General features: G+C 43.0%; 5 protein-coding genes across 7 annotated transcripts in view; 2 read left to right on the top strand and 3 right to left on the bottom strand.

The window, feature by feature from the left end:
- Nucleotides 1-15,708: 15,708 nt before the first annotated feature.
- Nucleotides 15,709-28,009, bottom strand: kras (v-Ki-ras2 Kirsten rat sarcoma viral oncogene homolog). Its single transcript, XM_076733624.1, has 5 exons — nucleotides 27,631-28,009; nucleotides 25,150-25,267; nucleotides 23,056-23,234; nucleotides 22,453-22,612; nucleotides 15,709-18,193 (listed from the first exon to the last, which is right to left on the bottom strand). The coding sequence occupies exons 2-5, from the start codon at nucleotides 25,258-25,260 to the stop codon at nucleotides 18,077-18,079; spliced, it is 567 nt and encodes a 188-aa protein (XP_076589739.1). The 5' UTR covers nucleotides 25,261-25,267; nucleotides 27,631-28,009; the 3' UTR covers nucleotides 15,709-18,076.
- A 2,853-nt stretch (nucleotides 28,010-30,862) lies between these two features.
- On the top strand, nucleotides 30,863-44,809 carry rassf8a (Ras association domain family member 8a). Of its 2 annotated transcripts, none has more exons than XM_076733625.1 (6): nucleotides 30,863-31,217; nucleotides 36,607-36,809; nucleotides 38,810-39,606; nucleotides 39,824-40,021; nucleotides 40,645-40,783; nucleotides 42,657-44,809. In XM_076733625.1, the coding sequence occupies exons 2-6, from the start codon at nucleotides 36,707-36,709 to the stop codon at nucleotides 42,770-42,772; spliced, it is 1,353 nt and encodes a 450-aa protein (XP_076589740.1). In that variant the 5' UTR covers nucleotides 30,863-31,217; nucleotides 36,607-36,706; the 3' UTR covers nucleotides 42,773-44,809. The 2 variants fall into 2 exon arrangements, with proteins under 2 accessions (XP_076589740.1, XP_076589741.1); XM_076733626.1 differs by having other exon boundaries at nucleotides 38,810-39,600.
- A 2,000-nt stretch (nucleotides 44,810-46,809) lies between these two features.
- On the bottom strand, nucleotides 46,810-49,816 carry bhlhe41 (basic helix-loop-helix family, member e41). Of its 2 annotated transcripts, none has more exons than XM_076733720.1 (5): nucleotides 49,435-49,816; nucleotides 49,276-49,342; nucleotides 49,007-49,114; nucleotides 48,793-48,904; nucleotides 46,810-48,557 (listed from the first exon to the last, which is right to left on the bottom strand). In XM_076733720.1, the coding sequence occupies exons 1-5, from the start codon at nucleotides 49,494-49,496 to the stop codon at nucleotides 47,614-47,616; spliced, it is 1,293 nt and encodes a 430-aa protein (XP_076589835.1). In that variant the 5' UTR covers nucleotides 49,497-49,816; the 3' UTR covers nucleotides 46,810-47,613. The 2 variants fall into 2 exon arrangements, with proteins under 2 accessions (XP_076589835.1, XP_076589834.1); XM_076733719.1 differs by having other exon boundaries at nucleotides 49,007-49,117; nucleotides 49,435-49,621.
- Nucleotides 49,817-51,046: 1,230 nt separating this feature from the next.
- On the top strand, nucleotides 51,047-58,558 carry sspn (sarcospan (Kras oncogene-associated gene)). The gene is made up of 3 exons (XM_076733446.1): nucleotides 51,047-51,501; nucleotides 53,888-53,974; nucleotides 56,756-58,558. Exons 1-3 carry the CDS (start codon nucleotides 51,274-51,276, stop codon nucleotides 57,113-57,115), a joined length of 675 nt encoding a protein of 224 aa, XP_076589561.1. The 5' UTR covers nucleotides 51,047-51,273; the 3' UTR covers nucleotides 57,116-58,558.
- Nucleotides 58,559-62,070: 3,512 nt separating this feature from the next.
- itpr2 (inositol 1,4,5-trisphosphate receptor, type 2) overlaps nucleotides 62,071-70,552 on the bottom strand; it is a 59,862-nt gene continuing 51,380 nt past the window's right edge. Inside the window, exons 56-57 of the mRNA XM_076732973.1 lie at nucleotides 65,137-65,298; nucleotides 62,071-63,390 (exon numbers count right to left, since the gene is read on the bottom strand). Of these exons, the coding sequence (XP_076589088.1) occupies nucleotides 63,310-63,390; nucleotides 65,137-65,298 (243 nt within the window). The 3' untranslated portion in view covers nucleotides 62,071-63,309. The remainder of the gene's footprint in view (nucleotides 63,391-65,136; nucleotides 65,299-70,552) is intronic.

Consider the following 70,552-nt stretch of genomic DNA (forward strand, 5'->3'; position numbering starts at 1 on the left):
ATTGCATGAGGGATATTAGTACATGGACTCAGGGACACTTTGTAAAAACCTTTGTTGGTAAACGCGGTTTGTTTGCAAATGACTGCATTTTGTTTTTATTTATGTTTTACACAAAGTCCCATTGGGGGTGGTAGATTCACCGAGCACAAACCAGTGAGAAGAATTTGAGTGAGAAGATGGCTGGCCGTCTGTTACTGCTGTTAATTTTGTGTGTGGGGGCCCCCCTGCTATTAATGTAACCACTGAGTTAATGGCAGTAGCATCAATATTATTTAGAAAAGAAAATAGCCCTCACTGTGAATTACCTGCCTTGTGCCTTAGTTTAAACTCACAATTGAATCATATATAAAGACATAGGATTCAGGAAAATGCTTGATCTCACAGAAAATATGTCCTGTAGTGAATCAAGAGTCATCCAACAATATCCAAAGTTATATTGCAAAATTAAATCTAGTTAAATATTCAGTCAGGCACGGGATGCATGGTTCATTCTCCATGCTGCGATTTCATTCATTACTCTGCAGGAATCATAGCCAGTCAGGGATTCGGTGCCTGAAGGCTACATGATTGATGACTTCAGGGGTGTCTGAGCCATGAAGACATGTAAATGAAATGCCTGTGATTAACACGTCAAAGTGAGCAACTAAAATAGAAGCCAAATAACAGTGACAGATGCTTTTTATATTTTTTAAATGGCGCCAGTTAAATGTTTCCTTATGTTGATCTATTTTATTCTACGACTGTGCTGATTTGTTGGTGTGCTGGTAATTTATTACAGAAATGATGGCTGAAGCTTTATCCTTAGATGTACCTGGGGTGATCCTCTCGGCGTGCTTGGTCTCGCTGCACCTGAATGATTCTCCTCCAGGTCCCGCGGTCAGCAGCTGTGTGTTGATTAAGACAAAATGAAAGCAGTATGTTTTGTCACAGTTTAAAATGTGTCACACAGTGAGTGAGTAGGAGCCCCCCACACACACACATACACACACGCACTACTGTCAGCCGTCTTCTTATCATCTGATCTATGAGGAAATTCTCCAGAGGCACAGTCATGCAGGAGCATGACAGGAACGCTTTGCACTTTGAAGTAGAGTGACATTATCAGTAAGTATGGTCTTGAAATAGCATCTCTTCTCTCTCACTCTCACTCCATTTGTGAGTCTCCCTGCTTGTCTCATCTGATCTCCGGCTTTCTTCCCTCCGTCTATTTCCCTGTACCGCCACCCTCATTCTCCTCCTCTTCCTCTTCTTCCTCTTCTCCCTCTCTTCTCCATCAATTTCCACCTGAGCAACTCACCCCTTTTTCCCATTTTTGCTTCTGCCTCTCCCCATTTTCTTCTTTCACCTTTTATCTCAGTCATCCACCTGCCTTTTTCTCCTGTCGCTTCCTTCCCTTCACCTCAACAAATCTCCATCTTTCCTCTTCCATTCCTCTCTGTTGCCCTCTCACCTCTCCATCCACCCCTCTCCTTTATTTTCCCTCCCTTTCTGTCTCCTGTGTCCCCCTCACCCTCACCCTTTGCTCCCTCCACCCTAGCTGTGGAGCATGCTGTTGGCTGCCTCTCAGGGAGGTCGAGAGATCAGGGACAGATAGAAATGGGCCACTGGTCAGCGGTAATGACACACAGGCTGAGGGGCCGCTCAGGTCCCCTCTGTTGGGAATGTGAGGTTTCAGCCACCACAGAGAGATAAATAGATTGGGGGGGGGGGGGGGGAGTCGCATGGAGGGGAAGGAATGACTGAGCATCCGTCTCTGCGCACACAGTGGGGAGATGGTGATGAATTTCCACTGGGGTGATATCTGAAATCATTTGTGTTCAACAGAGAATGTGTATGAATAATTCAAAATAAACACGTTCCCCTGGTGTGAACAAAGAGGACAGAGGAATCTTTGAAATCAAGACATCAAACCAATTTTGCCCAACAACCATCAAAACACTGCCTACCCCCTTCAAGTCCTCAAATGGGAGAGCCGGCTGTCAGAAAACTACACAGGGAAACTACACTCCCACAACACCTGAAATAGGAGTCAAAGAAACGAGGGCAGTAGTAACATCAAAATGAATTACTAAGCAAATGAGCTGATAAAAATAAATCTCGGTGAGGAGGAGATAATATGGAGGATGAAACATTAAAGTAAAGTCAAGCACAGTTTGGATTTCCTAATTAATAGCCTCTCAGCAGGAAGTTGTGGTCCCTTACTGCCAGCAGAGCCTTTATCTACTCAACCATTTGTCACTGCAGTCAGCACCAGCGAGGGAACAGCCCGTACACAATAGCTAAAAGTACCTGTTTGATGTTCCAGGTTTACAGGAATAAATGGGGTTGCTCTGCAGGGGCTATGCAAACAAATGAAAGCCAGTTGGTGTGTGTCTGCAGTGACTGGAACACTGCACCCAACAGCAGGTGTCTTCAGAGCGGCTGGCCTAACAGATGACACACACACCTGATTTCAGGGAAAAGTTTGTTACCCACACTTTGCAGTTAGCCTGCCAGTTTGGACTGTTTGCAATTCTAGTTTCTAATTATATGTGAGATATTGAAAATAAATTCTGTTCATACCTCTTCCATACAGATCTGTTCTCTATGTTGCCGGAGTGAAATCCTTTACTTCAGTGACAGACTACAGATAAAATCGGGTGACAATAAAAGGTAGACAGCTGGAGAAAGTCTTATCGTGCGCTTCCTGGCGTGACATTTTGAAATCGACTACATTGTAATCACACATGAGAGAGACTGACTTCCACTTCTTGAGCATAGACAGTACAAATGACCCTTTACATCCATACAAAGTGGGACCTGCTGGCCAATACGCCTCTCGCACCTCTGAGACCCTCTCCGTCCCCCCACCCCTCCCTCGCCTCCCCTTATTACTTCTCCTAACCTTCATCCTCTCCCCCCCTCTGCCTCCACTCTTGCGCTCCCTCAGCTACTCCTCCCGCCATCTCAGTGGTTATCACAGAGCATCTCTGAAGGATCTACCCTGACATTTGATGTGGCACAAAATTGGATTTCCAGTGTGACTCTCTCCCCGAGCCCCTTGTGGAGTGTAATCCACGCTGTGACTAATTGAGTGGCATGCCAGCAGCTTGAGCGTGTAAATGGATGGCTGCTGGTGAAATGTGTCTGTGACCTGGGCTTTTTTTTTTTTTTTTTTTTTTTTTGGTCTGATGGCCTCTGAGTTCATTAGACAGAGGAGGGAAAGGACACACACACAAATCCTAGCTGTGCAGGATTCTCCAATACAAAAATACATTTCATCCTTTGTCAATGTCATCTCTTGTTGTTGCCTATTGAATGTGACCCTGCATGAATTGTTGTCTGGCAGCCTGTGACATTTATAACTAATCTCAGCAACAGAAAATCAATTTTTCTTGCTTAATACAGAAGACATCCTATAGACCGGCTGAACTTGTGCGATGGGGAACAGGAATTAGCGGGTTTGACAATGACATTATCCCTTGTGCATAAGCAACCCTGAAATCTAAAGTGAGAAACAGAGGTGTCAGGTACAGATGTTACAGGATGACTCACCACAGCTATGTCACCTGTCTGACCACCAGTATCCCAGAAGGCATTGCTTTAACCTGACAAATGTCTTATGCAGAGAGAGGAAGAGCTCTATGACAATGACGCAACAGACAAAGAAGCTCCCCCCCCGCCGTGTCGGTAGGTTATCTTCGCACCAAATCCCTACACTCTAATCTCAAATCTCTGTCATGCCCTCTGCTCTGGGAACCCCGCATCTGATTTGGATTTGAATAATTGAAGCTGTTTTCCTCCCCAGAGGACTCGATACAGCAGTTTCTTCTTCATTAAAAACTTTCCACTAATGCGTCTGTGTGCGTGTGTGTGTGTGTGTGTGTGTGTGTGTGTGTGTGTGTGTGTGTGTGTGTGTGTGTGTGCGCCCCCTCATTTACAGTGAGCACTCTCCTTCCACACCCCTGCTAAAATATACACACCCACACAAATTCACACAGACAGACTGGGACATAGAAGTGTACCCTCAACACACACACACACACACACACACACACACACGCACACACACTCAAGGCTTGCTGTGACACATTCTAAAAACATGATAATTACTTTGAACAAAATGAGACGCTGGCAGCAATTTGAAGCGTAATGGCAGGCAGCACGCAACAAAAGGCACTAATGAATGAACCCAGAGAGGGATGATAACGTGGCATACGTACCTGCAGGATTTCATTCACCAGACTCTCCCTGCTGCTCTCCTGTGTTTGTCTCTCACCCCTCGTCTCTCTCTTTGTGGATTTGGTTGTGCCTGCCAGCCTGTTTCTGGAGGAGTCTTCACCCTGTCGAGTCGGGGACCGGGGCTCAGCTGCAGAGACTGACATCATCCCTTTCAGAGAGGAGGTTTTCCCCTCCCGCTATCTGCACCCTCTCTCTCTCTCTCTCTCTCTCTCTCTCTCTCTCTCTCTCTCTGTGTGTGTGTGTGTGTGTGTGTGTGTGTCTCACTCTCCCTATCTCTCTCACCCTAACTTAGCCACTCACTCACTCTGTACAGTAGTATCCTCCTCCTATCTCTCCCTCCCCTACTCCACTGTTTTTATCTCTCCTATTCTCTCTTTCATTTGCTTCCACATATTGCTACTATTTTTCAAAGCCACTGCACGTGAGGGACATTGTCTCTGTACACAGTAACAAGTGCTAAACTAGAACTTTACTATTCACAGCAGCCCAGACTTGTACTGTATTTTACCCCTCATAATCAAGCATGTGATTCTGTCATCTCAGAGGAAACTTATTCCACTAGGAGTTTTCCATTAGAGGTTTTATTAATAGATGTGGTTGCCTGGAGGTCTTTCACAATTAGCTTCCCCTCTTCCTCTTTCACCCTGCATCTCCTTTCTACCCCTGTTAAAGATCAAGGATTGGAGGAGTGCATCAAGACTGAAGCCTAATGGGCAGCCGGTGCACACCTATCCAATTCTTTTAGATCAGCAGGAATGAAAAAGGAAAGGAGGTAAGCAGAGGGAGCCTCTTTGAGTCTATTGAGATGGATGCCTGCTGCGGTGCCTACGGTGGTGGAGATCGGTGTTGCTGTCCATGGTGCTGATTACAGCTGAAGGAGACATCACTAAGGACAGCAGTGACCCTGCAGACCCAGAGAAAATAGCCTTGAACAGAGCAGGGAGGAAAAAACTGTTTCAGCTGCTGCAGAAACCTTAATAAATACGCATGCACGGGCTCGCAAGCACACACACACACACACACACACACACACACACACACAAGGACACGAGTTTACACACAGGCGAAACACAAACACACACGTATAGAGACTTACATCTACCTCCCAGCCTCCTCCTCCGTCTCCCGCGGGCATTTCTCTGCGTCTCAGCTCATTTAGGCTTACATTCATCATTGTAAGGTAACAGTGGCAGGTGGGATTAAAATGGATTAGTCCTATTAAAGAAATGTGTGGTGCATATTACACCCAGACCCACACACACACACACACACACTCACACACAGAGTTGTCCAAAAAGCCACATGCATTTAATTGCACGGCTCCAGCCTCAATCTAACCTCAAACGCAAATGCAGCATAGCATATTAAAATGCACATACATTTCTGGACACACACGCGCACACACAGACGCACACAGTCCAGTAAAGGCACAAACTGGGAGGTTAAGGGCTGACGAAGTGGCTGGATGATGACATCCATGGCGGCAGAACAGGAGGGAGAAGTATGGATGCTGTGTATATTGCTGCTTTACTGCCACTCACACTGTGGACTCCTTTTTGTTGTCTTAACTCTCGCCTCAAGAGGTAGCTTTTAGAATCTCGCCTCCTTGTTTCCATAGTGACACTTTCCCTCCTTTGTGTGAGAGAGTATGTGTGTATTTCAGAGACACACAGAGAGGAGAACGACAGGCGTAGGGAGAGAGCGAGGAGGGGGATGACAGCGAGATAACTTGGTTCACTTACATTTATTCACTACAAAAGGAGAAAAGGGGAAAACAGAAAATCCACACAGCCTGTTTCCTGCGTCAGGGAAAGCCTCCTCTGTTCACGTTTCATTGGCCGTCAGCAGCGAGTTGTTTAACTTTTTGACTAATGGCTCCGCAACAGCTCGCCCAAAATAAAACTGTTGTTACCTCAACTGTGATACCAACAGCAGTATGTGCTAATTCTGTGTCTGCGTTCATCCCTCAGCATGTTATTTCTGTGGGACTTTTTAATTGATAAACACTGCTATGTGCAAACTGTCGGGGCTGCCAGTGCTTCTGAAAATACACCTGACATGCTTATAGAAGCGGTTTAAAAATACACCGTGGAGGAAAACACAAGCTTTTGTGCACAAATATTGAATCCCTTTTCTTTCTTCTCTGTCTGGTGAATTAGTCTTTCTGTACTAACAGATTTAATTAGGGGGGAATACAGGTGAAAACACAAGTCTGTGCAGGATCCTGTGTAACCCTCGAGTGTTTTATCTATCACTTCCTCCCCAATAGTGTCATCTAGTCATATTATCTGTAAGGTATTGCACAGCTGTATTGAATGCAAACTCAGGAAGAAATAATGAAAAACATTCAGAATGACCTTCAAGGGTACAACTATTAGCTAGATAAAACACTACCTAATCTAAATCTGCAGCGCACTGTGTGTAATGAATTATTAATTATGGATATTAAATGGCTGAATTTATCACTTTCACAACAACCAGGGTGGATTCAGGAGATTGATGGCAGGAAAACAGATGTGTGTGCTGTGCGTGTGTGCCAATTTGAGAGTGTATGTATGTCTAGATAGATAGATAGATAGATAGATAGATAGATAGATAGATAGATAGATAGATAGATAGATATTGAAGTTAAATCTGCTCTCATGGCCCGGCAGGATTCGACACAGAGAAAAGACTTAGCCAAGGAGCAAATCCCTTCTCCCCATACCCTCCAGCATCTCAGCCAACTGCGTTCCACATCAGTGAATCAGTATCAGGAGCAAGGACACTGGAGGCTCGGCTGAGACGCGGGGTTGACTACACATAAGGGGATTGTCTAAACTGAGACGTCTGCCATCTTGAGCTGTCACAACTCTTGTGTATAAACAGCCATACACCTGACAAACTTAATGAAATGACGGATGAGGTAAATGGAGCCTCTGAGAAAGGCTGAACTTTTGCTTCCCCTCTTAATCCTGATAATACAGCACATTTAAAACAAGGCCTGAAAGAGCACCTGCAAACTTTTTCAAGAACCACAGAGTGTTCCCACAATCCCTCACCAGTTTGGAGTGCTGTTGCTGCTGTCTACAGTTTCTGAATGCCTAACAATGACTAACATGGCAGCAACACATGATCTGAGTGCAATGGCAGGGTGGTATTAAATAAATTGGAGCTGTTCCCCATGAGCGGTTGGAGGTAAGTGGTGGTTCTTGACATTTTTTCTGGCTTTGTAAGAGAGAAGAGCCAAAACAGCAGCGAGGAAAATGCAGAAAGTGGCGAAACGAGGCTGTTCATGTCAGCGGCGCTGACTGACGCTTGAGTGGCTCTGAACTGCTCTCAGCAGCAGGTTGAAGTCGTCTTAAGCCCAGTATTGCCCAGCTGCTCCATCAGCTCGGAGTTATCTCCATAAAAAGCTGGTCTATCACCCTGACAGTGAGGCTGAGGCAGAGGTGTAGCACTCGACCCTTCACCATTTCAAATTACTGTAACCTGCCTGCCAGATACTTCCCACTGTAGACAGAAGTGAGGCTGTGTTACCTTGTAAGGATTTGTTATCACCGAGATATTGAAGTTGCTCGTCCATGTGATTTCAAATCTGTGCGTGCGAGCAAGAGTGTGTGTGACTTCAAGCAAGTGGCGCATGGCTGTAGATGACTGTGTAGTCTTATCTTCACTTTTCTATTTTGTCTTGAATCAATCCCCAGAGTGTAACAATACCTATTTCTCTCTGTATAATTGGACTGGATGACAGGCACATCTGAAGTCTGCCGATGAAAGCCTCTCCTGACAATGGTGTCTGGCCTGTGACATGACTTGAATGAGGAAGCGATAACGCTGCCACACACACACACACACACACACACACACACACACACACACACACACACACACACACACACGCTGTAGGGTGCCTATAACATAAATAACCAAAAAGGCTCTAAACCTACACACACGTTTACGTACTCAGTTGTCTCATAAATCACAACATCTAATGAGCACAAAGAAGAAGCAGAGGAGATGAAATGATGTCATTTGTATAATGATCTCAAATCTGCCAGACTATAAATCTTACTTCTGCTGTCAGAAATAAGTTGCAGATTGAATTTATTGCAGTGAACACCAAATATTTGATTCGGCATTCTGCTTGCTCTGCATAACGCTCGTGTGACAGACTGTAAGTTTGAACAGCTGCCAGTGAAATAAATTATTATTCAGTTCCCCTGGATTCTGGCTCGCCTATTTATAACTGCGTGTGAGGGTGTGAATGTAATATCCTACATCCTGATGCATATAAACCCACACGCACGCATACGCACACACACCGACATGCAAACAGACTGTGAACAAAACACAGTGAATACATCTCAATAAAGCACTCGAGGAGGTATTTGTAAAACCAGATTCCCAACTTGTGGCCCCAAAAGCACAAAGCGTCTCTCTCTTAGTCTATTTGCTGTTCGCTTTGTCACCACGGAAACCACCATTACCCAAACATCCCCACGCTGATGGGCACTTACATTAAAAGTGTCTTCCCCTCTCTCTCCCTCTGTTAAGCCCCTCTCTTCCATCGCTCTCTCTCCCCCTGTTATCACTTACATCATGTGGTCAAGCAATTAAACATCTCAGAAAAACTGTGCAGCTTTTTTTGTTCTAGGTTCTGGATTTCATAAAAGAAAATAAAGCAGGGGCTCAAAAGGCCAAAAAGAAAAAAAAAACATGAGTGTATTCAAGATTTTTTTCAGTTAAATTAAAGCCACTGGTGGAACACTATGTGGTGCCTAAATCAATAACGTTACAGGGCCCAGAGTGAAACGTTTCTCTGAACAGAACATTGATTTATCTGCCCCAGGTTGGCTATATTCATACTCTCTAATGACACTCTCTGTGTCACATCATATACTATGACAAAGGTCTGTGTACATGGATGTACGGAATAGGTAAAGATGTATATAATAGCATCCATAAATCAGTATGACACAATGTCCAAAAGTGAAAGCTTTTCTTTTTGTCCTTTAAATCCCCTTCACAACCCGAGCATGGCCTCATGGAGTATAGTAGAAGACAACAGTAATTCAAAGCAGTGATTTATTTAAGTGGGAAGGTTCAGCAGTAGGTTCTGAGCAGAAACACAGCAGAATGGGAAGATATTTGTGAATACATAAGAGCAAAACATTAATCATGTGCCACTTTAATCACATAAACACAGAGCAAATTAACTTTCCAAGAACTGGTTTGATGTTTATGTTTTTACCAACAGTTAAAAAAAAAAAAAAGTTAATTCAATGCAATACACCTGCAATAAATACCGCAGCTTATAAAATGACATTTATTTCGAGGCTGTCACAGATGTGTTGATTCAACTCTTTGGGAAGTTTTGAGGAAGCTGTTTTGTGGTTGCTTTGGGCTGTAGAACAATGGATTTATGCAAGTTTGTTAAATTTTACCCTCTTCCTTCTGTCTTTTGTGCCCACTGCATACAGACCAGGCAGAACAAACTGCCATGGACACCTTTTACCATAAAACTCCTGATTTTCTATGTTGTTCTCATAGTCAACAAATCCCATCAAATTATTTGTAATCCATTTTAAAGCTGCACCAATCAGAATTTGCATATGAACAATGGATGAAATGACTAAATACTATGCAAAAGGCTCATAGTGATGAACCCACAGAGAACTATTTTCTATCCTGCAACGTTACTGTTATGATTCACCATTTCTGGCCACAGCAGGTATCTGTTTTCAACAACAACAACAAAAAAACTGTGATTAACCCATTTAATTTTACCTTCCCAGCACCAAACCGAAGACACGGTTAGCAGCTGGCTGGAGTCAAAAGCAGAGCTGAAAGGGGAATCAATATTGGACTTATACTCGTTAGGTGGATAGAAACAAAACTTCAAATGAATGCTAATATTGCTCTGCAGATGCTGGATGTGTGATGGGTAAATGTTTACCAACATGTTGGTCACATTAACTTTCTACAGTGATAATGTGTCAGTGATGTGTTTCAGCTTGTTCCGCCGCCCCTAAGGAGCAAATTAATCAATTAATACCGCTTTAAAGATTTATGCCACAACTTAAGCCGGCTCTTAGTCATTCATTCTCCTGTCTGCTGCTCTTGCTGCCACATACTAACTTTCCTGTCATAATCCACTCCCTCCTGCCCTGAGGTAACCCCTTTCCAGCCTTTTCCACCACCTGACCTTTCCCGCTCACCTGTTCCCCTCAGCAGCTCTGCAGTATATACCGACCCACTTCCACTCGTTCCCTGTCAGACTGTCTGCTGTGCTTACGTCTTAGCTTTGCAGCCTTTTGTTCTGCTGCCTGACCTTTGGACTTCTGCTCCTCTGACCCCTTTTTGGATAAGTTTGCCTTTTTTTTTTTTTTTTCTTTTTTTTTTTTGGACAACTAAACAAGAACTTTTACCTATCTGCTTGTCATTGAGTCACACTTCTGGGTCCAAAACCTGTTTATTTACTGAGCCTTTATAATTTGAGTCTTCAGCAGGAACCAATGGGCTCGAGGCTGAGTGCCACAGATAAGGTAGGGCAGTCGGAAAATACCGAATGACTGACAAACACATTGTTGCTTTTGGTCTTTTCATGGGACAGAGTGACAATAAGAAAAATAGAGAATAATGCCAGTCTTTTCAAACATAATGCAATCCAATGCAACACCTCCACAAACTGCAGTCTTCAAAATGACCAGAATTCACTCAACACCTCTCTGGCACAGCAGCAAGAAGAGCAAGGTAGCCTTTATTGCAGGGCTGTTGTGGTGTATTGCATTAGCTGTAAAGGTGGTCATGATATTGTGTCCAGCTGAAAGGAAATTAAGTCCCATGTTATGTATGTATGGTCGAGTTTGTAGTGGGTTTTTAATGGGCAGAGCAGTGGGAATAATGTAATGATTTCTCACACAGCTTAGTGTATCCATCATGATATACCCCCTCCCCCACACACTGGTCAGCAGCAGCAGGTGGTATGATGTGGCTGAAGTGTAAGTGGCTTTCAGAATGCAGGATAGCCTGTCAGCCAGTGGCCCTTAGGGGAACAGCTTCACACCATGTCTGGTTGCAGAATGGCCTTTACACACTCCCTCTCTTTCTGTCTCGTTCCCTGTGTGGGTGTGGGTGTGTGTGTGTGTGCAACTGTGTCTAAAGCCGACCATGAAGCTCATCCCTCTTGTTTTGTACGTGTGTGTTAAAGCGAGAGAGGGAGAGGGTGTTAGTGGGTGGGTGTAAATCTCTGTCCAGCAGCACGTTGGGATGGGTGTTTGGGGACTGGTTGGAGAGCTGGCTCACAGGAGCTCAGATTGATGAAGTGATGGTGATGGATGGAGGTAATAAAGGCCTGGATGTCCTGTCTGTTGCCAGTGATGAGGCTGGTATGAATCACCCGTCTGGGGCTGCTGAACATGACGCTGCTCAATCCCCAGGCCTTCTACTCTGCCACCCCGCTCCGCCTCCGTCCCTCCATCCCTTTATCTCTTTGCCTGTTGACTTACCATCATTATGAGGAGATTGCTGGCTGAATGGAACAAAGTATAAACATTCAGCAGCATGCCATTACTGTATCAATCTGTGCTGACGCATATTTTGAAACATATTATGAATCTTGTTTATCCATCTCGAAACATAGCGCGCTCACAGTTCAAAGCGTTGCATGCTGTTCATTAATTTTGTGTCCAAACATCACTTGTTGAGTGATTGCGATGCATGCGAGAAAGAAATCCAATCAACTCAGTCAGCCACTCCTCATGAATAGGGTCATTTGAATAAAGAAGGGCATCTGAAATTGCAGTGTTTGTGTCAACATAACAAGTTAATGATCTCAGATGATAATTGGTAGTTGGATGCTGGGGCGTTGTGTTGTGGCCCGTGAGGTTCAGTGGCAAGGACCTCCTGTGATAAAAGAAGCAGCATGAGGGCTTTCAAAGTGGCACGATGCTGTAGGGAACACAATTCATCACCGCTCCATGAATATTCATCCAGCTCTCTGTTTCCTCCAGGGCTGGTGAAAACACGTCTATATTAAGTCTCTTCTATGTGCTGCGGTTTGAAGACACCTGAACCTTCTGGCCTCTCATTACCAGTCTGCGGTTTTGCTGCCCCGTACTCAGCAGCCTGCCAGGGAGGAAAGCCATGCTTCATTAAAATAAAACGCAAATTCTCTCACTCTGTGCACTAACAAGGCAGAGGTCAGACAGTCCGATGATTGTGAATTCACCCCGCTGTGCACGTTCACGGGGGTCGGGACTGGTGATTGTGATTGAGCTCACTCCATGGAGTGTGCACAGGGTAAACGGGCAGATGGATTTGCCGAGCTGGGCCGTGTGGTTTCTGAGTGGAACCAGTCTGAGGCTTGTTGTTAGCAATTTAGGAACATTTGCTGTGTCTTTTCCTCCCCCGCCCTTCTCCATGACAGGAGGCTAGAGTGCCATGGATTGGTTTCTGGGGCATCTTTTCAGCACTTTATCAGACCTGCAGGCTTCTCAGCGCTGTCCCCAGATTACAGTTTAGGGAGGGGGCGCTTGACTGACAGGCCTTGGCCTCGGTGGTCCCTGGGGGGAAGGGGAGGGGGATTTGTGATGGCTGCACTGACTCGCACTTCTCTTACAATTTTCTCCAGGCTGGTTTCAGACTGTCAGGCTGAGAGAAAGCTCTCTCTGCATAATTCATTAGATCTCCCCTCTTTTTCACTCCTGGCTGCTATGTGGCAGGCACCGTAGCCCTATTGTTTAAGAAGACAGAGTAATGGAGCTTGTCACAATATGTTAACATAGTTTATTGTTCACAGCAACAGTTTGGAAACAACTTAACTTCCTTTGAAACAGGCTATTCTGCATCTCCAGTGTAGCATAATTATGAAGGAAACACAGGATTCAAATGGGCTATTAGGCCAAAACAGCTAATAACACATGCCACTTTTAATTTTTAATTGGCTAACAGCATGAAAAGGATTCATTAACGATCATCATGACTGCAATGTCAATGAACAGCTTTGGGTATAAGACGGTAATCCAAAACAGGATACAGCTATACAGGTTGCCTCTACACCAAACATTGTTTTGCAGCCAATTATCCCGGCATTGCCAGCATATGACACATACACAGGCCTGTCCTTTTGAAGCTTGTATACTGTCTCTGGTCATGATCTAGCAGGCATTTATTTCTTGGAAATCTGCAAGGGAAAATATCTCATCTTTGATGCTACATGACATTCCCCTTCACAGAATATGACTAAACAAGCACATCCTCCAACAACCCAATCCTGCACGCTGAAGCCACAGGACAACTTCTGTCACTGCGACAGTAAATACGGGCTGGTAAGACGGGACTTTTTATTAAACTGTGCCAACTCAGAGTCAGTGTTGACCTCTAAAACAACCAGCATGGGTATAAAATAACAGAGAATCTCAAACTGTGTTGTTCCTAGATAATCTTGCCTGTAAGTAGATATGATTGTGATGTATCGTGCATATTAAATGACATAAGACACAAGTGTTGTTTTACTAACATATTAAGTAAGTTAGTGTTGCACATCATTTTGGACAGCTGTTTTTTTTATCATCACCTTCTTTGTATTGTGCTTGTCTTTCAAGCTAGACGTTTTGACAACAGTCTGAATATTACATGTAATTCCCAGTGAAGATGAATTTCATTGACCAAGAGTCTCGCTTTGCTTGACAGAAGGTTCATCATGTAAACACAGCCAGCAACTGAACATTTCAGTTTAGACAGGAAACTACAGAAAGCGGACCCAGAGGAAGTTCTGTACATTCAGCTGCAGAAAATAAAGGCAAGAATTTGCACACTGATAGAAGAGTGAACAGGAGTTCTTTCAGGTTTATAGCCTGATATTAGTATTCTGATGCTACTTTGCAAAACACTCTTGGTTTCTCATTCGAAGTTATGGATTACCTTGGCTGGCAGAATTAAACGTCTCTAGAGCTGTTCTCTGTGCTGTTTCATACTGCACATGAGGAAAGAGAAGTTTTTGCAAAATAAATTACAACCATGCCCATCTCAGTCCAACACAGTCACAACTTAAGACACTGAAAATATGAAAAATAGAAATAAAAAAAACTGAATGATCTTCAAATCGCCCTAATAAGCAGGGCTACTGTTGATTCTAGGTTCAGTTACAAAACCATCACACCCTGACATCAAATATGAGTCTTGGTGTGAGTTTTATTCCAAAGGGACAATCTCCTTAAATGTCCTATAATGTTCTAACATCATGGTCAGGTGAGAAGAGTGGAATTTAAGGCTCAGAGGACCAGACGCTGCACCAAACATCTACAGTAACCTTCAAATAATCCTGTACTCTTATAACTGCAGACATGTTTACCCTTTAAGTGGGAGCCGTTCAGAGCTGTCCTGGTTCAAAAGCGAGGCCATGAAAGCAGCTCTGATAATGTTCGTCGACCCGCTCAGAACAGCAAACGCTCAGTCTGTATTCTTTTATGTCTGCTCATTAGAGATGTTCGCATCCGATCTTTTTTTCTCCATCAGCTGTAAATATTTAAGGCTTTTGTATAGAAAATTATGAAAATGATGCACTGGATGCACACATCCATAAATGACTGCAGTTAACACGCTGCGTGTCTGAATACAGTCAATTGCTTGTCATGATGTGATATCTCCAGATCACTGTTGTTTTAGGGGATCATTTTGTATAAAACGTGTGTTAAAGTTCATCATTTTATTTATATGAATTGGTTTTGTCCTCTTTGGCTTCTGGAAAATATTCAAATCTGTCACCTTTAAAACCTTTAGTGCAATAATAAAACATTTTTGACACTCTGGTTAACTCGACTCACTGTTTTCATGGAATTTAAGCTCTTACAAACTTAATAGCTCATTATTTAAGCACTTTTTAGCCAATTCCACAATCTTTTTTTCTTCTTTTGAGAGTGATTTATTTACAAAAAGCCACAACAAACTGTCACTTGGAATATCTCCTCTGGCCACTGGTGACTGTGATATTTTTTTGGTTAATTTTGAAAAGTCACATGATTTATTTCCTTTAAAGCTCAAAGATAATCAGCTTGACAATGCATGAAATTATTTCTTCTCACCCAAAAGTGACTGCCTGTGCACTTTAAACAATGGGAGCATTTCTGCTTTGTTTGTTTTGGGGGGTTTTTTTTTTTCCCTTTTCTCTCTCTCTAAAATAAACACACTTAGTCCTGGTTTATTTTGGAAAATGTACACAACTTGTAAAAGCTAAATGTAGGCTTACTCTGTCTGGGAGCGCTGAAGAATAGCCCTTTCATAGTTCCTGTGGACTTGAAGAAGCAGACTCAAAGTGAGTGAACAGTGCCACCTGCTGGAGAACATTTGTGTGATCTGAACACAGAAAATTCAGGGTATGATACTGTGCATTAGTGTCAGTATATCGTGTTATCATGCGCTCCAGCAGTGGGTGGAGCAAACATACATGTGCAACTTTAAAAAACTAGTGTATAAAAGAGAAAGAGAAGAGAAAGACAATTTAAGAAAGGTCGACAAAGTTCCTCTTTACTTTGTTCTTTATTACACATTAAATAGGAGTGGTGAGATTCATGGCAAAAAATAGACTCATTTGAGATCAGATCACCACTCTACACTGCCCACAACAGGTGTGCTGTAAAGTGGTCATTCATTCACTTCCCTAGACCTGGACCCAGTCACACTCTCTAGTCACATACACAGAGCGGAGTGAACCTCCATTAAAGCAACATTCATTTAGACACACCAACGAAATGAAGCACAATTTACAAAATATGCACCTTTCAGTATCACAACTATACAAAGGTTGTTAAAATATGATCCAGGTATAAATGATACATTTCAGATATCAGCTGTTGGCACGCAATAAAGGAAGAGGAACATTTCAGTAAAACTACTTTTGAAACAGTATTGTTAACAAGAGGGTTCCATAATTAAAATTGCATTAACAGTTATTATTTCTACTTCATGAAAAAAGAGGTAATAATAAACTGGGTCAAAATTCATTAATCCTGAAAGCAAAACGTATCATGTCTGGATTTTCTGCGTCAATAACATCGCTCCCCTAAAAACAGCATCTTGTGTATTTCGAGCGCACACACAGGACAGAGTAAATGTTGTCTCGGCTGTCTAAATGTAGCACCTAATGCAAACATAAAAGGAAAATAAAAATGGCCAGGGGAACAGCTTGTAAATGTGATGGAAAAGGTGAAATATGGATTGACCTGGGAAAGAAACTCGGCCGTTTTTGTGTTAAGAAATTCAGACAATTTTCTCTAAAAACCAATTTTCTGGCAAATTATCGCCTGATTACAAACATCAGTTCCAGTTACATCACCACGACACGCACGCTTTGTGAGAGAAAATGACAAATTACTTTGCTGGACAATCACTTGTGTTGAAAGGCAGGCCACCAAAAACTCTTTCAAAAGCTCCGCAAAATAAAGAAGAATCTGAAAATCCATTTGGACTACATTTTGAACAACCTCCGTGACACCACACCAAGAGAAATATTCCTGAAAGCCGCTTAAAAAGATGCATTCTGCTTTCCAGCCAGTCGCGAGCCTTAGGAAAATGTGCAAGGCGTGACATCTCTACGGCCAGCTACTGGAGAAACTCACATCCTCAGATTTCAAACAAACACTGAATAATGATCTGATAAAGGGTCCTCATACTGTTTAAATATGAACGCCTCAATCAGGAGGATGCTGACAGGAGAACTCTTTAATTGTTCCGTAACAAAAAGCAATGAAATGATTATTGTCAGGATGAATTAAAACAACCCTGCAGTCAAGCTTTAAGAGTAAAGAAAAGCAGGAAATACGCGATCAGTGAGGTCAAACGAGCTGTTCGACATTCGACTGTGAAGAGGCATGAATCCCTGCAACATAATATGACTCTGCATGGCCAACGCAAAACCTGGCTGATAGTCCCATTTTATTATCACAAAACAGGGAAAGATCCGCGTCTCTGAGTGCGACATTAATCAAGCAGAAGTGGCTGATTTCTTTCTCACAAAAGCATCTGATTACTTATATAAACCTGAAAAACTACTCTATGACGTCCACTTGAGTTCCTCGCTGCTGGCTCTGTTAAGCGTATCAACCAGAGACCGTCTGCAATACCCATGTCATCCAGACACAAAGCATGCAAACAGAAAGAAAAAAAAAAAAAACTTTTTCATGTAGGCAAGAAATCACTCCCCACACAGTACAAAGCATTGACAAATTGCAAATTAATTAATAGCTAATTAGGGTGTTAAAACATTCGGAGAAGAGTAGGAGTTTGCATGCATACTTACATCAGTGACATAACTAAGTCATACCTAGAGGTCGTCAGAAATGGGGAAATTACACAGTGGCTGGGACATTTGGATCTCATCTGGCTGAATGTTGGTCCTTTCTTCAGATCTGTGTTGTCTACGAGAATTGGGATGAAAACTCATTCTTTGGCATCCCATACTTAAAAGGGGCATTACAGAACTTTTGCAGGTCATGACCTTTTAAGCAAAGGGGATATAAAAAAAAAAGTTTTAATTGTTAATGAATAATTTGTCAAACATGAGCTGTGATGCAATTAGCTCACCGCTCTGCAGAAAATTATCCAAATATCATCATCATCATCATCATCATCATCGTTCTATCAAATCAAGCAGGCTGTTGGACCAACACGTGTGGGCAACTGGCACTAAACTGAAAATAAAGCTTATTGGTGTCCATGTAGCAAATAACAGAAAGGCAGAAGTGGGGTCAGGTTTAGGTATGGTGGGTACTGAGAAAGAGGCTAATAATTTAGTGTAATGTACAAAATGTATTACTTTAACTGTTCAACATAGTTCTGTTTTTTTTTTTAGTCTGTCTTGAAAAGGGGTGATTATTCACATAAGTGTACACTTTGTCTTGGACTTCTTTTTCTTCTTTTTGCCCTCCTTGCTCATCTTCTCCTTATGCTTCCGGATTTCTCGCACTAATGTGTAAAAGGCATCATCAACGCCCTGGAAAAAACATCACAGAGAGAGGACATTATTAGACTTACAGGTATCATTTCACACGAGAATAACAACAAATACCATACAGGCTGACAAATTTTAAGGACTGACAGTGATTCTGCAGTAAAAGGGGAATTCCACTCTATTAAAGAACAATTTGGACAAATTTAACTCTCCAATCAACACTCCAAGGTTACACATCAAACTGATGTGTAACCTTGAGCTGTTTCACCGCCAAAGAAACAAAAATCTGTATTTTTCCAAACATTTTTTATATCTTTGGCAGTTGATTTTTTTTTTTTTTTTTGATTTATTATTCCCCAATTCAAAACCAGAAACTAAATTTGAACCTCCAAGAATGAGTCAGATTCAACATATTTTCTGTCAAGTCTCCATCAGCGTGACACACATCAGGGTGCCGGTAAACTCATCAGTGCCGTTCAGGCTACATGAGACACGGCTGAACAGAGTACAGATCAAACAGAACTGTAACGTCCTGCGTGTCACAGGAAACGTCAGCAGTGTTCCCGCTGACAACAGACAGGAGCTGCAGTTACATGAGCCAATTTCTTTTCCCTCCAAATGTAATCAATCCAATTCTACAACTCCCACATGTTTGAATGGCCGCTAAATAAAACAACAGAACAAGTTGTCCCGTTTACATTTGCAATAGTCGCCGTGCGCCGTGCCAACACAAGCAAACTGTGAAAAACAAAAAAAGATGGACCTGCATCGAGCACTTGGCATGAACACTGGTTAACTGCTGTGGGGTTGTACTCAAGCAACAGTTTTAGAAAAATATTCCTCTAACAGTTATTGAACAGAAGGTTCGCCTTCTGTTTATCTCCCTAACACTAATAAACATAAACTATTTGAAGACGGCTCCCCTGGGAGAGATGCACCAGTCAGAGGAGTGGTAGAAAACTCTCAGAGGCAACATATGAAAGAAGAGGCACGTCTTCCTCAGGTGAGCAGCTTCGATTTAACGTACTCTGAAAACCTGAAGTCATTTGAAACAGAGTTTATAAAAAGCTTTAAATCACAACTTTCATTTGTTTTGTTCCAATTTATTCGGACTGAGGTGTTTAAACGAGGCTTTTATATTCTTGCTAATCTCTGATTTTTAGTGAATAAAAGGCTCCATGTAAATGTAGCTACTGTCTGTTGATGCCACACTGAGGCAGGTGTGTGAGTACTGGGAGTCTGTGTGATGATGAATCTGCAGGGAGCTGCAGAGTGAAGAGCCTGAGGTCACTTCAGGTTACGACAAAGGAAAGGAAAGAATAAAGATAACAAGGGATTTCTGACCACAAGAAAAACTCTCTCACCCACAAACACACACACAGTTTTTGTTCACAACATATCTACCAGTTTCTTCCACCACATCCTCCTCTGGAAACATTTCAGCACATGATTTGGTCCCAGATTCACCATAATCTCCTCTAATCACACACATTGGCTCACCGGCCCATACCCCCTTTCTTCATGAAGATTTCAGCAGATTAGGACATTTTCACACTGGTATCCAAACCAGGACCGGTTTGCCTAGAAGTCTGAAAATACGGACATTTTTTTTTTTCTTAACATGAGTGCAGACCAGCGATCCTTTAACGAGTCAAGCTGAGGGAGGTGGTCTGACTGACTCTGGGCCAACTGAACTATGACTGAAGGCAATCCTGCTCTCTGTGCATTTAAGTGGTATTTTTAACCAACAAAAGGGGACAGATAAAAAACCTCAGTGGTGTATGAGCAGAGAACAGTGATCCAAAATTGAAAAATTGATTATGTTATTTTTTCCTCCAGTAGAGTAGCACTAGGGAGCGTGCTTGTTTTGGGGGGTTTTGTTGTTTGTCAAACATTTCAGGCTGTTCAGGTGGTTGCCTGCTTGTACATCAGCGTCCATTTATCTTACATGCATCTAAACGCACACTGTCATCATTTCCTTGTGGAAACATCAATAAAAACCTGCACCTTGATAAGAATGGAAGCGTAAGCCCAGGTCGAAACACAAGTGTGAAAGCAGACCGGCAGGGTTAGCAGAAATGAAGTCCCGTTCAGACTCGTAAACAAACCTAGTGTGAAAATGGCCTTTAATAATCAGTCATGATACACAGCGACACTGAAAAGGGAAGACGTCATCAGCTGTTCCAGCCTCCAGTTAGAGCTTCACCACAGCCCCAGTAGAAACCAGCAGGTTAGCTTTGAGAACCCATGAAACACCAGCTCTCACTGTGCGCCTCCTCTCCTTAATCCCCACCAACAACACACACACAGACACACAAGAGCTGGTGGGCGCACGGCTGCATACACTTACCCCTTTCACATCACAACACACTTTTTAAGCTTGACACAGCGCGGAGTCTTTTCTTCCTTGCTGAGCTTATTGAGCCGGTACAGCCTGATCTCCCGTACCAGAGTGTAAAAGGCATCTTCCACTCTCTGCAGTATAAGACACAACTTCCCTCAATGTTGAGGAATACAGGAGGACATACTGTATGGGTGCATGTGTTACAGCTTAGAGATGCAAAAGGAACAAAGAAGGCCGATGTTTTGAAGCGGGTCTACCTGCAAAGTCTAGCCAGCCTCATCATCTACATAAACTCCACCCAAAATACCGAACACTCACCTCCTGCAGGCCTGAAAAGGTTCGCCGTTTCCCTCCTCTCAATGAAGAGGGGCTGAGGTTAGATTAAAGTCCAATGGTAACAAGTTTTCATGGCAAAAAAGTATGAAAGCACAAAAAAAGGTCTCATTTATATTAAAAGGTACATATATTCACAATTAACCAGATGCTTATTAGTGGCATATTGGCCCTTAATTAGTCATTATAATGAATAATTAAAGCGCCTATATGCTATTAATATGCATGCCAATAAGCAACAGTTAATGGTGAATATATGAACCTCAATATAAATGGGTTTCCAAAAAAAATTCTCCCCTCAGTATGTTACAAAAACAACTACTTCATTTTGCCAAAACTGCATCACTTCTGTGTTATGCTTTTGCTCTCTTTGGAGCCCTGACAGACGCAGTGTATTTAGCCACCTTTTTGCTCAGTGACTGAGCACACACAGACAGTGAAGAGGTGGATTGTGGCGGAGGAGCGGTTTGAGAATTGAGATATTTAATTTTCATTGTGGGAAACTGAACTGAAAAACTAATTAGAAACTTTAAAAACAGCCACCATTTCAGCCTACAGTTGGTGAGCGTCTCTAAAAACAGGAGGGTGGAGTGTCGCTTTTAGCTGTCTATCCTAATACAAAAGGAGAAGTGCATGCATCTGGAGCACAGTTTGACTGCATTTTACTTCATATGAGAGATTTCTCAGAAGTCAGATGAAATCACTGAGATTTGGGAAACACTGGGTGGCTTTGAATGCAAGAGACAGTCGGTGCTGCTGCAGCAGCGGCACGGTGTGGAGAGTGAATCATTGGTACACTCAGGTGGGAATAGGTGAACAGAGCTGTAAGAAATTAATCATTGTGTCATTAATTTCCCCGCACCAGAAGGAGCCATGATTCACCCCAGGTCAGAGAGACCAGGAAAGGATGTGTTTACAGATCACTGCGTCAGCCGCTCAGCCACCTAAGGCCATGCTCACAACACACTCACACCATTTGTTGTGACTACGCCACGGCAAATCTTCCAACACCCAGTCACAGTATCCAGTAAGCAGAATCATCAACCCCCTGAGTAATTACCAACAGTTTGTCCTTTCATGCAGACTCCTCGACACACATTTGCGGATTTGCTGATTATTTAGAATGCAGGATCCTTTGAAGATGGCCTTAATGATGATATAATTTCACATATCCATGACAAAGTAGCATGCAATGATTACATTATCACCCATAAATAAAAAATTCAATTAACCAAAGAGGATTTAACGAGGCGCGGCGCATTGCCCGAGACATTTCCAAGCAACATTATTAGAAAGAAGACCATCAGAGGCACTGAACGTGACACAGATCAGCACAGCACATGACTCAAGACTAAAATTTCCTTATGATTGGAGTGCTAACGATTATCAAGAGGGGCAAGGCCACTTGTCAATATTTACATAAACTTAAGCTCTCTGGAATAATAAAATTTGATTTCAAAGTGAAATTTATCGAGGACAATATCCCCCTGAGACCACATGCAACTTGTCACCATTCAGCATGCTCTACAGACCTGCAGAGGAATACTCCAGCAGCGTAGTGACAGGCTGACAAGTTAAAGCGTTTGAGTCTTGAGGGCGTGACCGTCTCTGGCTGGACTCTCACCTGTCTGGTTTTGGCTGAGGTCTCAATAAAGGGAATGCCGTAGCTGCGTGCTAAGTCCTGAGCCTGCTTGGTGTCCACTGTCCGGGACGGGAGGTCACACTTGTTCCCCACCAACACCATGGGGACGTCCTCAGAGTCCTTCACCCGCTTAATCTGTTCTCTGGATATTGACAGACACAATAGAAAATCCAATTGAGTTTAATGCAACTGGGACAAATACAATGCAATGTTGTGTTGAAAACTTGTATCTATTCAACGTACCTTGAAAAGGCTCATTATTGGCTTTTGCTTAATGCAGGTACCTCTCAGGACATTTATACAAACATATATTGCAACTTTCACAGCTCTCAACATGTTCAAACTCTAAATTTTTGTATTCATTCTTTATTTTTGTGACCTACAATATATCTATTAGACAATGTCGTCACAATAAAATTGGAAATGCAGTATCACTCAGCTCTACATTACCTTGTGCAGGTTAAAAGGTCACCTTGACACAGGCAGAGCAGTGAAGTGGTAACGGATGGAACAATCAAATCACCAGCTATAAAATCGAACCTTTTAAACACTGCCTTCATATGGGGTCCAAAGACCACAGCTCACCTATAATGGTGAATGTCCTCGAAGGACTTGGTGTTGTTGATGGCAAAGACACAGAGGAAGCCCTCCCCTGTCCTCATGTACTGATCCCTCATGGCGCTGTACTCCTCCTGACCTGCAGTGTCCAAGATGTCCAGCAGACACGTCTCCCCGTCAATCACTACCTGCTTTCTGTAGGAGTCCTGGAGGAGGAGGAGGTAAGAGAGCGATCAGAACTCTGGGATTAAGTGGGCCGAGTGTCCAAATAGCAGCTTGATAAAAATAATAAATGGTTGTGAATGACATAATTTTAGAATTAGTAATTTTCTTTCTAGTCAAGGTTATTGTAAGTGTTCTTTAAACATGTTTGGTACAACAGAGTGCAACAAATTCTTAAGACTGTGCATTTGTTTCCAAGATTAATAACGCAATAACCAAAGAAATGTTGACATTTGTGTATAAGCATAGAGAACTATGGTAAATAGTGAAATAAAAGTATGTATAATGAGCTATTTTTTTATTTTAATTAAAACTTAAGTGTCACTGGACTACATTTAATGATTGCCCACTCTTGCTTTTGTAGGGCACTCCATTTTCCAGGAGACCTCCAATCGTAATGGAGGTCCCTGTTTCCACTGTGTCAAAACACTCCAGCATTTCATCACGCTGATGACCACACTCGATCTGATCCAACACAAACAATTACCATCTAGTCCAGCGAGCAGCTATTGTTTCAGAAGCTATCTAGTATTCACATGATCTCAGGCCAGAGATATACTTGCTTTTAACCCCGCGTTTGTGTGCGCGTGTTGGCTGCCTCACGTATCCTGCGTCCGGCTGGTCCGCTGGTTTTGCACGTCCTCAGAAATTAATTCTACACTTATACAAGATGCAATATGCACATGAATGATAGGGGCAGTATGGAGATGGTAGCAGATGCTTGCTGCTAGAAAGCCGAGGGTGATAACGAGCAGCTCTGCTGAACTGACTGACTCTGTCTGTCTGTCTGTCTGTCTGTCTGTCTGTGTATCCTACAGTAGCAGACATGGTACATGGGCAAGTCTGAAAAACAGGATTGCCAGATGTTTGATAGTCATATTTGTACCTTATATTGTCCTCTCTACAATACACAATCAAAAATGCCAAAAGTGCCACAATGTACAAGAATTTGACCATTATGTGGTGTTTTCAATCATTAGTTACTTTAATTAACCTGCTGACATACTAACCAACCCAACCAGTGAAAGCAGTGGGATCCATTACCACATCTGTGTTCACATATCTGTTCTCACATGACCTCTTTCCAGCCAATCATGCCCGGTGTAGGGGGCCACAGACAGCGACTCAGAGGTGGAGATCGCTCTCTCACTAAAGGCTCAAGTCAAGTTGTCTTGAATACACCAGTAAGCCTGGTTAGTAAGCCCAGTTATCTATTTAATGAGGTTAGACAGCGGCCTAAACGGTTTTCATGTAGAATGTGAACAGGCTTCCAGTTGTCCTGTCTTGTAATTTAATTTGGTCAAAGTAGGCTATTACAAAATTTGTCAGACAAAAAAATGCAGTGTGCTAAGATTTGTGGGCGTGTCAAAAAGTAATTTATGTGCTTTATAAAATTCTACATTTATGCATATTTGTTCTCATGGTTAAAACTCGCATATGACAATTTCTATTAAAAAATCAAATTATTTTAAGACTCTCATTCAATAGTTTAACATTTCCCTTCTGGCAACAATGGTGAACAATTGTATTCACGGCACAGCCGATTGTCTGTGTATACGCGTGGTAAAAGAGCAAGTATATCTGCAGCCTTAGTGGAGCTCTTTACTGCAACAGCACATCTATAATTGATTGAAATCATAGTGAGACTGTTCACTCAGCATAGGCTGGCCCCCTGAGAAAGCAGGCAGGCAGGCACACATGGAAAGTTATTAAAAACCTGTTTGGTGTCTTTTTAAGACTTAAACCAGAAGAACCTGCTGCAGCTCCTTTTTTTTAGAGGAGTTTATCCTTGTTCTGCTCCCATAACAGAACACACAGAAACCATGGACACGCTCACAGACTCGAGTGCACACATTTTCACACATACATTGTACATACACACACACAAAGTTTCTTTACCTCAATGGTGGGGTCATATTCATCCACAAAGTGATTCTGGATGAGCTGAATAGTAAGTGCGCTCTTGCCAACGCCACCAGCTCCCACCACTACCAGCTTATATTCTGTCATGATTCACCTGCAGGACCAGAAAAAGCATATCATATTCAGATATTTCCACAGACACAGACAGTCATCTGGCACAGCTTCAATTAATCTGGAGCACCATCAAAGCCTGAATAGACTCTTCCGAGTACTGAATTGTCGCTTAAAACCATTTTGTCACCTAGCTCCGTTTGCTGCTCTTCATTCTGTGTGACAAGCTGTCGGTTCACTAGGAAATCTGTGTCCCTTAGTATTGGCAGACAGAGAAAATGTTAATGTATCATCACTTCAATGACTGACTCATACACCCTTATGTCCGAAAAAAACCCTCATATTCTTTTTAATACTACTGCTGATTCACTGGAAAATTAGATTTCATACCACCATGTTTATTTTGCTTGTCATTTCAAAAATGTCCATTTAGGTATTCAGCAATAGGCTTGTGGAGAAAACTACAATCACCACAAACTGAATATGATGGTTCACTTGCAAGAGATTATGTGCAAATGAGTGAACAATAAAACACTAAAAAACTGCTACTGTTGGTGCATTCAACCATTATCGGCGCAGAAAAGTAAACCAAGTGTTGTGATGAACCTCTATTTAAAAATGAATTCAGCTAAAATGGTTTCTGTGGCACAAATATAACAGGTTTTATATCACAACCAGGTACTGAAGTAAAATAAATAAAGATGGTTATGAATGCCTAATCAAATGTCTAAATCCAGCCACATTCAGTCGTGTTTTCTGACTAGCAGCCAAACAACACAAACCAACCCCAGGCAGAAATCTATGACATTACATTAAGGCTCCAAAATTGACAAGCAACTGGGAGGCTCTCTGCTGTCTGTCTGTCTGTCTGTCTGTCTGTCTGCTTTGTGGAGGAGCACCCATCAATAGTGGCAGCTGGCCTTTTCAGATGTTACAGTACATGCTGCTCACAGCTCTGCACAGCCTGCAGTCGGGGAGGAGTTCACACAGTATTATTGCCTTTTCTAGACAAACAAAAACAAGAATGTGGTTTGATAGGTATTTGGCCAACACAGCATACTTTTACTATGCTTGTTAGCGTCTCAGCACTTTAAAAAGCTCCCTGAAATGTTCAGTGGCATGTTCTGTGCATTATGCACAGCATGGTCTGTGATTTAGAAATATTACAGTGAGGCTGCTCTGTCCATCAGGCAACAATCTTATCTTTACCTGATTAGATAAGGCTGCTGACAATGTCACGGGCCATTCCAGCCTCACTTGAAAGTTGTCTGCCACATGCTAACCATGCCTGTGGAAATACCATCACTTTTCATCTTATTTGGCAGTGAAAGTGACTTTGAATGACTGACTGTGGTACATGTGCAATGAAGTATCCATTACAGGGTTGTAATGGAGGAATAGTTTATTCATGGTTCAATTATAAGTAGACAGTTTTCTCACTTTCATTTGAGTAGTAGCACAGTTAAAACACACAGTGTGCAGTACAATTAGTCGCCTCAAACTGTGGTGAAGTCATACTGCAGAGGCATTTAAATGGAACAGTCATTTTCTGAAAATATCACAATGTCATGCCATGGTTGTTGTTTGATTTATGCTGACAAGTGGACGGCATTGTGTATTCACATTTTAAACTACTACATCACCAACAAAAAAGGCTATATAGCCAGTGCAACGCTGCATTTCTCAAACAACTTCACACCAGCAGAAACACCAACGCGGCGAGGACTAATGGAGAAACGGGCGACTGAGCAGTAGTCGAATAAATATTAGGCTACTTTGAGAGAGTTTATCAGCTCTGTGAATTAGCCGAGGTTTAAACAGGCCTCCCTACTTTTCAATGAAAGCCCCCGCGCTGTGTTCAAGCAGCCAACAACACCCAGAGCAGGCTTAAAAGTGGAGAGGAATTTGATTTTAAACCCACTGCTCCGTGCCCGCAGGGTTGCCAGATTGGTTGTATGGAAAAGCTCTGAGCACTGTTTAAATAACCAGGCTGCTGAGCTGTTAGCTAGCTTAGCACTGGAGCTCGCCCACAGCCTCAAAAGTAGGCTAACTAGCCCCTGTGAGCTAACCTAACGTGGCTTGCCAAAGTAATTCATTAACGTAGTACTGTCCTCACCGTGTGCCCGGAAAAACTCGGTATCATTCATTCAAAGGGGAAGGGTGCTGGTTTTGAAGCCGCCATTGACAGGCTAGCCCCGAGGTCTGCATTGCAGGGCCAGACGTTAGGTTAACAATTGGGCGTAGTTTGCACTCACAACGAAAATGAGTATTTCCACTACGATGGTATTTTTCAGTGGTAACACAGCGGACACAGTGACCTATCCTCTAAATTAAGGAGAAGAAGGTCGTAAGTTAACAAAGCCCAAAGCGACACACATGTACGAATCTTATCCATTTGTGTTTTACCTTTTAGCGAGTGGAGTTCCGCGTCCGAAGTAGCGACCAAAGAAGTCAAGCTGCTAATCCTCTCGTTTCACACGATCTCTGCATTTCCTATTTCACGCCGAAACGCCCGCATTTAAGTCGGTCTACCTCGTTTTCCAGAAGCAAGCGGGAACATGCAAAAAAAGTGGGCAAATTAATCGATTGAACTTTCCATTTGATCCAGCGTCCGGCCTAGCTGTTTCAGGTTGGCCTCCTTTAAGCGAATATGGGCGGATACCGGGGCGCACTTTACCCAGAAAGCATAGCTGGGGATTTCAACCGGTTTGGGGCATATCACTGCACTCCGTGTCGCAATATGGGCAGGAATACGCTTTAGTTTCGCCTTTGTTAATGCACTATTGGTGTTTTGATTCACAACTGTAGATTTATATAAGCTACAATTTCCTCTATTGGCAATGTATAAATTATGTATGTGCAAATGTTTTATTTTTTATATTTTTATTAAATCTCATTGGAGGCCACACAGTGATTTACATTTATGCTTTAATGATCACAAACAGTTTTGTCACTATCTGGGTCACATGGTGTCAGTTTCAGGTCGTCTCCTTTCGGTATGCTGAGCTCTTCCACTGCCTGCTGCAGAGTCAACAAAGCCTAGGGGGCGACTCCACTATATATAGGCTCTAAATATAACTGGATTGTGCTGGAGGGACGTCATTCCCAGGCAAGGAAATGATTTGGCAATCCCTTGTCAGTTTTCCAGAGTGTTCACTAGGCCGCCTCCTGCGCGCTTTATGTGCATAAACACACGCAGGGTCCGGAACCAAACACAGAGCCGAAAACTATAGAGCTCCTGAAATAAGGATGATGCTGAGGGAAAAGCATAAATGAATCCACGTTTTATCCAACAGGGAGATACATAGTTATTTCATTGCTAGGGTCCGATTGAGGGAATGTCACCTTTAAAAGACACAATAACCCTATAGTTAAAATTAGGTGGGCACTGGCTGTGAAATCTAAGAGCCAATAGGAATGATGGAGGAAAAACAGGCTAAACAGAGCATAAAATACAAAAAGACGAGACACTTTTTCACCTCATGCAGCAGACACGCTAGAGGTCACTATTGACTTCTTGTCTGGCACTTCTCCAAAGCTGCACAGCCTCTGTGGAGACCACAGCAAGGTTTGAGATTTCAAAGAGAAGTGAAGGCCAATTTTAAGACAAGAAAATGTTCAGTGGTATTCAAGAAATCCCACATCATTTAAAATGTGGGGAGCACTGCGACTGAGGCAAAACTGAATTGATCAAAGATGTCCAATGAGCACATATCCTGTGCAGAGATGAGTAATTATTGCATCACTTTTTTTTTGACTGCAGTTTTACCTTCATGCACATCCGATGCACTATGCATTTGCCCCACTGCACTTGCGTGTAGTTACATTCAAAACAAAGTCAATACATAAAAATAGATATGATGCATTGTCAGAGATGATTGTGAACTAATCTTTGTACAGTTCCAGTATTAAAACTGTAACTCACAATGGAAAGCCTTCACTGACAGAAGGTCCTGACCTATCTACAACCATGTCACACTGGTCATTAATCACCATGTCTTTATTTCAGTTTCAGTTTTATGCCATAAACACAATTTACGGTCACTTATAGTTTGCAAATCTGACTTTAGTGTAAAGTTAATATTACACAGCTGCTTCCCCAGTGATGGGTCTGCTCAGTCTGTAGGTGTACCTGTAGATACAATGCATATCAAAACTTCCATGCAGAGAGTAAATCTATAGATTAACTAGAAAGCCTCTGCTTTACGATGAGTATATTTGGATAAAATCACGAAAAACTAAATTGCCACATTTTCCATTGACAGATGCTATAAAATACATGAAAAAACAACAGATTTAACAACAGTAGACCTTCTCTAACTGCACGCATTCTGATATGTCATAGCAGGAAACTCAAAGGTGTCTCTGATAACAATGATATAGTAATGGCTGCTCTTGAATCAGGCGCGGTGAGTCATCAGGATGAAAATGGTTTACTGTTACACCAAGAAGCCATTATTAAAGTTATTAGTCACAGCTGCTTGTTAAAATGTCTGCTGTGATTAAAAAAGGAAAAAAAGGTCTATCCTGGCACAGTTTTGAGAACAATTTGCCCAAGATTAAAATGGTAGTTATGAATGTGACTATTTCACTTAGATAAAATGCTCTTTAATAAAATATCTTTCAAGCTTTAGAAGATACTTCCTGTTCAGAGAATAAAACTGTAATCCTGACCTGTAGTCTCTAACCAGATTTGATGACAAAGAGCACTTAGAGCTGCTGATTACACCACCACTAAGTCCCAGAAAGCAACCAGATTGCTGAGAAAACACCCTATCTAGAGCCCTAACAGTTCCAGCTGACATTTTATTACAACAGAGGAGTGTGTTCTGTCACAAGAGGGCAGTAAGCCTCCATTTCTATTTTCCTTTGTCAAAAGGTCCCTCAGCTGCTCCAGCTGAACAAACTGCATGTTTGAATTCATCTTTTGCAAATAACTCGTGCGTGAAATTTTGTGTCAGGTGAAGGGAAAATGTGAAGATTCTTATTGTTTAACAGGAGTTATTTCATCAACCAATAAATCAATTATGACAGACACTTTGTGTGTTCCTCGTTCATATCACTCATACATGGAACTTATCCAACTTTGCCTTTATGCTATGATCATAATCAGCTATATGTTTCTGTGCTTCCACTGCATTTCAATCCCAGATTTATCCCAAACCCACTTCAATCTCAGATTCATGTGTTCTATATGTTAGCAGGCCTATAGTTCAGTTTTCACAAGAGTACTTTCGAGGCTGCTATTCTTCAACAGCTTTGAATGAACTTTCTCTCATCTGAAAACAGATTATGAAGCACTTTCACTGCACCTGCAGAAAACACCTGCAAAGCTCTTAAGTCCTCTTGTTCATTAACAAAATTCTCCAAGCACACTGAGGAAGCATTAACGTTTCTATTTAAATTCTTTATTTCATGGTGTGTTATTAGACTCATAACAGGCTCGACCCTTCCTTGCTCACACACTGCCTCTGCTGAGGTGCTTCAGACGGGCTTATGTCCGCATTATCGAAAGCAGAGTCTAATGATGGTCATTCTGCTCTCGGATGCCTTCATTGTGTAAAAGTTGCCCCCCACCCCCATCCCACCCCCGAGTGTATTGCAGCTTTAAACAGTCCACAATGCCTTGCGGTGTCCCAGTTCCACTGCGATGTACTCACCAGCAGGAGTAATGAAACGGGGAGAGGGGCATTTTCCGCAGCTCCCCGTGAAGACCGCAAAAGACTAGCGCACAGAGAGGACACGCACAAACTTTGGGACAGAGGACCGAAACGTCAGTTATCTGTCTCCGGACGCGCCTGCAGCCTTTTGTGTCCCCGCGTTTTTTGTGTCCAGCAGCCAAACGTTACTTTGTCGCAGTTCGTAGGAAGTGATTTACTGGGCAATGGTGAAGAAGGACACATTTTGCGGAATTCTCGCCTTTACCTGCGCTTTCAGCCCAAACTTCAGTTCGGAGAGCGAACGCTGAGCTGGAACCTGCCCGCAGCCTGAAGGTAAGACCACGGCTCGGTCCTGATGGTGGAGAAATGTGCCGCAGCGGAGCTGAGCTGTAGTTGCGAGGCTGAGATAACGGAAACATTTGTGGAGTAGAATAGTTGGGCTACTACTGTGAGTCCATTATCGCCATTTCTCCAGCCTCGTCCCACTCGACAGCAACAGTATGAGGCGGAGGTGCAGGGGGGAGATAAAAGGTGCTAATGTGACATCAAGCTAATGCTGCTTTTCACTGTGTCTTTGTCTGTTAGTTTGTATTATTAGTCTGTGTGATCTCAGCAGGCCCAGGTGTTCAGTAGAACAGTCACTTGAGATAGTTGCTTTTCCCATTTTCTCACTATTGTCTCTTATCTTGTTCAGCATCTTCTGTAAATATAACGAGCTCTCATGGTCCCCAAACAGTCTACATTCAGTTCATTCTGCCTATAACTGCTGTGCAAAACACATACCAGGTGTAGCAGAGCCAACCTGTGGAGTTGTTGCGCACAGCCCAGGTTTTATGTGATCTGCTTTCATCCAGAAGTAGAATCATGTAATTTAGTGGTCTTTGCTGCATTTAATGGTGTTATGGTCACAGCACCGTGAAGACCAGGCTGCAAATAACTACCTCAACATTGGAGAAATAAACATTTTTTTGCCACTTTTTGCTTGTGACCGGCTGCCATCTTCAGCCGCTGCTGTAAAACCATGTCAGTTCTACAAAGGCTTAGATGCAAGAGTGTGATTCAGCACCAGCTGATGTTTTACAAACCGCTGTAACATATAAACCTTGGCCAGAGGGCCCCTCGCTGCCCTGCTGTGTTGGTGCCCCGGTGCAGGAGCCTGCTGCATGCCCCGCTGGCTCTTCAAAGCTGGCGAGTGAGCAGTGGATATGGCAAGGGAACAAAGGCGGCATTATTGCTGGCTGAACGTGCCGTCCAGATGTTCGAGATCCTGCCAGTGCTGACCTCCCAAATGGGGGAGGCTGCTCCAGGGCCTAATAGTTTAATGTCAGCCAGGCAGAGAGAGGCAGAGGGTTGCAGCTTGCTCCGGGCCAGCGGCCGCTGAAGAGCTCTCAGACCCTGAGACTGGACATGGGTTTAATCCCAAACACCCCCAATCTTCAGATTGGAGCTAGAGTGAAAATATGAAGTTAGTTATTTAAATTGTGAGGAAATGGGTCATGAGACATTGTTGAACATGAATGTTGAGTTATATGCATTCCCTTCTGCTAAGGAAGTGTGTAAAAGTTAGCCTCTGCTGAAGTTTCTTATTAATTAGCATCTATCTGCTCAAACTGCAAGCGTTCGGTCTTGTCATTGTGTAGAGACTAACACGGTTGAGAGGATGCTAACATTGTGCATAACAGGCTTTTAGAAAGTTCAGACAGCAATAGAAATCCATTAGCAACTTTGCATCTTCTTTTTTGGACTGCAGTTCAATTATTCAGACGTTTGCTGATCATTTAATGATCATCCGGTTTAAACACACTTTCTATTGGCTGCAGATTGCTGAAGGGCCCTTGCGTAGCTGTTGCCTGTTGCAGGGCCATCAAGATCACAGAGCAGCTTTCTTGTCTCTTAGTCATGGCCCGTTGCATTCTCATAGCCCTGGAATGCACATCCTGGATGTTATCAGACTCCACTCTACAGGATCAAGGCCTTGTCTCCAGCAGCAGTCTTTGCACTGCTCTTTATGGTTTGTATTTGTAGAGGCTGGCATACTTGTGACGAGGAACCTCTTTGTCTGGCTCCCATTGCAAGACCCCTAACTTTTAACCACAGGGGTCCCATCTTGTCAGCGAGTCTTACATCAATGTTATACTGTTGCCACCCCGATGTGTTTTAGGCCCAGGGATTACACTGCGGCTGTAGCACTTGATGACAATCTGGAGGAATTGAAAGCAGGGACAAAGATTTCTCCAGTTAGTTCCAGCCACCAGTGCCTCCACAGTGAACCAGCGTCTGTCTTTGGCTCCTCACAGAGATCTATTTCACAACAGATCTGTTACCAATTACAGCAGAGTATAAATTTCTAGTAATTACATGTTGCTCTACAGGGAGTGCAATTTGAATTAAAGTTTGGTTGGCAATAGGCAAGAAGGTTTAAGTAGTAGAACAGCCTGCTGTTGCTTAAGTCTGTTAGAAGTGTCCCATTGTCTTAAATTGAACAGCAGTGTGGGGGAGTTTTGCTTGTCAGACACTTCTTCTATAATAAATTGTTTTTAATTAGCTATTTGGATATAAATTCCTTCAAACTTGCAATGCCCAAACTTCAAGAAATGGCTGTATTGTTTTCACCTTTAGCAAATAATGGTCATGGTCAGCAAACTTGGAGAGGACCCAGCGTGTAATGGTGTCTGTTGGTGGAGGTTGTACTTGCGGAACATTTGTGTTTTCCTGTGAGATCATTTCTCTCAGCTTGGTTCAGTTGCTGCCCCACAGGCTTTCTCCTCAGTCGGGCTCAGTCTTGGTTTTGCTTTAATGCAGTGAATGCTCCATTTTGTTTGCCTCAAACACCCCCTTGTTCGGCAAACGGCTAAACTGCACTATCCTCAGGCCAGTTCGTGACGCTTGACAGACTTTAAATCCCCAAAAGAAGCATTGCTGTATTTAAGCTCCTTCAGTAAAAACTCCTACAGTATTTCTCATTGGTTCATGCGACAGCAGTGTGTTGGTGGTGTTGGAACACCCACAGGAGCGCATATGGTAGGTTGTTTACACCAGCAGCCAGTTGAAGCCTTTTTCCTGCCAACTCGATGTGTTCCTGTAGGCCAGCAGAACTGTCATCAGCAGCCGGGCCGGCCAGGCTGCTCACACACCTCACTGCTCTGAGAGGAAGGCATCTCGAGTCGACGCCGCTGAACCAATACGAGACCGAAACAAACGCTCTGATTAAGCCTGATGGTTTGCTGCAGTTGATCATCTCTCAACGCAGCTCAAACAGAATTCACAGGAATTTAAGCCCTCCTCTGTCTCATGAAATGCTTCTCTGGCATAAGACGAGCTGCACAAATCAGGGAGCGGGCATCTCCCCAGACTGTGGCTTTGACGGACCAGAGGAACAGAGCTCACAGAGCTCAGGATGGCACGCTGCCCCACACCGCTGTGCCTGTATCATCATTTGGGTTTTCTGGGTTAATGTTAATGAGTATAAATGCTCCGAGTCTGGAGCAGAGCAAGTGACATTTATAAATGCCCTGCTGAGTCTTGTTGAGTTTGTGCAAGGAAGAGGCATCGAATCGGCCGCTTTGTTATGAAATGTTCTGCTTGGTTTGAACAGTTATCTCTTTTGTGTTTTTTTGTGTCGCAAAATGTCACATTTTTGATGAAAACACAGGCAGATTTACGGCTGTTGTTAATGCCTGAACAACATTGTTCTATGCAGTGGTCCTTGCAAATCCCTCTGACACAATGTTGGCACGGGTAGAATTTATTATTATAATTTGTTTTTTTAGGCACTTCCCCGTCCCCCCTCCAGTGAATCCGAACCTTCTCCCTGGCTGATCCACTCTGCCTGCTTTGCATCAAGCCCCCCTCAGTCCCCATTACTGTTTCCACATCCCCTTGGAAAAAGGGTTACAAAATGGTGACAGTGTTTTGGGTCACTGCAGAAAAATCTCACCGTGTGCTTGTGTGTGACTCTTTTCCTGTTCCTCTCCAGCCCTCAGCCTTTTAATGCCATTTAAGGGCAGCTTGAATGAAGGACAAAGGCACTTTCCAACTGGCTGTGAATACGCCAAGAACAGAGTGATCAAAGGCCAGACCACAGACCGAGGTGCCACTCACATACGTACGAATGCACAGACTGTACATATTGGAGTAATACACACTGAGGCACACATGCAGTGCATGTGTGCACTTAACACACACTTGAATCCAAGCGCATAAATCTCTGATAGCTGCCTGAGGCTTTGTTTTGTTTTGTTTGTTTGTAGAGCTAAAATGATTAGTTGAAATTGGAATTAGTTGGACATCAGCTGAAAATTAAAAAAGAATGTAACACAGCTTTAATCGTGTAATTAATTTATCAAAGCAAAACGTTTGTGAAACTCTTCTTTTTTATGTCACACTTTTCGTTTTGGACTGTCAGTCAGGCAAAACAAGCTTTGTAAAAATGTCACCTTGGGCTTTGGGAACTTCTGATGGGTATTTCTGGCCTTTTTTTAAAAAAAAAAAAATAAATTAAACAATCAACTGAAAGAAAACATAACCAACAATGAAAGTCATCATTAGTTGCTGCTCCATCTGTTTGTCAAACTCTACAAATGTTGCCTTGCAGTATTGCCTCATGTCTTTGCCATATTTAGAAAAGCGATTGTTGGAGGGTAGGACAGGCTGGTGTGGATGACTTTGGGAATGCGGATAGGGAATACAGTGGGAGGTGTAATTGGTGGGGGGATGGTGAACAAAAGGACCTTTTGACTCAGTAGTGTAGGTGCAGTGAAGGTTCCAGATCCATGGAGAGATCTTGGGTTGGTGCCATTCGGAGAACATGTAGAAGGATCAATCCTGCTAGATGGGTATTTCAGATACTGTGTTATATCAGTTATAATTTACAGTCTGAACGTGTGCTTCGTAAGTCTGGTAATGTGCTTAGTCAGTTTACATAACTGATTTTGTGAATCTTTAAATAGCAATGGCAACCTGTCAGGAGCAATGATATCAGAACAAACACCATGAAGACAGCCTGTCTTCTCTGTACTTATACCATTGTATTGAAATCACGCTATGACCAAGTGCAATATCTAAATCACTCATTTTAAATGTGTCACAACATGCTGTTATAAATGAAGCGTTGTGGTGCTCCAGATCAGATCCTCTAGAGGTGAGAGAACAAGCCTGTTTTGGTGCAGACCCCCTAAAAATCACATCATCATCATTTTTCTGTTTCTGCTGAAATGACCGTGACCGATCCCAATATCGATCAGTATAATCACAGTATGAATGTTTGGTTTTTGGCAGCCGGTCACTGTATAATGCCCTCCTTTTTCTGGTTCTTGATCTTCCTGCTCTGTCTTCGCTGCTTCCATGTGATCCTCGGCACAAAAGCAGGATCTGGACTTGGGAATGTCTGCTGGCAGACTCTTCCTGCACCCCCAACAGTATCTGTACCTATTCATAGAGAAGAACAAAACAACAGCGCTTTGGCCAGCTGGTCCTGGCATGCCTGCCTGTATGAGTCCATTCTCAACTGGACCGTCCTTTTTCTATAAGCTGAAATAGCCTGGATATGCCTTCCTTTTTCTGCTTATTTCACTGCTGGTGTTCGCTGGTATTTCCAGAGCTGGAACTGTGCATCTCTGTGCCTGTTCACACTCTGTCCTTTAAGGTGAACGAGCTTTATAACTGTAGCCTTGAGCACATCCTGACTAACTGCTTCCTGTTTTCACTTGTGCTTCCTCCCCAGTGAAGTCAGCTAGAGGGGCTTCAGCTGCCCTGCACCACTGGAGCCTTCAATAATGTCGGGGCCAACACACCACAACTGGCCCCCTCGCTTCTGACCCAACATGGAGCTCAAGGTCTGGGTGGATGGAGTCCAGAGGGTCGTCTGCGGCGTCACAGAGGCAACCACCTGCCAAGAAGTGGTGATTGCTCTGGCTCAGGCCATAGGTAGATCATTTTCTACCATAAAACACACACACACACACACACACACACACACACACACATACACATACACGCACTTGCATACACACTTCCATTTTTTGTGAATTCACGAAGACTTTTAAAAACCCTGGTACCTAGCTGTCAGTAATAAGCAATATTTGTTGTTGTAAACTGTGTGCTGGACATGTGAACCCACAGGTGGTATTCTTCTGCTCTGCTGGTTGAGTTTCACCGCTGCTATTAGACACACATCCTGGTGTGTTGGATTCACAGGAAACATTAAATGACAATTTCCACATTAGTCTTGTTTGGAGCTGCTTCCAGATTGAAGTGCTGGTGAAATTCAGCCAATCCAATTAGTTAGAAAAGGGTGCAGACAATCCAGGCTGTTGACATAATTTAAACCAGTGATACTCAGGCAGAGCGTAGCTCTTGTTTTTCATGGTAATCCCCTGTGTGCTCCTGTGTTCATGGAGAAAATCTGCCTCATGATAGTTACAGGTTGATCTGACTGTGTAATGCTTCCATTTTTAAAGTCATTTGTTCAAGAGGACAGACTGCTAATCTAAACATGTGTCTCTTCAATTCAATGCTTCACAGGTTCTGTGTTAGTTAAAACGCTTTTCACTTTAGTGTTCTGATACATCTGGACAGTTTTCTTTACACTGTGACCATCTGAAAGTGCTAAAACAGTTGAAGCCTTCTCATCAAGTGTATTTTTAAGCCTTCATCAGCCCACTGTCATCGGAGCAGAAGGCTCTCCAAAATGCCAAATTGCCTTTTGTTACCTGAAAAGAAGTAAACAAGCTTCCTGCCCACATGTTGAGCTCCTGCTGAGATACAGTGGGTCATACATGGAGGCTTTATTGGTATCTTGGATCTAAGCACCCCCCTTCCCTTTCCCATATGGCTCCTTCAGGAACGGGGGCACTTGAACAGGCTGTATTGACATCACTTCCCACAAAGCGCAGGGTAGAAGGAGGGAAAGTCTGACTCATCCCTCAGTCTCCTGCCAAACTGAGAAAGCAGCACTTCTGAGCCCATTCCTCTGCCTTTTCTTCTATTAAAACATATACACCACGTTGAGTGATCAGACATCAATGTTGATTAATACTTTGGCTTTTTACAAGTGTTTCTGTCTACTACAAGTTGTGTTTTCTGTCTAAACAGCATTAAAGAATTTATTTCTTGTAATCAAATTTAATGTGAAAGGGTTGCACAGAGTACCAAACCCAGCTGAGAAACCACTAACACTGCAGATCTGTGCAACTTTTAGCTTCTTTTAGCTGATTGTTCAGTTTTCCAGCCTGCAGTTTCTACTGTATGGGTGAGACTTAAGGCTTTCATCTCACTCATAAAACCACTGTGAGCTCTTTTCAGAAACCACCCCCGCATGAGCTGATTGAAATTTAAACTTAACAATCATTTCTTGGCCAGAAATGTGACTCCAACGGGATGGTAATGTCACGCTGTGTCTGCTAAATGTGTAAGAAGACAGTTTTTTGCTCGCATGTTATCTCAGCAGTTTCGTAGTATGTCATGACAGCATTTCTGTGAGTTGGTTTTTCAATCTTTCTACCCCTGAGTGTTGAAAAAAGGACCAGTGCATAACATTTAGGGGGATTTCCTGCCATACATGGAATGTAATAGTATGTTTTCATTAGTGTATAATCATATCATCATAATCATGTGAACATAAGAATAGTTGTATTTTCGTTGCCTTAGAATGAGCTCTTTGTATGTACAGTGAGAGCAGATCCACCATGCTGCACCGCCATGTTTCTACAGTAGCCCAGAATGGACAAACCAAACCAAACAAGCCAAGCCTCTCGCTTCCACAGCAGCCACTCTTCAACTTCACAGCTAGATGCCACTGAATCATCCACACATGCTCTTTAAAGAAGCTTTAAATAAAAGTCAGAATCCTTGCAATTTGATATAACCATCTACAAGCAGACAAGTCGTGTTTTTATAAGTGTGTTGTTCTGCTGTGGTGTTCACAGGTCGCACTGGGAGATACACTCTGGTAGAAAAATGGCGAGACACCGAGCGTCACCTGGCCCCTCACGAGAGCCCCGTGGCCTCTCTGAACACCTGGGGCCAGTATGCTGGTGACGTCCAGCTGATCCTGCATCGCACAGGCCCCTCCCTGACTGAAAGACCCCCCTCAGAAGGACCCCCTCTCAGGGGGCCTGAACGTGGGCTGCATCGGCAGAGCCTCCCTCCCCTTGCAAAGCTCCGTCACCCCAACGATCGCTCCCTCCGCCGCCGTGAGCCGCGCCGCAAGTCTCTTACGTTCACCGGTGCACCCAGAGGCCTTAGGGAGATACTGAGCGGAGGTCGAATAGGCGAGGCTGAGGCTAAAAGAAGACTCCTCCTTGGAAACAGTGGAAACCACCACCATGCAGGACCAGCCATCGGGACCGCATCACCCGGCCTGTGGGCCTGTCGTATGGAAGATCTGGTCAGACTGGTCGGTCTGCAGAGAGAGACTCTCAATGTGCTGGAGAAGAAGCTGGAGGCCTATGAGGCTGAGCTCCAGGCCTGGGCTGAAGGCCGAGGGGGGCGAGGTAGTGGGTGCACCGGAGAACCAGGTGGTGGAGGGCTGATAGAGGAGATCCTTAGGCTGGAGAAGTACGTGAGGAAGAACGAGGTGGAGATGGAGGAGGAAGAGTTTTGGGCCACAGAGCTGCAGATTGAGCTAGAGAGTGAGAGACAGCTGGAGGAAAGACTGCAGGAGCTACAAGGACGCCTGCAGGGCTGTGAACTGGACATTGAAGAAAAGCTGGCAATGGTACAGGTGTGCTATGTGTGGGAGATTTTTGGCATATTGATTATATATAATAGCTAAAAGTTTGGGGAAAAGATACTAATAATCAGCTAAGAATCAAAGAATAAGAATACCATGGTCAGTCCTTTTTCATCACAGTTAGCTTTTACCAATGTTTCTCGTGATGTTTGTACACTGTAGTAGGTTCCTTCTTTTTTCATATCTGTCTGTCTCTTTGTCCCATCAGGGTGTAGAGGCAGGCCTGGAAGAGGAGCGGCTGCAGAGGGAGCGGCAGGAGACCCAGTGGGTCAGTGAGGCCGAGGCTCGGGCTCAGGTCCTCAGGGTCAAAGCAGAACTGAAAGCCCAGGAGAGACAGGCTGTCCAGCTGGAGAGCAGCTGCAGAGCTGTGGACAGATCACTTGGACAAAGCAGCAAGAAACTGCAGGTGAGACATATACACCAATACTTATTTTTTATTTCCTATTTATTTATTTATAGAACGTAGTGCAGCAGGATGATGTAGCGGTCAGGGGGATCATCCATCAGTAAGACTGTATTGAAGCATCTGTGCACCTGAATCATCCCTCAGCGTGATGCTGATTCCCCGCCATGTGGTTGTTTTTGTTTTTTTTCCACACATCGTCTGTTTACAGGTCTTGGGGAATGCTACTACATATGTTAAAAAGGTTGAATAAAGCCTTTTGTGGCTCCAGGGGGAGCTGTGTGAAAACTGATGAGTCGGTGTTGGTTGGACCTGACTGAAAGTTTGAAATAGAATATCTTAGAAATAAGCTTAGTTGTATCTCATTTACATCGACATATAAGAGGTGATGTCAGTTAAACAAAATGTAGATAAAAACAATTTGATCATGTTCATGTGCTTTGATCCTGTTGGATAATAACTGACAAAGGTCTTGGAGATTTAAAGTAATACTGCCAGTCTGGACACCAAAATACTCCAACACAGTCTCACATAATCTGTACCTGTGGATGTTCAGTCAATTTCAAGCTGCTGGTGATGCGTTCATGTTTCCTGAAGAATCACTGTGTGACGCTGTTTCATTGAAGGACATGCAGCACGAGCTGGAGCAGCTGACCAAGGAGCTGAGGCAGGTTAACCTGCAGCAGTTCATCAAGCAGACCGGCACCAAGGTCACAGTGTTGCCGGCTGAACCCACTGAGGATGAGAGTACTCACAGCAGTCACGGTAATGTGGAAATGATGCTGTTATAAACATGAAATGGTGGATTTTATCTCTCTTGGGGAATATCATTTGGAGTTAAAGATTTAACTCGCGCCTCAGCACATGCTTCAGATGTGATGGTATAATCACATTTAAAATTGATTGGCTGACCTTGTAGGTACAGTGTGTGGTCTGTGACTCAGGGGTCAGCTCAGTCTAACTGATCTGAACTGGTCTGACCTAAAACTGGAATAACAACTTAATTATATGTCAAAGTGCATGCTGAGAGGATAAATGTTGCTCCTTAGGTGCCATTCACACGGGAGACACATGACTCACTTTTACTGAGGTGCAGTTTTGTCTTTTGAGCCTGTGCATTAGTAAAGTCATTCTGTTCCATCACAGCACTTCGATATTTTTCTACCTGGTGTATTAAGAGCCTGCTGAGGCGAAATTACTCTGTTTATGCCGTGTTTCCGCTGCATGGTGCAGCTCAGCTCGGTTCTCCTTTGTCAAAACTTGTCGATGGTACCTGGCACTTTTTTTTGGTATCACCTCAGTCAAGGTTCAGTCGATGCTAAAAGGTGAAGTGATTGGCCAGAGAATCGTCTCTAGAATCATCTCTTGTGCAACACGGTACCAAATGAGTTGAGCGCAGCCGAGCCATATCATACAGCAGAAACACAGCTTTAGCGTTCCAGTGTGTGAGAGACAAAATGGGGAGTGGGCGAGGGTAGTGGGGAGTACAGTATTAGTTTTTACCCGCTCCAGTGGCAGTTACAGTCTCCATGCCAACAGCGGCCTGGATACGGGCGGAGCTGGTGTCATTCATTCACCCTTCTTCCTCTGTCTGTCCCTCGTTCCTTCCATCACACTGTCCTTCTATCACGTGCTCAGCAGTTTCTGTGACGGGCTCACCGGACGGGAGCTCTGTCACCCTCCAGGAGACGAGCAGAGAGCCGATACATAAACTAAGAGAGGCGATAGCGGGAAATCCCCATCAACGATCAGCTGCTTAGCAAAAGCTTAGACAGTAACAATGTAATTAGGGACATATAGTAATTAGAAGTGACTTTCAGGAAGTTTGAGGCGAGACTAGAGCACTGTGTGTTGTAAGCAGCAGCTTTTTTCAGCAGGCAAATGAAGCCTGGAGGTGAAGAGCTGAATATCCAACTGGCAAAACAAAGCTTATAGACAGAAATCAAAATGTACAAAATTTAAAGGATAAGCCTGCAAGCATGGAAATGAATATGTAGATCCAAATGTCCAAGCGTAAACATTCAGTTAAACCTCTACTTTCAAGCACACATATGAATAATTTTAGTATGCCCACTGCCTTAAAAGGTGGTCTGGTCTTCTTTTGTTCACATAAAAAATCACATTGAAAGTGTGTAAATGTATTTTGGATTTGAGGTTCAGTTTGACTTAGAACATTGAATATCTGACCTCTCCAAAGCGCCCGAGGTGTTTCTGGTTGCAAGTCGTGCACTTCATTGCGTTGTTCTCATTATTAAACCTAATGGTAATGCATTTCACACAGGGAAAGTAATGAATTGAGCGTCCATGTCCTTCTGGTAACCTTCCAGTTCATGTGTGAAAAATCAGCAAGGACTCTTGTGCTTGGCCATAAAATTCACTGCTTCTGCAGAAAGTCTGCATGGCTCAGTGCTGCCCCCTGGTGGCACCATAGCAGAGGTATCCTGTAGCATAAATAGAGCTGTGTATTATTGTTATTATTATTCATTTTTATCTGGTAACTTATTGGAATTTGTTATCAATTTAAGTAAAATGTGAAAACCAATGATGCATTTTTTTGTTACTTTCAGCACCACGTCTTTGGAATTTACAATGTTTTTCTAATTTTCTTTCTTTTATGCATTTTCATTCTCAAATTTAGTTCCCCTGACTGGCTCCCTGAAGCGTCCTGTGTCCTCACACCCGATGTCCACTCACCTCCGGGTCCTGCACAGCCCTCTCAGTTCTGGCCTGAACCCAGAGGGGATCTATGTGTGATTGGAGGGGGGGGGGACACCCAGAGCCCGTTTCACCTGAGAACGCAGTGTAAGTGGATATCTTTGTACAGGATACCTCAGTAGCACATTACTATGCACTGTTGTCTCAATCAGATGAAGGCACCCTTCAGTGTGAAGACTGAATAGTGAAGGAATGATGTCGATCTTTGAACGGCAGTCACGGAGCACTTGGTGGGATGAAAGATTAGAGGCGATGGCGCGAAGGAAAAACTCACGGCAGCAGCACTGAGTGTCACGGTGCACAGTCTCAGAACACATTAAGACTTTCTAAATATCAGGCTGTTGTGGACTTCCTTTATAAACATATCCACTCAGTGTACTTTTACTCTCACTTTAGTACCTGCTGAATGATTTGTATTGTTCTCTCACTAGCATCATGATTCAAAACTATTGCCTTTTGAACAGTATTCTTGAGAATCTTGGTATGTGAATCTATGAACTGTATCTCTAAATTCATATGTAATTTCTGCAGTGAATACGTTTTACCTGGTTCTTATATAAGTAATGAAGGATCCACTCGTGTCTGTAGTAAAACTGTCTGGAATCATGTTGCGTATCAGAATTTATTCCTGTAGCTCTGATTGTCTGTTCTTGTTAAAACTATGCACAAATGGTTAATGGTTTTGTTACTGAAGAATGTTACTGTCTGTACGTACCAAAATGACGACTTACTGTAAATATGTTTTCTTACTTTTCAGCTTTATTTAGTGAATTATTCTATTTTATTACAAAGCTGTGCATTCACAGCGACAAAAACGGAGTGCCCTCATTCCCACAGTAATATCCGCATTATGAACCAGTGTTAATTACCCTCTTAAGTGTTTTTTTTGTTCGTTTGTTTTTGTTAAGATGACTACACACTATATTTTGCCAAATGTATTATGCTTGTTTTTCTGTAAGGATCAGTGGCCAAAGATAAGCAGGTCTTGTTGCATGATTGTGTTGTTAATATAGCCATACCTGGATGTGCACAGTACCCACAGTACAGTAAATCAATTAGCCCAGTCGAACAATGGTGGCATGTAATAATACAATGGATCGCTACAGTCTGTGTGTGTGTGTGTGTGTGTGTGTGTGTGTGTGTGTGTGTATGTATAGAGTCAGAATAGCCAAGGAATGAAGCCCGTCTTAGGTTGTAGTTCAGCTGCTACTCACATCAAAGTGCCTTATATTCATTCCACAGTATGTATATTCAAATAATGTAGAGTGAATCTAAGTAGAGACATAGAAGCAATGATCGCAGTCAGTTTAGATCAAACGTCGCTGTTTTAGTGCCACATTGCTGCACAGAGAGAAATGGCAACAGCGCAGCAACAAAGAGGAAACTCTAATTGTTTTATCTGTCGGTATTTTGTCGAAATGTCAATGGAAAGAACATCACTGATAGTGCTTTCCACTTTGCTACTGTATTATTGTCACCATAATACTGTATGCTGTAAAACGCATTCACATGTAACCTGATTTAATGTATTTCATCATGCAACACATACTGTATACCGTAGTCACCAGTTGAAGTCAGTACTGTCACCCAGAAACACAGAAGGTCACCCTGTAACATTCAGTATCTATAAACACACAGCAACACACACCATCACCACAGTGTGTCTCTCCTCACTTCAGTTCAAGGAGAGACCTGTTTTGGGTTTAAACTAATCTATGATGATGTGTGTGTGTATATGTATATATACCTGTGCGTGTGCATGTGTGTATACTGTATATATACACACATATACGTGTGTGCGCGTGTGTATATAACACACGCACACACACACACATATATTTTCCCTTTAAGAACCACTTGTGTGCATTTCCACCCTGGGTTGAGAGGTAGCTGTGGTCACTGTTTACAACCGTATATGTTCTAGACAACTGTAAGATGTCAACTGTACATAACCTGTTTTTATTTTGTTTTTCCTGCCTTAATATTAAACTGCAAAGTGTTGACAGATGTATGGCTGTAACCAGCTGCTGATATGACATGGATTGCATGATTCAATAAACCATCTGACAAAATTTAGATGTGTTGCAGCAGGTGCTTGTGGTAACTGTATGTAAGTATTTGCCTGTGGATGTAGATGAGAGGGAACTTGTACTGTACAATATGTGCTGTGAATGTTTTTCAAGCGTTTCACCAGTAGATGGAGACCTTTACTCAAGTAATGGTAAACACAAGGACACAACATGGCTGGGAGAGAATAAAGGGAAAGGCACTTTTTCCCCACAGAAGAAGGAAATCATAAGAGGTGTTGTCAGTGTGTAAAATGCATATTCATGCAATTAATTAAGATGTTACTTACAGTGCTACTTCAATGCAGGTTAATAAGAGGATCTGGTAAAATAAAGGCAAAGATGCATTTTCTGAAACTCTCAAAGTTTCTCTCACTGGCGGATGAAGACGCAGACAGAATCTTATTGTTACCTGAACTTAGACAGAAAAGGTTTAAGAGACTTTTGGTGGAAATGGGGCCTTTGTTTTGAAGAATGGGCTGCAGGCTTTAAGGCACGATCTGAACAAACCTTGAGAGGCGTAAGTTGGCAGAAACTGGACTTCATTGTTGCCAGGATCACTACAAAGCATGAAGTCAGACTCTGAAGTTTCAAGACTGCTACAATTATTAATAAATATTAGAATAATATTGCTGTAAGCCAGTTAATGGCAACAACAGTGGGTTTGATCCTGCTTTAAGCTTTTGACAGGTTGGGAGGAGGCCCCTTGTTTTTCATCAGCCTGTACAGACTGAGGGTAATCTCACTTCATCATCCTTTTATCACATGACATTTGTTTAAAGCCTTGGCTTACTGTACATTCCTCTGCTGTGACCTGTCAGCTGATTAGAGTCTTAGTAACAATACATTTCATCTACAGGCTTTCCAGTGTTGTTACTGTACTCTGAACTTGTGCATGCATAAGGCAGTGACTTACAGTGTGCATCGTTCCCACAACCTAAATATTACATATGGATTTATTAGTTGGAGCAGAATTTGTGTTAAATAAGAAGAAGCCTGCAGAGTTTAGTTTTGATATTTATTTTACAACTCAGCAATAATTTAGAACAGCATATGTGTAAAGCATTAACGAAATGTGCAACAGTTGCTCAGTTAACTCTTTAAAAAAATCCATAGACTTCTACAACATTGACATAGACATGTATACTTTATGGTATATTCACAAAAACCTATTTACAGACGCACATGCCACTTTATATAACAGTTGATAACAGATTTGAGGCAAAGCCAGCTGAAGAACACTACAAAAGCAATGTCATGTATGCAAAATACAATGAAAATCATCTGTTTATTCAGTCACATGTGAAACTTAAAAAAAGCTGAACAACACTACACTTGCAGGAATTAATCTCTTAGAAAACAGGCCAAGATTAAGTTAAACTTCCTAAAACGGCAATGATCATAACTGATGGTCACATGACCACATCTTCTCCCCCAACTTTGCCAGATATTTCAAAAGCAAGATTTTACATAGTGATAGCACATAACACAGAGTTGGGGATAGTCTGGTGGGTGGTGGGTTGCAGGCTTTTCAGATCTGATTATGATTTGAATCATTTTGTCTTGAAAGAGCCAGCAATAAGCTGTGTTTTGTTCAGTTGGGTCAGTTACTTAATTACCACTTTACTACATGAAATCATCACAAAGCATGTGGTGTCTCTGCTCTCTCTTCTGAAAGGAAATCCGATTTTTTATTTTTCTCTCAAGACAGCTCAACACAATAAAAAAGGTTCAAAGAGAAATACAGTGATAGACTTTTTAAAATGATGAGGTGACCGTTGGGGGAGTAAAAGCAGAAAAAGTGCACTTTACGTCTGAAAGAGTAAAGATCGTCCTACATACAAACTTTAACAGCTGGGAAAATACAGGTACATTCAATATCAAAGATCTATAAGGTGCTATCCTACAATGTTTCCTGGAGGTACAGGAGGTCACTGCATCTCTGTGCTGAAATGCTTCATTCAGGGGAACGTACAATATGCTGGTCAAGCAGCCCCTTGTGAATGAAGAGTTTCTTCTTCTTTCCATTGTTTCCTGATTGTTTTTGTTTGTTTGTTTTTCTTTCCTCACAAGAACAAACAGGTAAAGGAAACCAGAGTAAACTCAGATCTGTAAAAATGAGTTGAGGTCGATCAGGTATAATACCATCCCATAATTTCAATATTATCAAAGTGTAGTTGTTAAACTAAGTTTTTTTGTTGTTGTTGTTGTTTTTTATTTTTTTTTATTTTTGTATTTGTTGTTGATGGAGATGTGTGTGTTGGGAGGGGGATCCCATTCACTTCTGGTCAATCAGCTTACCCATGCAAAGTTGGGGATGAGGTACTGAGGGCGTGACACTAGGAGCACTTCTTTTATTGGCCCGTTTAGTGCACATTTACATGTTCATGAATCAGACTGTCTTCCAGGTAATAATATTTACAGTCAGAGTCAGCCAAGTGCTTAACAACCTTGGCAGAGGTCAGTTAACTTCATACATCCAAAGAGACTCGCTGATTGGGACATTGCGCACTGTACTCAAAGTTTTGGCACCAATGCTGCCATTTCAAAATGTTTTATCAAAGAGGATACAAAACTAACTCCAGCACAACACAGCCGTGTATTAATGTCAATCATTGTCGATAATCATTTTGATTGATTAATCTAGCATAAGTGCAAAAGGCACGTGCCGTCACAACCGTCCCCTGTTTCCGCCAAGATATTGTACATGAGAAACTCTCCTGTGAAACCTCGTTTTATAACTCGCCTAAATAAAAAATAAAATAAAATACAGAAACTCCTCAGCAGAATGCACGGAAAGGTAACACAGACTAATTAGCTCGTTTGACAGGCGGAAAACTGATCATGTGGGCTGTTCTTGCTCTCCTGCAACGTTTCAGCTACGTCACCCTCTCCGTCGTCACTCGCGGGACTTTCCTCGCGCTCCTCAGGTGAGCCTGCCTCAGCCTCGTGTGACTCGTCGCTGTCTGGACTGTGGGAGTCCTTGGATTGGGACGAGGCTCCAAAGTGCGCAGACAGGCCGGGGAAAGCGGCCGCAGCTGCCGCGGCCGCCGCCGCTGACGCGTGTGCCGGGTATAGCCAGGGGAAAGGGGACGCCAGCGCGGCCGCCGCAGGGTACATGTACTTTTCAATGTTGCTTTTATCGAAAAAAGGCATATAGGACGCCGCGGCCGAGGGGTTGATGAAGTAGAAAGGCATGCAAATAGGCGTCTGCTGTCCCACACTGCTTATTCCCATCAGAGAGTTCATTAACGCCAGATCGGGTCTGGTGGGATCTGTGCCCCCTAGCCCGTTCCCAGGCCAGTTCATCTTTGGTTTTTTGACAGCGCGATCGTCTCCAAACTCTTGCTTGATCTTCACTGCCTTGTGTCCCTGCGCTTTGTTGCGCTCACATTCTTTATCTTTGCCGTCGCTCTTTTCAGCCTCGCCCCCGTATCCACTGTCCGTGTCTGTGTCATTCTCGTTAAGCTCCCCGCCTTGGGTCCTCTGGATGACCGGGACGCAGTTCGCTTGGCTGTCGCCTTTCTGGCCATCCTGTGCGTCCCCGGCGGGTAGCTGGTGCTGGAGTGGCGGCGCGCCGGGCTGGAACTGCGCCAGCACCTTGTGAAGGTGGTTGATGAGCTGCGCGCACCTCTGCTCTCGTGTCGTCCAGTTCTCAAACTGACTCAGGTACTGCAGGACCTCTTTGGCACAGGCCTGGAACCCGGAGTGGAAAGCATCCAGATCTGCATGAATGGAAGATTTCATCGACCGGTCCCCTACGAAACAAAGATCATCAGATCATACAGCGGGCGCGTCTCAATACACATTATGGTATTCTCAAATGCACATTATCTCTATATATCTTATATATGTTCTATTCGTGTGCATTTTCTGCTATTTTTAACACAAATGTTATCTATATATGAACTAATAAAGTTTCATGTGATCCAACCAGTCGAACAATGCAACATAATGTCACTGAAACTGATCAAGTTTGTTGGTTCATCTTACCATTCTGCAAAGCTATGATCTTCTGATGCTGCTGCTCCGTGACAGCCGTCAGTGCGTTTAAATGTTTCAGCGTCAACTCCAGGACCACTGCTTTCTCCAAATGCCCGAGCGTCTGTGGAGGAAAACAGAGGTTCAGTTGACTGTGTACCAGATCATGTAAAGGCAGGTTCGCTGAGGACATAAAAAAAAACTTTTTGTGGTATCATGATCTCACCGATAGCTTCAGATGTTCGGGTAACAAATCCTTCAGCTGGCCAATACATTCGTTGATTCTGTCTCTCCTCTTTTTCTCTATCAGCCGGTGTGGTAACTTGTATGCGTCCTGCTGGCAAAAACACAAGCAGCTGTATTAAAACACAGATATGTATGTGAACAAAGTTAGTACACGTGGATTCTGCTGACTTTCATGAACACACACAGGTTGGTTAATGAAAACGACAAACTAAACATTTAGATTCCCTTAGAATAAGAAATGGCGCGCACCTTCCCACCATCCTCTCGCTTTATTCCTCTTTTGGACTTGCACATGTAGAGAGAGGGATAATCCACCCTGGGAAAGAAGAAAGTGTCCGATTATTCACCACGCTGTCATAACAGTTTATTAGACGCAGTTTGACAGAGTTTGCCAAAAGCGACACTCACCCCAAGAAATCTGCGTGCTCCATGTACTGCCTGTCCTGTAAATGCGGTATTCTTTCATCCATCACTTCTCTGCTGCTGGTTTATCCGCTCCTGAGCTTCTTTGGGGAAATGTTTCTTACGACCCGCAGACGGATGGCTGAGGGAGATGGTGCACAGTGCGTGTCCACCGGTAGAGCTGCGATTCAGACTGATGTCTATACTTCCCTGAGCTGCCACTTCGCAAAGCCGACGGTGCTGTGGTTAGAGCGCACGCGCGCCTCCGGTAGGGAACAGCTTCCGACTCACGTGTAGCCTGCACCAGCACAAAGTCCGGTAATTAGACCTTCTCTCTGTTAGAGCAGCGGCGGTCGCTGTTCCGATAGCGACGTCGTGCAAACACTTTCGACCTCGTTGTCGAAACGTGATTCATGCGCAAAATGTAGAGGAGGGAAATGCGCACGGGCGTGAAGACAGAGATTAGTCCACATAAGCATCAGTTCACTATGTAATCGGCTGTAACGTGTCTCCTAAACTTTGCAACTCGAGCCTGTCCTACTGGTCAATTGGAGCACGAGCTGCTAAGTGATAGGATTTAAGATGCAGTGAATAAAAGATGGAAGTCAAACTATCTTGCCATACATTTGCAGTCTAAAGGGAACCCACAGGTCCTCAATGCTCCTCTGACACTTTTACGGTTTCTCCTTCTGCTCCTTGAAAAATAAGGTTTATAGGAAGTGAACACAAAGCGTGGGACCCCTTTCAAATATTCCAGGTGTGCGCGCCTGTCACTCCGTGTCGTTGGCCGGAGCAGAGCAGGGGAACCTATTCACACATCTTCAGCCGTCCAAAGCTGTGTTGTCAGTAACCATGGCACCGGCCCAGCTGTGTGCTCAAACACGTGCGTTGAGGTTTTTTATTAACCTCAGCATGGGTGCTGTTCTCCACCTTCACCCGACTGTTTTTGTCTGGTAATAAAATGTTTACAACGAAGTGACAAAGATCGGCTGGATAACGGCTAAATGAGGTTTTGTAACTGATTCCCTGAAACAATTCATATCCAAAGACTGATAAAAAATCCGCCCCCCGCCCCAAAATAAAGAAATACATCAATAAATAAATACCCAGGTTGTGATGTTATTGCTGTATTTAGTAGTTATAAAAGAGAGCAAGATCCAGAGCTTTCCATGTATTTATGTGTTATACAAAAGTTTTCTAAATTACTCCAGGGGGCTCATCTGATTACCGGTGACACCTGTTTCCCTCTTGTGAACATTAAAGTGTTCAAAAAAACACTCAAATGTGAGCCCACGTCGTGCCCTCACATGCCTTGTGATCACATTACTTCTTCCTGTAGGTCATGTGACGGTTTCTGGCAGCAGCTCTCTTGTGTAACAGTGCTGACAAAGAACGATCCTCACGCCTGCTCTCAAATGAAGTGCGACCTCCTCTGCGCTGGCTTCTCATTAACTCATACCTGCTGATTTGCCTCTGTATTTTCCCTTTCTTGTCTTTAAAGTAACTATAAGTGAAATCATCTCACAGTCGTACGTTGGAAACCCCCTTTGTGTCTTCCTGCACCCCCTTTCCCTCCTCTTCCTTTCCTCCACAGTATGCTGCCTGCTCTATATGTGGCACTGGAGCCGCTTTAGGAATCCAGTCCAAATGTTTTCCATATTAGTTCAGAGCCTTCTCTGTTTCCAAATAGCAGCTGAGCAGGGCTTTTGGTGAGAGGAGGCCTTGGCAGGGAGGAGAAGGGACGGGTAGAGAGGCAGACGGCAGACAGGCTCATCCACCCCAAACACTGCTACAGTCAAAGTCGAGAGTACAGAGAGGGAAAGAGTGTAAAGAAAAGGAGGAGAAATGGGGCAGAGGGAGAAAGGTTCTTCAAGCAGGAAAGAGGGCAAGGAGTGGAGAGATGAAAACCCAGCGACAAAGGACAGCCATAAGTGCAGAGTCTGCCGTTTCCCTCTGCTCGTCGCCTTGCTCCAGCTGCTGTTGGGGGTGGCAGTCACGGCCATGGCCTTCCTTATGTTGGCCATCAGCCCCTCGCTCCTGGCCAGGGAGACGCCACACTGGGCTGGGATCATTGTAAGCTCCATCCTTACGCTCTAACATCAGCTACTACATTCATATGTTTGCATGGACTCTGAGTCTGATGCTTCTGCATGACCCCCAGCTATATCCCTCAATGTGCTGTCCATCTTCACCACACTGCATGCCAGCCCTGGCCTGTACGCACCTGTCTCAGGCAGAAGGTAACTGTAGGCATGGGAAGTCACCGGGTATTGTCATGTTCTGATAAATCTCCATCTGTCGTATGTGTACACCTGAATCTCCAGTGCGTCACAGTCACACAGGCCTGCTTGCACCTTCTGTTGTTTTTGTTGTACCTCCAACATGTCCTCAACATCTGGCCTGATGAGACAAGACAGCTAATCACAGTGTGAACTTGACCTTTAGCATCTAAATATTTATTATTTGAAAATATAATTGACATGGATAGGTTACTGTGCTTGTTTACACCCCATCAACTTTACCAAACACACACATAAATGCAGTACACATTTCATCCAGAAGTCAAACTTTGGCTTGACAGGCAGTTTAAGATAAGCCGTATACTTTAATTAGGCTCATGTGTGTAATAATTTGTTCAATTTCATGACTGAGTTCCCAGAAAAAGCGAAATTTTCAACAACAACAATGAAAAAAACCCTATTTAATTGTATTGACATATTGTTTGGAAGTCACAGATTAGGCTGATTAGCTTAAAGGAGTTTAAGTGCTAGTTGAAGTTGAGGTTCTGAAGTCATATGATGTGCCAGTTGAAGCGTTAGAGCTGAAAACAGTTCAAACCAGTTAACATTTAACCACTGAAAGCGTGAATAATTTCAATTTAAGGCGTTGTAAGAAATTGAATTGTCAGTTTTTAATCCGTGAAAGGAGCTGAAATGTCAGCTGATGTGCTGAAGTGCTGAAAGCAGCGAGCATCAGAGCTGAATGCAGCTGAAATCAGTTGAACTGTAAGCACTGAAAGCATGTGAGATTTCAGTTTAAGCCCCGGAGGAAGCTGAGTTGCCAGTTTGTGTGTCAGCACCAAAAGTAGTTAAGCTAACAGTTCTGGAATAAGAGCGAAAGCACCTGAACTGGAATCTGAAGTGCCAGAGACGAAAGCAGTTGTCATGTGAGCACTGGAAGCACTTGAAGTGTCACTTGAAGTGTAAGAAACGAGGGCAGTTTCATTTGAAGAGTAAGCGATGACCGTTTCAGTGTCAGGTGACCTGTTAACAATGAAAGCACTTCACATTTTACTGCAAGTGCGATAAAAAAAAAGAAATTACACAAAAAACAGCTGAAGTGTCAGTGAACGTGGAAGATAACAGGACTGTTAAATGTTTGTTACAAGTGAACAATGATTAACTGTCTCCATGATATTTGCAGTGGTGGAAAGTAACGAAGTACATTCATACACACTGTACTTATGTACAGTTTTGAGGTAGTACTACTTTTTGAGTTTTTCTATTTTCTGCTACTTTATGCTTCTCTTCCACTGCATTTCAGAGACAAGTATTGAACCTTTTACTCCACTATCTTACTTGATTACTTTAAATCTCCAAATTAATCAGTAGCTATTTTAAATAGTTTAAATACAATATAAATTATTCTGAAATACGCCATTCTGCATGACTACCTTTACTTTAGTACAAGATCTGCGTACTTCTTCCACCTCTGGTCATATAATACAACAAAAAGTTATATTAAGCTCATCAGGATAGTTTGGAAAAAGACTTAAGGTCACATTTTGGTGACAGAATGAAAACATGTTGTTGCTGTTTGGATCCTGTCCTAGCCTATCACAGGCACCATCTGCTCTCGAAAACATCCCTGGACACCAACATCCCGAGTTAGATCCTCACGAGATTCAGCCGAGTGAAAAACACGGAGGTCATCAAGACCTTTCCAGAGAATCCTGAGTGCTTAAGAACCTGGGAAAAACATTTAAATAAGATGCTGCATGTTAGTCACAAGACTCCAATTGCACTGAAGAGCTCGAGTGTGAGCGTGTCTGTGTGAGAGAGGGTGGGGGGGGAGGGGGGAGAGGGAGGGAGAGAGAGAGATAATGTAATCAGATGACAGCTTACTGCTGAATCATGCAATCATGCAATATTAAGAGACACCCTGAAAACCTGGACTCAAAATATCTTTTAGAGCAAGACTCGTTTCTGTACTGTGTCTGTAACCGTGCATCACAGGTAGAGCTGCAACAATGACTCGATCAATTGATTAGTCGATCGAAAGAAAGCGAATGACCAGCTTTGTTCATTATCAATCATTTGCTCCAGTTATTTGTGCAACCCTTATCGCACGTGTGAGTCGACAAGGTCAAAATGTAATAACACAAGTGCGTGGGTTGATTGCATGCTTCTTGATCTTGACTATGAGCGAATGTCAACTATTTTCTGATGTATTGTTGCAGCTGTGCTTGGTCTCCATCCTGGGCTTTATCCTGTACTGCATCACCTACCACCCCGACGAGAGATCGTCTCTGCAATTCATTGTCAAGGTGAGTCCGTGCACGTGCTGACACAGTGTTTGCAGAAGTGAAAGTGAACAAATCTGCCATATCACGTATGCGATCGAATCAGGTTCCTCGTTAATACACAACATGTCTGTTTGAAACTGACCAAATGCACGTAGTTCAATCTCAGTTGCGGTAAAAGGCATCATCATGCGGATCAGTGTGGTTTCCAGACAGAGAAGACCTTTGCAGAGAACTGTGTTTCACTCACTGAGATGCTGTAATTGTTAGATGGCTGTTTCTGGGGAACTGCACAGAGAGACAGACATTTAACTGCATTCCTGTTTAAGGGAGCTCTGCAGGGATCCCTATGAGTGGATGAGTGCATTCGTTAATGTGACTTGATTGTTCGGCTTAATTAGCCGTACAATATATGCAGTTGGAATTTCAAGGCAATTAAAATCAGTCCACCATTGTTTGCCACTGAGAAGCAGGTCCTTGGAAGCAGCATCTACTCTCTTTTTTTGTCCGGCTGGTGTGCATACTGGGATCAAATATGTGCATGCGCTGTGAAGAGAGTGTTTCGAAACACATCAATAGTGTCTTGCCGTAAGATGGGCAGCTAATTTGCAAAATGGCCTTTTGCAGAGAGACATGATAAAAAGCCAAGTGTGTCTATATTTTGTACTTCTTAAAATACGACGTTTACAAAGCAGAAGTTAAGAAGTTGTTATCAAAATGATGCATATTTCTTTCTTGCTGAAATACAATAATATATGTGTTGCTTGTCCCACTGCAGTAAATATATTTACAAGGTCTGTATGTTAAAATTTTTCCGCACTTTCTCATCCATAAGAACGACCAAAAAAAAAGCAGTTAATAATATGTAAGTCACAGCAGCTGTAATTAGTCTGCAGCGCCTCTTTTTCTGGCTGTAAATTCAAATGTGCTTTAATTTACTGATGTCATTAATTCAAATAGCTCAATGATCTCATGGCCTTACTATATTCACTATTAGCTTTAGAATTTATGTCTTTACAGTCAGTTCATTTATTCATTTCAATTGCTCTTGGCGCAAAGCAAACAACTAGTGGAGTGAGTAGAAAATGTGCTGTAAGTGGAGACATTTCTGAAGTGTTACTGTGTTGTAAGATGAAGGCCTGACCCTTTCAAATAATCATTTATTGTGTCAAGACACCAAGCCTCTCAAACATTAGTTCTCTGAGTTTGTAAGCGCTCACTAAAATCTGTTCCAGGACGCCACATGTTCTGGAAACAACAACAATATACGTGCAGACTGCAGACACAAGTGACCCTGATCGGATTATTTTGCTCATATGTGACTCAGATCTGCTTCTACATGACAGTGTGAACAACACAGTGATGTCAGCTGTCAGATGACAGTCACGTTTATATGTCATCTAAAACCAGATTCAGGCCTGAATCTGAACAGTCATACTGGGCGACTTTTACGCCACTCACTCGCCTGAACTGAGTGTCTTGCTGGAGACCCTTGAAACTGTGGATGAAATCTGTTTTTGTGAAGTCACTCATGCTACCATCCCATCAGTCCTGCTCTGACTCTGCATTCACACACACCTCCATACAGATGTAGGAGCCATTGCTCCACAAAATGCCATAATTAATCATTTTCTGTTCATCCTTGTTATCACCTGCTCATAAATTTGCTGTCCGTCAACTTCTAAATGAAACCGTGAACGCTGGCTTCCCTCCATGTTTACTACTGTAAGAGGGTGCGGTGCATGTGGTGGCATGCTATTCTTCAGTTCAGGACCATGACCAGTTCACATTGGACACTGACATTGTCCACATTTAAAAACTAATGTGAACACCTCAACAACAACAACAACAACAACAAAAAGAAGTATATCTGAGCCATAAATCCAAATGTGTGTGAACTAAGCCTGTGAGTGCTGGCCATCCCTGGTAGCTCTCCTGGTGGAGTGTGTCCACGCATCACGGCTGAGTCCTTGTCTGTCCTGGGTTTGAATCTGGTCCAGGCCCTTTGCTGCGTGCCAATCCCCTGTCTTTCCTACTGTCACTATCAGAGATAAAGCAGAAATGCCAACCAAAGAAATCCTTAAGAGAATCTGAGTTTTCACTCTTTCCGGTCTCTACCTGCTTTGGTGTTTCACATCAGCTCCATTTACTGAAATAAATCATGTTCAACCAAGTGCTTGTTGACGCACTGGCTGTATTTCCCTGTAACCAGCCATACTCCAGATTTCACAGCTGTTCCAAAATTAACATAAATGCCATTTTGAATCAAGCGCCGCTCATCACTTGCATAATTCCATAAGCAGCATGTAACCGAGATCAAAATACACCAGCAAATGAGGGCTCCTGTTATATAAGCAACAGATTAAGATGAAGGTTTAGTGTTATTGAGATTGTGCAATTGCATAAACAACACAAAGCCTCTGTCACATTTTACAACTGTATTTTTAGACACTCTCTGTTGTTCATACTCACAGGACGTGCACTAAAGGTGGGAAGTGGCTGTAGCTGCAGGGCAGGCTTGCATGTGCTGTATTTCATCTGTGCTAAGAGCTGGGCGCCTAGTCTGAGGGTCAGACCTTTCCCTGTAGTATCGTGGATAATCTCTTTAACTTGCCGTAGGCACCGAGCCAGCACGTCTGTTTCTAAGCTACAGTTTTGGCAGTCTGGGTTAATCATGAGACGACAGACTAAAGCAGGAGCCAGATTTCTAGAAAAAAAAAACACAAAGAGTTGAAGGCAAGAAAAGGTTTTCTGACTTTCAAAGTTAAAGTGCACAACCTCTAACTTTTCCTCTGCCCTCTGCAGCTCCTGTACTTTGTCCTGTGTACCATCGGCCTGGTCATTTCAGTGCTGGTCATGGCCTTCGCTGGTCACCACTACTCACAGACCAGTAGCTTCAGCTGCAAGCAGGTGGGAGAGGACTGCGTGTGCACACTGGATCAAGATGACCCAATAGCCCGCACCTTCACCTACGAGGGAGTCAGCGACTGTGAGGTGATCACCGGGACTCTCGCACTCTACTTCCTGCTGCAGATCGTGCTGAACCTGGCCCAGGCAGTGGTCTGTGCCGTCGGCCTCTTCATCATGTGGAAGCAGCGTTACCAGGTCTTTTTCGCTGGTCTTCAGATCGGCTCCCCCTCCTCCAGTCAGTGGCATAAGGTTTAACGTGATGACGGCAGAGTTGATGGGATGGCTCTGATCAGACAGATCAGGATGGGGGATAATGCCGGCTGTGTGATTACACTCTGGGCTTTCACTGAGTGCTTTCACTGATGTCAGTTTATATCAACCTTTTGTGGTAGTTGTACTATGATGGCTTTTTGCACAAATTTTGTATACCATATAAGTGACTTTGTACTTCTGTTGTTCAATGTTATATATAACTTGAGTGGCAAAACAACAGGTCTATTTTTTAAAAACAATCAATTATTTGTGTTCCACCATGATGAGTTTATCACCATGTTTCTAATTATCTTGAAAGTTGTTCTTGTGACATACAGCTCGTAGACGAATTACAAATACCAAAACCAAATAGCTCATTTTCTATGCACTTAACTAAATGTACACGGTCTCACAAAATGCCCAGCAGTTTGAGTTTCTGAGGTTTAATGATCATAATTAGTTGCTCCAGTGATGCTTTAGGTGGCACACTAAATCACTGTGTTGTCAAATTATGGTTACAGATGTTATGTTACGACACCGCTTCAAGCTCTGGAAAACTGTTGGTAAAGTTAAAAAGGTCACATTTTTTTGAACTGCAGAAGCAAATTTGAGTAAGAAATCAGTTTTAGTCTTAATTTTGTGGAAAGTTTATTGCTTTTCAATCAGAAAATCACATTATATTGAAGTTTTTAAACTTTGTGTGTAGCTGTCTGCTGTAGGTTCACACTGTTCACACACAAAAACAGCAATAAGGTGGATCAATCCCATGAATAACCTCTGTTTTGGTTCTTTTGCTAATATATGGACTCATGCAGCTCTGTAAGTACTGCGCAAAGTCCTCAATGAAAAGTAATTACTTTCCAGCTGATAGAAGTAACCCTGTAATGCTCCGAACAGTCCAGTTAAACACACTAAAAACAGATTCTGACAGCAGTCACACAATCTGGTCCGAGTTCTCTTTACGAGACTGAATCCAGACTGAACTGGGCTGTGGCTTGTGAAGGTGGATGCCGGGCCAGTAGCCAGCATGACTCAAACAGCCTGTAGGAGTCAAACCACTGCAGCCACAAAGGGAGGGGAGAAGGGGCCGGGGTGAGGAAAGGGGGACTCCAGACAGGCAGCTGGACTTCATGTAACTAAATCATCTCACTGTGTTTCAGTTGTTTTCATTCAGACTGGACAGAGAATTAGGGATGAAACAACCGTAACAGCTTAGTTTTGTATCTTTTAAATGCTTCTTCTTATGCAGCTTTATTGTATTCTTTCTCATCTCAGGTGCCGACCGCAGTCAGCTACAGTCTATACACGCCGAGCAGGGAACGGTAAACGTGAGGCAGCTTCCGTAGCAAATTAGATGAAACATGTCGTCAGAGGGAGAACGTGATGAGTGTGCAATGCTACATTTGTCAGCGATGAAAAGAAAGGTTGATTAACTGGGGCATGATGTAAAAAAAAAAAAAAAAAAAGATTTTTCACAGAAGCCTTAAATGTGGTGTTTGACAAAGGAACGTTTCATTTGGACAAAACAAGGTGCCAATAAGTACACATCCTCTTTCAAGACTGTCATAATGGTTGTGGTGACAAATACAAATCTTTGTTTCAGTAATATGCAGTTTCCTTTTTCCTGTTTTGTCACAGCACTTATACAGTTAATACACAGAGAATGACAACTCAGACCCAAAACCTCACGCATACTCAAATGAATGGATTTGCTTTTGTGATTAATTGCATTATTGTTAGTAAAAGAATGAAAAGTGAGCAGAAAGACAATCAGGGAGCCTCTCAGTCTTTGCATCCTCCGAGCCATAACCATGTTTAATGCTGCACAAAATGCGGCACGCTCGAACACGAGGCCAGCATATCATTATAACTCACAGAAAAACACACATTATAATGGAGTCCATATTAATGTCAATCTCAAAGTTAAAGCAGAATCTAAACATATGACTGATGTCTCACATCAGCAAGACACAGAGTCGTGTTTGTCTGAGCCCAGTTGTGATTTTCGCCTGGGCTGCAACTAATGATTATTTTCATTATCAATTAATCTGCTGATTACTTTCAACATGAACTGATTAATTGTTTGGCCTATAAAACGTCAGGAAATTGGAAAATATGCTCATCGTAATTTCAGTGGCAAAGAACAGCAGCAAATGTTTGACATTTTTGCTTGAAGAATTACTGAAACAATGAATAGATTATCAAAGTGATTGATTCTTTTTTCACTCCACTAATCAATTAATCAACTAATTGCTGCAACTCTACTGTGATCATAACTATCAGTATGCAAGTTAACTGTGATTGCTCAAAGTGACTAACTGATAGTCGCTTTCGCTGTGTCCTGGCATCAAATTTGATAACTTTCATCATTTTTATCTTTTAATTAAGATACATTATCACTTTTTTTTCGGTGATGATGGAGCTCAGTCAGATAACAACCAAAGCAGAGACACACCAGGATATTAAAAGAAGTAGCTGCGTTATTGTGCCAATGATTTATCAACCCAGTTAAATGATGCATTTCACACACTGTAGAAGCTCACACTGTACATACTGCATGTACATGTGATGGGGGCAGGCCCGTTTACGCTGTTTTTCCGTGTGCTCGCTCAGTGTTATGATGCTGATGCATCATGCGACTACAAAGGCTCAATCTCGCAGGAAGTCACATGCCAGTCATCACGGGGGCATGTTTATTTATAAAAATGACAGCAGGGAGGGACCTTCCACCCTCCTCAACTTTCTGTGTGGTTAATTGATCTGCTGAGGCGAAAAAAAAAGAAGATAGTTGATTCTGTGGACGCTGCTGAGAGTCTGTGGAGGAGACTGCAGAAGACAGAAGATCAATATGTGTATTGACACACATCACAGCAACTTTCACAGCAACTTGAAAACAACAGACTGAGCTCTCATCCACTGCTGTAATAATGCAGCTAATAATGCCAGTTTGATGTGTATATACAGGATGTATAGCTTACATCCAGTTCAGCATGCAGTTTAAATCTAAATGAACCTTCTGGCACGACGTCGTCATGTTCTTGGTCCTCTCAGTCTTATTGTCTGACTCACTCTCACTGGGTAAAGCACTGCTTGCAGCCACAGAGGTGTTTGGGACATTGCCTTGTATTTATTGACCTTCTCTGGGTGTTTCCTCACTCTCACTACTGAATACACACAGGCTGAGCACGTGCCTCTCCACTGTGGTTTGCAAAGAGATGACTGCGATCCAAATGTGTCTAAGGTTGTGTTCATAAAGTAAATAATAAACTGCCCACGTGCATTCAAAAGGTTCGCTGTGTCCTCAGAGGATGAAATGAAGCGGACCATCTTGTGTATTATTCTTAGCTGATCCCCCCCACCCCCCCTCCCCCCAACTCAACCCAACACCCCCAAGTCATTTAAAAAGATTTTTGGTTTTTTTTGTAAGTGGACACCAAAGTTGAAAGTTTTCTTTCCATGATCAAAACCATCTAAATAAATCTCAGCAGATGAAATGGCCTGTTGAGGAAGCGACGCAGACCCAAGCATGTTTGTTTGGTATCACACTATGGCAGTAAGACTTTTGCCAGGCAGTAATGATGGTCCTGGTATTATCCCCTCCCCTCTCTTCCCTCTCTGGGTCCAATACATTCCAGTAATGCTGCACTTTACCCTTCTTGTCTACGCAGTGACAGCTGCTCACCATTATGGCACTGCGTGAGCTAATTTTAATGGCTGTCACAGGCAGCAGGAGAAAATGCAGGCCTGCCAGCGTAAACAGCGAACTAAAGCCAAGAAGGATGGGCTTCTCTGCGGAGGGTAAATGACAGGACAGGATAAAAGACAAGCTGAGGCCTTTTCTGTGATTCGTTTATCATCTCAAATATGTTACACGAGCACAAACATACAGACAATCAAGCAGCCACAGCTTTGAATTATCCATTTCCACAAGTACTGAGCGCTAAATCGCCAACAATGTGAATGGATGTCCAGATGACAGGCTTACATATAACCAATGCTTCATACCTCCAAAGGATTTCCATCTCTTTATGAGTGCAGGCATTGCATGTCAAAGGAAAAACACAGCCTTGTGAATAGCCAGACACACTCTGTCAGTAACTTCAAATGCTTTTTTTCCTCATCTTCCTGAACAGCATCTTCTCTGTCTAATGACCCACAGCCCAGTCAGATAAGCTAGAGTAACCCTTCATCAACACCACCCGTCATGTTTCCATTGTGTTCCTTTGAAATCACTTTAAACTGGATGCTATTTAACATTATTTATTATATAAAAGTGGATATTGCTAAAACAATTTCTTCGTACAATTGAACTGTCAATGTTTGGGTCAGTTTGATGAAGTTTGCATTCTTATTATGACCACTTCTATTAGCAGGAGCTGCATCATTCACTCATTTAACTACCCATTACTCACTATTTAACCATCAATCTATTAGCAAAACATTTCAGCTATATATCCATTATTTTCTGGGACAGGAGCACCCCTGGTTGGGAATCACTGTTCTAGAAAATATTTTTAGATTCCTGCATCTTCTTTCTGTATTTTGATTTCTAAATCTTAAAAAGAGTATGAGACTTGGATAACAGCAAACTCACAATGAAGACTGATGAAGGAACAACAGACATTTTTCATATCAGCTATTAATTAGCTGCAATTTAAAGTCAAGATGTGGCAAACAAAAACAGTAGAGGGACAACATGCACAGTATATCTGTGGTTTACTTTTAATATTAGATGACTTCCCTGGTGCATGAGCTGAAATCTGACCCTGTCTTTTCATAGGTCCTGTGCTCCCCTTCATGGACAAGTTGAAGTGTGAGTAAACAGTGGGTGGGTGGGTGGGTGGGTGGGTGCAGAAGGGGTCAGGGAGAGTGTGGGGGAGTGCTCATTCATCCCCAACAGCAACAAGGACTGCTGCAAACTCTACTAGAAAGCTGTTGACACAAAGCACGCCAAGGAGTCTCGTTACAAATTTATTACAACATCCGACCACATAAAACACACAGTTTTCTGTACACTTTGTACAGAAAACTGGAAAGTGTGAAAGAACAGTTTCCATCAAGTGCGTGCACTTGTAATCTGCCGTTAGTTTGTGCAAGTTTAAAACACAAGTTCAGACTTAATCGACTGCAGTCTGACAGAGACTAGTGAGGATGATTTACATTAATAATGACACGTTAAGAAACAGAAGAACATGAAGATCATTTGAGCGGATACAGTAAATATATTAGCTGACATCTCTACAGACATGAGCATGTTATTGTAACAAGAAATTGTAAGCTCATCATCTTCAGTCAGTACTACATTAGGTACCAATATAAGATTTAGACTTAGAAAGAAATTTCAAGTAAGTTCTGCACAGGTATTCACATTTCTGTTACTTACACACTCAGAGAAATCTGTAAAAAGGCAACTGAAATGGTGCAGTGAATGCATTTTTAAAAACAAAGCATGCAAAAATAATACCCCAAACTAAGCAATGTTTCAGGTACAAGCTTCAAATTTTACCCTTTTTTTAAAAAGTGCACTTTCAGCAATTGCAATGTACTGTTTAGAAAAGTTAACAAATAAGGCAGCATGATTCCTTTTCCACAATGCAAATACTCCAGTTTTGAACCGTAAATTTTCTCAGGAACACCATCAGAAATCTAAAAGGTAAAGGGAAGAATATTTAATGTCCTTTGCCTGGAGGCCAATCGGTGATGCAAGAAAAACCACGACTTCTCTTTTCACCGCCATTCACTGACCTCTGTGCAGTCAGTCGGTCCGCTCCCTGACACATGCGTGCTAAGACAGTCGAGGAACGAAGGCCATCCACAGACTTAACCTAACCTTAACATTTCCCTCAATCAGTTCGGCACACTAACGCTACACTGGCAGATGTGTGCCACGCCTGGCCAATCATTCACAGAGACGAGTTCCTCTGTTGGAGGGTGTGTACAGCCTGAAAAGCAATGCTCCTCTAGGCCGACATAAGGCACAGTTTGTATCCCATAAGGCAGTGAATGTGTCATAGAAAAGGCACTATGTCAAAAATGATGTGTCAACACTTGCCGGCCACATCAGTAATCGCAAGTGTACTCACAGTACGTGTATTGTTCTTAAGGCTGGAATTGTGTGTCTGCATTTCTATTTGTTTTCTACTGCGAGCCCGCGGTCGAGTGGCGTGCCACTGTGTCCTGTCTGAACCTTGAACCCCTCAGTGGGCTGGGATGTGATGGTTGGGCTGAGGAGGACCCAGGAATCCAAGCCTCTGCTTGTTCTTCCTCTGTTCAGTCATCTGTGGAGGAGATGGGCAGAAAGACATGAAGAAAAACATCAGCCTGGAGTGGCTTTTAATTTAGCATGCAGCATACACATGATGTGCAAAGCTGAATTTGTGCCGCTATTGTCTTAGTGGGCACTTCATTATGCAAAATGCAATGTTCCCACCATATGCATACATAATTATTACATTCCAGAGAGGAGGGTTTATCTATTAGAATTTGGAGTGCAGGTGAAATGATGCTCTTAATCTCTACTCTAAGAGCCAGTAAATTTATTTAGGCAAAACCGAATGAATCTCACGTTACTATAAGAAATGAGTCGGGATTAGCCGTGACAAAAAATACTGAAAGGCACAAAAATACTTGTCACATTACACATTTCAAATGCTGAAATTCGAAGTTTTGTTATTACTTTCAAATTTGCATGTCAACATTTGAGGGAGATGTTGTTGAAGAGATGAATCCTCTCCTCTCATCTCTTGTATGCAGATCGCTTTGTTCTGTTATGGCTGGAAACTAAAACGTCCTATGGAAACTTCATTAGCGGACACTGTGCAGAAGTGTGACCTGCATGTTGGATGTTGTGTAAGTGTGTGTGTGTGGGGGGTTTCCTGAATCAGAAGCGGCTGGTTTCTCACAACCAACACATTTGCAGTGGTTTCAGTGTTGACGTCATAAATGAAGGCCACTGGTTCATAAACCATAAATTGTGCATGCAGATTAAAGGAAATCGAGTATGCTGTGCAGAACCATAAAATTCACGAGAATAAATAGCAGCAGGCGCACACACACAATCTCAATTGTGATAATGTAAAGTGCCGAGGTCAGCAGAGGCTGTAATGAGGAGCTGAAGCAGAACTTCTTCTCAATCAGAAACAGTTTGAGACCTGCAGGCCTCCCCTCGTGACTGCAGAGCTGTGGTTTGGCCTGCACAAACACGCTCACCTCTCGTGGCGCACACTAAAATTTCTGTCTGTCCTGAAGGCAGAGTGGCATCCTTGCTAACCCCATGACTCCATATTAGTCAATATAGACAACAGGAAACCGAAATAAGAATAGTAAATGGCCTGCAGTTGACCCAAACTACAGATTCAGAAATAAAGTATCGGCATCCTGCTCAAGAGAACTTCAACAGCACGCAACCTTGGTTGTTACAGGGGGTTACATGAGGGATCCCAGCCAGCAGGGAGCTGTCACAGACTTAACTGTTTACTGAGGTCGGCAGAGGTTGTTGTTTTGTTTATCGGAGTGTGATTCTGCCCCAGTAGGAGCTGTTTTCACACATCTGGCAGAAGAGGAACAAGGACAGGCCTGTGACTGGAATCACATGCAGGGAAGGCAGGTGATGAGAGTGATCAGTCACACTGCAGCAGCAGAGCTAGTCATCCAAACAGCCAGAGGCTCACTGGCGGCTCTCAGTTGTGTTGATCGCTGACGCGATAGTCACCTGTCGTGCTGCGTTCAGGAGCATCAAGGGTCTGACAGAATCCATCTCAGTGCAGAGATGGATAGCAAAGTGAAACTGCAGATGCCGACCCGTTGCCTTGTGAGTGTTTTTAGGTGAAAGTACTCTCGGGGTCAGGCAGCAGGTGGAGTTTACAGCCTATGTGCTACAGCTGGCAGCAAGCTTTTAAACAAGAATGTGATAAATACCTTTAAAAGCAAGACGGTTTTGTTTAAGATTATTGTTCAGGCATTCATTTCAGACTTCTACAGTGCTCAGACTAGAGAATGAAAAACTCTCTGAAGTGGCACTCTACCTGTTCCTTGAGCTCAGCCAGCTGGCCGGACAGCTGAGCCACCAGAGTGACAGTGCTGTCCAGTTTCTCCTGCAGAGAGCGCATCTCATTCTGCTCGTTGTCTCCCTCGCTGCTCACCAGAGACATGGCTCTCATACGGGGGAACCACTCCAAGTTCTTCTCCTGGGAGGAGAGAAGGAGAGAGACAGTGAGAAAGGTGAAAGGACTAAAAGGCTGAAACAGAGCTGACTCAGCAGGTCAGCGAGACAGCAGCAATAGTATGCTGGCACAGACAACGGCAAGGAGGATTTGCATAGACATGCAGGGAGCATTACTGAGCTGAAGCCAGACTGCAGGAGGAGAGTAAACAGAGAGGTATTGGTAACTGGAGACCAGCGTGGAGGTTTAATATTAATCAATCCATCAGAGTGGAAGCTGCTCTCTGTTTCGGCCTCGACGGTGTAAAATTTTTAAGCAGCATTACTGCCTCTTGGATACTGCGCATAGCAATTATATACTAAATGAACAGCAACTGGCATTTCAATTCTCACCCACTCCATAAACACACTGTTGATGTGGGGATGAGTCACTGTCGTCTACAGAGAACACAACTGGGAGTATAGTGTTATCTATGTGTGTGTATGTGTGTGTGTGTGTGTGTGTGTGCGCACACCCTCCTGCAAAACTGAGACATTTAGTTTATTATGTTTTTCCAGCAGTGCGGTGGACGGAGCACACCATCTGCATCTGACGCTATGAGAAAACAGCGACCAAAACAAACCTATAGCATTATGTAATAGGACTTAAGTGCGTCTGCCTTTGTACATGTGTGGGTGTGTGTACTGTTGGTGTGCATCTGCATGGATATGGACGCAGCAGACTGTGAGCAAGAGTGTGTGTTTTACAACACGCATGCTCTTGTGCCTCTCCAAAAGTGAGATAGGTTACACAGAGACAGACTGCCATCAGCTGATCTTATGTAATATTCCTTTGCCAGTTCTTCTGATAAAAAATGACTTAAAAGGTGCTGAGAGTGGGATTTGACTGGCACCACATTAAGTCCAGTAGGAGGAGTGAGGTATTCTCCCACCTACTCTTATATAAGAATAGACTACAGGGATAGAAAAGCTGATCAGAGTGTGAGATGCCGAGGACAGAGAAGAGGACACGAGGAGAGGAGAGTCTGAGGGTGGAAATGAGTGTGGGGTGTGTGGGTTATTTGTTTTTGTTTCCTTAATTAATGAGTTTATCACACTTTGCCGAGTGCAACATTAATGGCTGTGACATATCGTGGGATTGCCACTCCAAATCTAAATTCACTTTGTCTCTGAAAATAGGACCAGGAGACAAAGATTAAAAAATAAAATCCCTCATATTCTAATCATTATTACACTAATGACTAACGCTGACAAACCCTCGCTTAATTCTACAGTTTAAGTCAGCCAAAATCTGGAATTAGCTTTTCAATTTATGAAACACTGGCTTTAAAATGAACAGCATGTACGCCATATTTAGTAATCAATATATTCATTAGAAAGGCACTGTAAAGCAGCCTTTTCCAGTAATTTGAGGTTATAGAAACGCACGAATAAAAGTCTATATTGGCCTGTACTGTTCACTTCACCAGAAAACAAAGCAGATGAGAAGTAATGAGGAAACTTTGCTTTTCTGAGATCTTTTCTTTTCCACTCGTGGGCTAAAATACAGTACGTAGGCTACGTATGGCAGCAGAGGAAATAATAGCCATTGTACAGCCTAAATGAACAGGATTCATCTTCTGTGCAGTCTAAACTCATCTCAGACACAGACAGGCTTGTCAGGTTCTGCTCTACTTTGTCTCACTTGACTCAACCTTCATCAGTCTAAATTGTACATTTAAGCATCTTACATTTATTTCCTTTTTTTTTTTTTTTCCACTTTTTACATGTAGACTGTCAGACTGCTTTGAGGTTAATAGCATGCTAACATGCTAATGTTTACATTCTCACATGTAGCATGCAACATTTAGCATCATTCCGTTCAAATTTCAGCATTCCATCGATGCGTTACCATGAAAAATGTTAGCATGTTAGCAAGCAGCCTTCCACTGACAGTTGAGCTGAGGGTTAGAAATGCAGAGAGAGGGGCCTTCTGAGGCAGGGAGGTGAGGACTGGTGAAAACTAACTGATTACAAATACACATACACATACTGCTGCTGGGAAGCTTTCCATGTACTGTACCTGTTCACTCTAAAATGAGATAATTCTTCTTTCACTTTAGATTACTGATGAGGTGCTGCTCTCTACTACTTTTGCCACATATTTAGACCCTTGTTACACTGATAAAGCGTACACTATGTGAGCTTTTCTTCCTTAAAGAAGTGGCTTAATCACTAAGTTGAAGACAGATTTCGGGTTGATTTATGTAACACATATATGTGCCTCAGACTTGCTTTTTTACTTCCTTAATGTGCTTTTATTTTGGTTGTTTTCAACACTGGCTACTTTTTACTGTTGACTACAACACTTTCTCCTTCTTCGGCTACAGGGAAGCAGTTAGACCGATTAAGTTCGGTTGCTGAGCTACACAGTATGAATCAAGTCATTCTGTAAGACCTTGTCTGAAAATCTTGGGCTAATTTGGGCCTCAGGCATCAAGGGGGTGACAGAGTAAAAAAAAGACTAGTTTTCCTTCTCACAGCTTCTAAAACACAGTGGAGGTTCTGTGAGCTCAAAGACAAAGTTTCAGCATCACTGAAAATGAGGACTATCTGGTGCTTGTTTGCTCATGCTGTCAAATCATCTATAGCTGATGGATTAGGTAACCTCAAAGATTCAATAAAGAGACTTACAGTACATTATTAAGCGCGGGTACAACATCCTGTTTGAATGTACAGCCACTCACGTTGAAGCATTGTCTCTAGAGTTAAAGTTGAACAATGACTGCACTGAAACTGAACTATCCCACACATGTCTCACTGCAGTTGGTTAGACTGTACAGTGGTCCACTGTGTGCAGGGCTGCGCTGTCTGAATGAGTCGAGGCTTTAGTGTTGCTTCGCTGATCCATTTAAACACCTCAGTGAGCATGAATTTCAGACATTCATGTGCTTCTCACTCTGCTGCCATCGCCGTGTGTTTCACCACGTACATGTGCACCGTGCACTTCAGCTGTGCACAGAGCAGCTGCACACACCAGTAAAGTCAGTGCTGTAAACATACTGTGGAAACAACCTCAGATCAACGATGTCAGGCACTGTAGTCAAGACCTGGAAGACCTCTCAAACAGCAAGTTTAGTCAAATTCAGTAATGAATGAATCATCTATTAGATGATCAACCGTGAATAGTTTTGAGTTATTTATTAACTAAAACTCTCAAACATTTGATGGTTACAGTTTCTTTAAGTAAGGATTTGCTTGCTTTTCTCCTTTTCATAAACAACTTGTAATTTCATATCTTTGGATTTGTCAGAAAAAATGAGAAACTCTGAGAAATTACAATGGGTTGCAAAAACAGACAGTTGTGATTGTTTTAGACAGTTTGGAGATGAAATTTAATATCATCAGAATTAAATTAATTTAGTGTGAAATTAGCTGTAGCTAGAGTGGCACCAATGTAATGCTTTTTATATTCTCGCCACAAGTCAAGAAAAATTGTACAACAAAAGTCACACAGACATCACTGTAGCTCTTGGCGCTTTGGGTTTGTGCACAGTAATATACATTATTTACTTCATGTGCAGTGCTGTGCACTTTGGTCAGGAACTCAAGCTAAAAATAAGGGAGTTCTGGCTGTTGAATGACGTCGCTTGTAAACAACACCCAGCAAGAGTGTCAAGATACGACACAGCACACAGGGAGTGTACCACATGAATCTGCTTACCGCAGTTACACGTACACACACACACACACACGTACACACACACACACACACACACACACACACACACACACACACACACACACACACACACACACACAGAGAGCTGTGTTTCCATCACTTTTGGGGACATTACATAGACTTACATTCGTTTCCTGGAGATATACCCAAAGCATAACCTTAAGCACGACTTGCCTAACCCTTACCTACGCCTTAACCCCAGCCATTTAATGATTTGCATTATGGGGACATTCTGTCCTGATAAGAAGGCAAGTCTCCTGTGACTGTGTAAACAGATTTATGTCCTCACAATGAGAGTAAAACACACACCCCCACACACACACGACAACACACCTTTCTTGCATTTATTCAGGGACTTCTCACCAAGAGGAAGCTTCTCTTTAGCAGGACTGTCCTGATCACATCAGCAAAGCAACACACATTCACACCTGGAAGCTCCTCAGTACGACCACAGTCTCATCTGCAGGGTCCTGAGCAGCTCCACTGCAGCGGTTGGGGTTAAGGGCCTTGCTCAAAGGCACCTTAGTGGTGGTGCTGAGGGAGGGGCAAGCGCTGGCTGTCACTTCCCACACCCAGATTTATCCTGCCGGTGCAGGGATTGAACCAGTTACACACAACATGTCACATGTGTGTCGTAAAGTAAATGAAGGGTTTGTGACGTGTCGGTGACTCTGTGTGTGTGTGTGTGTTTGAGAGAGAGAGAGAGAGAGAGAGAGAGAGAGAGAGAGAGAGAGAGAGAGAGAGAGAGAGAGAGAGAGAGGGAGAAAGGGACAGGAGAGCACGTGCCAGGCAGGGCTGAGCTATTAGCAGGCCACTTGAGATGGGTTATGTAACAGCGTTGTGGCTGCTGCAGTACCTGCTAGGCCTGTAGTCGCTGTCATAATTTTACACACAAACACCCGCACACTGATTCACATCCACGCACACAATACACCAGCGGAACAGACACTCAGTGTAACACGATCCCTCTCTTTGCTTGGCACCATATCACTCTGTCCTATCCAACCAGATGCACTCATGAGAGTTAATGTGTGTGTGTGTGCGTGTGTGCCTGTGCGTGTGTGTGTGTGTGTGTGTGTGTGTGTGTGTGGTTGAGGTCATCAGGTTTAAGATCTTTTCCAACAAGGAGAAGGGAGGGCAGAGTTTTTATTAGTACAGTGGCTTCATGTTGAGCCGTCGCTCCAAAACTATAGCGCAGTCGTGCAGGAGATTAGAATAAAGATGAAGCTTAACAAACAGAGGCCGAAACTGCAAACTGCCCCCTTCCCCCACCTCCCACCTGCCCTCAAAAACACACACTTATCCCTACTAAACAAGTCAAAGCCTTCCCTGAGCTGTGGTGTGGAGAGGACAGATGGAGCAGGCTCCTGCAGAGATCAACATCACGGATTCCTCTACTTTCTAATTCAGCGGGTTTTCCATTGCAGCCTCTGTCACTGCACCTATGCTCTCTCATCTCGAGTGACTTGCAGTATGTGAGCATGTTGAGGTGTCGCTTAAAGGGGGACTGTAGCAATTTAGTATCACGCTTCCATAAAGTTCCCAAAGTGTCACTGTT

This window comes from Chaetodon auriga, chromosome 6, assembly GCF_051107435.1.
Source record: "Chaetodon auriga isolate fChaAug3 chromosome 6, fChaAug3.hap1, whole genome shotgun sequence".
NCBI classification, from domain to species: Eukaryota; Metazoa; Chordata; class Actinopteri; order Chaetodontiformes; family Chaetodontidae; genus Chaetodon; species Chaetodon auriga.

What these genes read in the sequence shown, in the direction of transcription:
- bhlhe41 (XM_076733719.1), bottom strand. Translation starts at nt 49,496, where the DNA reads ATGGATGAAAGAATACCGCATTTACAGGACAGGCAGTACATGGAGCAC. An exon ending in GAGCACGCAGATTTCTTGGG is followed by an intron (nt 49,343 to 49,434) that starts GTGAGTGTCGCT and finishes CTTCTTTCCCAG; the next exon opens with GGTGGATTATCCCTCTCTCT. An exon ending in GATCATAGCTTTGCAGAATG is followed by an intron (nt 48,558 to 48,792) that starts GTAAGATGAACC and finishes TTTGTTTCGTAG; the next exon opens with GGGACCGGTCGATGAAATCT.
- rassf8a (XM_076733625.1), top strand. Translation starts at nt 36,707, where the DNA reads ATGGAGCTCAAGGTCTGGGTGGATGGAGTCCAGAGGGTCGTCTGCGGC. An exon ending in AAAAGCTGGCAATGGTACAG is followed by an intron (nt 39,607 to 39,823) that starts GTGTGCTATGTG and finishes TTGTCCCATCAG; the next exon opens with GGTGTAGAGGCAGGCCTGGA. An exon ending in GAGTACTCACAGCAGTCACG is followed by an intron (nt 40,784 to 42,656) that starts GTAATGTGGAAA and finishes TCTCAAATTTAG; the next exon opens with TTCCCCTGACTGGCTCCCTG.
- kras (XM_076733624.1), bottom strand. Translation starts at nt 25,260, where the DNA reads ATGACAGAATATAAGCTGGTAGTGGTGGGAGCTGGTGGCGTTGGCAAG. An exon ending in GAGGACATTCACCATTATAG is followed by an intron (nt 22,613 to 23,055) that starts GTGAGCTGTGGT and finishes GTCAATATCCAG; the next exon opens with AGAACAGATTAAGCGGGTGA. An exon ending in CCTCAGCCAAAACCAGACAG is followed by an intron (nt 18,194 to 22,452) that starts GTGAGAGTCCAG and finishes TGTTTTTTCCAG; the next exon opens with GGCGTTGATGATGCCTTTTA.
- sspn (XM_076733446.1), top strand. Translation starts at nt 51,274, where the DNA reads ATGGGGCAGAGGGAGAAAGGTTCTTCAAGCAGGAAAGAGGGCAAGGAG. An exon ending in CACACTGGGCTGGGATCATT is followed by an intron (nt 51,502 to 53,887) that starts GTAAGCTCCATC and finishes GTATTGTTGCAG; the next exon opens with CTGTGCTTGGTCTCCATCCT. An exon ending in CTCTGCAATTCATTGTCAAG is followed by an intron (nt 53,975 to 56,755) that starts GTGAGTCCGTGC and finishes TGCCCTCTGCAG; the next exon opens with CTCCTGTACTTTGTCCTGTG.